The sequence below is a fragment of the Triticum urartu genome, chromosome 4A, assembly GCF_056163025.1.
Source record: "Triticum urartu cultivar PI428250 chromosome 4A, HENAU_Tu73, whole genome shotgun sequence".
NCBI lineage: Eukaryota > Viridiplantae > Streptophyta > Magnoliopsida > Poales > Poaceae > Triticum > Triticum urartu.
The window spans coordinates 419,633,216-419,705,304 of NC_141876.1; the positions used below are offsets into that span (position 1 = coordinate 419,633,216).

The 72,089-nt window shown below is 49.6% G+C and overlaps 1 protein-coding gene and 2 long non-coding RNA genes across 3 annotated transcripts; 2 read left to right on the forward strand and 1 right to left on the reverse strand.

Moving 5' to 3' along the window:
• The first annotated feature begins 16,074 nt into the window (after window positions 1-16,074).
• On the forward strand, window positions 16,075-22,719 carry LOC125551875 (neutral/alkaline invertase 1, mitochondrial). The gene is made up of 6 exons (XM_048715256.2): window positions 16,075-16,841; window positions 20,358-20,523; window positions 20,609-20,820; window positions 21,057-21,550; window positions 21,919-21,967; window positions 22,064-22,719. Exons 1-6 carry the CDS (start codon window positions 16,224-16,226, stop codon window positions 22,388-22,390), a joined length of 1,866 nt encoding a protein of 621 aa, XP_048571213.1. The 5' UTR covers window positions 16,075-16,223; the 3' UTR covers window positions 22,391-22,719.
• A 5,414-nt stretch (window positions 22,720-28,133) lies between these two features.
• On the reverse strand, window positions 28,134-40,890 carry LOC125551876 (uncharacterized). Its single transcript, XR_007303303.2, has 2 exons — window positions 28,959-40,890; window positions 28,134-28,841 (listed from the first exon to the last, which is right to left on the reverse strand). It is a non-coding gene; the product is annotated as an uncharacterized LOC125551876 (long non-coding RNA).
• Window positions 40,891-50,482: 9,592 nt separating this feature from the next.
• On the forward strand, window positions 50,483-54,422 carry LOC147976029 (uncharacterized). Its single transcript, XR_015601293.1, has 3 exons — window positions 50,483-50,979; window positions 52,464-52,535; window positions 54,110-54,422. It is a non-coding gene; the product is annotated as an uncharacterized LOC147976029 (long non-coding RNA).
• The last annotated feature ends 17,667 nt before the right edge of the window (window positions 54,423-72,089 follow it).

Consider the following 72,089-nt stretch of genomic DNA (forward strand, 5'->3'; position numbering starts at 1 on the left):
CAATGATGATACTATAGTACAATATGCTTCTGGCAATCTGACACCGATTGAACTTCTGCACTTCCACCGCGAGGGCGAGGGCGAGGGCGAGGGAGAGGGCGCTGTAGTCAAAACCCTCTCCTCGTCCTGCGAACCACCACGCGCGTGGGCGAGGGAGAGGCATAGTAAGCAAGCTTCTCCTCGTTCGGCGAGTTGACGGCACACATCAAAGCAGTACTAGTACTAGTAGTAGTAGTCCATACTACGTCCTTTCCGATTAATATGGCTTAATTTGAAATGAGAAAAATACACTGGTGGTCAACGTATGTAACAGTACGCTCTTTACGGTCATTATATATAGTTTTGCGGCGATTATGTGATCACTAGCTCATCATAGAGCACCGTATTGCACCCTACTGACCGGCCACATAGTCGACGTTGCACTTTGTTGACTGGTTAAATTGTCACCTGGTTTCTGGGTCCCACCTGTCAGTTGGTAGAGCAAAGAAATCAGTTAAACAAAACTTTACGCAGGCGCGACATGAGTCCAACCCTTGCGCGCGAACCGCCCTGGCTGTGTATGTGAGTGCATGCACGTGTCCTCCCTCGGTCTTCCAACAAAGAGTGTACTACATGATGTACATCTACACTTCTAATGTGTTTATCCTTTAATCTAAATCGATATTGATTGACTAATGCACCAACATGTGCTGTAGGTATAGGCTACATGTCTATCCTTAATTACAGCATGCAACGGCCTTCATTTAATCTTCTTATCTCAATGGTCGCATGCACACATAAGTCTGCTACTTTTGGGCGTTAATTATGCCCTGGTCAATGTGTAAATCTCTAAATGTACAGTCTTTCACGGACGTAGGGTGTAGGTTGAGCACTTGAGCGTGAGCGTGTGTGTTGCGTCGTGTGTTGTGTGCCGCATGGGGGCGTGAGTGTTGCGTGCGTCCATGTGTACGCGTGAGTGTTGCATGCTGCATGCATGCATGCATGGGGCTTACTCCCTCCCATTGGCATGTCCATTTGGCTATAGATTTCAACAAGTGACTAGGTACGGAGCAAAATGAGTGAAGTGAGCGTAGAGGCATAGGGATACTGTAGAAAGGAAGTCCTCGCGATCCATTTATTCCCCATCTCGGTCAGAGAGAACTATTCAACTAGTCTTCGCAGTGAAGTGACAATACACAGTGCAGCAGATGGGACACGTAATTAATAAGCTGAACCAGCGTGTTGGTGTTACTAAATCAGTCGGTTATGTTTGGTAGTCTCAAGTCATTGAAAGCATGCACAGCCCACATATCTTATTGGTTGATATGCCACAAAACAAAAAACGAGAAGGGAGTTAATATACGGTGCCTAAGTGTTTTGGGATTATTTGGTTTTCATAAGGTGACTTACACACCTAGATGGAGGGAGTAGTAGAATTGAGATTGAATGCACTTTCTTCCCCGTCTTCCACTCTTCTTCCTCCTCTCTTCTTCTTCCTCCTCTCTTCCCCATCGTCGGCCGCACACCATTTACCCCCGCTCACTGCTCGCCCGCCCGTGCCATCTTCCTTGGTAGCTCGCGCGTACCATATCCCCCCGCTCACTGCTCGGCCACACGAGGAGAAGCTTCTTCGCTCGCCCGCCCGAATCCACTTCCCCGCTGGCTCGCAGGCACCGAAAACCCCAATGGCAGAACCGACTGACACGCAGAGCCGCGATTGGAATTCCCTCCCCGATGTTCTCTTGGAGCAGATTTGTAGTCGTATGGACCTACTCAGCACCGTCCGTCTGGCCGCATGCTCGGTGTCTTTGTACCGTCTACTCGTCTGCAACCGGACGGCTCTTTTCAAGACACCCTGCTTGCTGATGCCCGATCCTCGCAGGTGGCCTAGACACCGACTTGACGATCCTACGGAGGTTGCCGTGGTGCCCCTCGACATGCTACCACTACCCGTCAACCTGTCCTTCATGCGCGGCCACTACTGGGCGGGCATGAAGGCCAACTGGATCGTCCTCATCCACCACACCGGTAGTCCATGGCGTCTCGTGGATATCTACACCCAGCGAGAGATCACCCTTCCATCATTGGATACCGCCGCCATCGAGCCTCGCGGCCCGCCGGACACTCCTGCCTACCACGCACGAGACGCGTCAAGCTTTTGGCATGACCTCTGTTTGCAGAAAGTTGTAATCTGTGAAGTGCCCACACCATCAGAAGACTACATGGATTACAAGCTCACTGCCTTGTTCAACAAGGGATTAGTCTATCTGGAATCCGGTCGCCATACATGGTTATGGCTCATCATCAATCCTGTTGAGGAAACATTTCTGTCTGATGCTATAGTGCATGATGGCATCGTTTACGCGGTCGACGCACAGATTGGCTACCTATATTGGTGGAATCTATCGTCGTGTAATTGTTCTATCTCATCTCATCTTTACCTTATGAATACGACCGCCTGTTCATTTGTTACAAATTTAGAATGCATAGCATGTCTATAACCACATCATTGCTATATGTTCCTCTCATTTCCTAGATTTTTATGACCACACATGTTATTGTTAGAGTTGATATGAGAACAATTGGCATCTAATGATTGTTAGAATACATATTATGAGCATAACATCATGATTGCTATATGTTACTCTCGTTTACAAGATTTTTATAACAACGCATGTTATTGCTTAGAGTTGATATGAGAACAGTAGTAGTAAGTGCTATGGTAGAATATGAGTAGGCGCTGTCATAGCTGTTTTCCTCTCATTGTTACATGATGTTTGAACCATGACATATTGCTAGAATATGAAAGCCATTGGCATATTTTTTTAACTTGGGGTATGATTATGACCACGGCATTGCAATTCTCTGTCTATGATATGTGTCACTGTTATAATAATCTTAATTCCATACATACTCTGAACATGATTGTTTATTTTTGTCCTTTTGGTCTCCAATTTGAATTGTTGTAGCAGACGCAAATGCGCTGGCTTCATGATTCCAGGACGTGGAATCATACCAGCCGATGGGTGGTGGTTTATCGCTCGTTCAGCTGACGACGGTCATTTGATGCTCATTCGCACGTACCAAATTGACCAAACCATTAGATCAAACCACATGCAGTACAATGCGTGGGGCGTTCGTGACATTGATGGCTATGGCTGCTTCGTGTTCGAGAAAGATCCCAGCTCCGTTGGGCCAGGCGTATTCAACTGGAGGCGGGTTTACAGCCTCGTCAACCACTCCTTGTTCCTCGGGCTCAATTATCCGATCATCCAACCAATCATCGATCATATCACCGGCGATGATTACTGTGTTATGCAACTTCCATTCGCGAGGGGGGGCTGTGTTTACACATCATGCCATGGGTTTCATGAATCACCATATCCAGAGATTCGTCGACACAGCTTGTTGCCAGATAATCTTTAGTGTGTGAAAGGCATCAAGCTTCCATGTGATGGATGGCTTTTGCAAACCCAACATGCGGCGATGTGGTTCATGCCAACAGCAAATATGCACAACTTGATTCGTGCTAATATCTAGACTGAGCCATGTATTCTACTGCTGTAGCACAACCCTCTTTTGTTGGATATTATGTACTGTTGTTAGTTTGAAGCACTCCTCTGGTTTGAAGGATAGATACCTTCCTGGGATCAAGTGCATCCTAACTCACCTGCGTAGGATGTACTGATAATGATGATGGAGATGTTATGCAGAAGGCATATATATCAGTTAGGCTTCAAGTGCATACTTGTTAGTTAAACCTATGTATAAATCGTGACACTAAATATGACTAGTAAGTAGTACAGTAGCAGTACTAGTATACGTCGGTCAAATTATTCATCATGTCCGCACATTGAATTGACGTGACAACACGTTGCACGTGAGGTGACACAAGAATCCCGGTGGCGTGTTCGGGTATTCTGGACTTCAGATTTGAAGTACCACTTATCTATCGAAATCTTTCATCATTCACTTAAAACAGTCGATTGATCATATATTGAGTACCATATAACTGGAGTTACCGATGCAAGTCGAAGAAGGATTGGCCCGTGCTGCCGGCTGGCGTCAAGTTTGATCCCACGGATCAAGAGCTGATCAAGCACCTTGAGGCCAAAGTGAGTGCTGACAGCGCGAGATTTCAGTCTCTCATCGATTTGTTCATACCAACCATCAACAGCGAGCACGGCATATGTTACACCCAACCTGAGAAACTTCCAGGTAAGACACCGATCGGCCGTCTACTTGCACAAACATATTCCTTTGTTTATAGCTCTATTTTTCTTTTTAGACGCAGACCTGGTGAAGCAATTACAATTTGACAGTTAATAAAAAGTGAAACAAGTGACTGCAACATGCCAAAGATGTTATGAAAATGCCAACTAGGTACGCTAAAACCTGTATTCCACAATACTGCAGGTATCACACTGAGTGGCCTAAGGAAACATTTCTTCCAGCCCAATTCCAGGGCATTCAAAAGGGGCGCGTGGATGCGTCGCAAGACATGCATGCGATGTGGCAGAAGACCGGCAATACCTTGCCGGCGATGGTCAACGGCCGGCAGACGGGCAGCAAAAAAGGTTCTGGTGCTGCACACCAACAAGAACTTTGACCAGCAGAGGACCAACTGGGTGATGCACCAGTACCAACTCGGGGACCTGGAGCAAGAGAAGGAGTGGGAGCTGGTCCTCTGCAAGATTTTCTACCAGACGAACACTAGGGCCAGGAGTAAAAAGATTATAAGTTAGTTTGGTATTGGTAGTTGTACTACCTTGTCATCCGCAAGTTGGTATTGTTGTTAACGATCTTTTGGTATGAACTTGCATTTGCTTCCAACCATCATGCCGAGGGTCGACGTGGATATAAAGTTGAATCATTTGTTTTGAAACAAATTTTCAGGCACCTGATTTTTATTTGATGGGTAGCATAAGCACCCACCGTTCGAATTCCCAGTTCTCCAATTTTTTTGAAACAAGTGCATGCACTTATTATCACGATAAAAAAATATCCGTGCCGCATCCCAGTTATAAGTCTGTACTTGCAGAATTCTCTCGTTTATTGAGCACATATATTGTTTTTTTAGGTCGAGCAAGTTTCAACTGGGCTGTAGATTGCCCAGGGTTGTTTTGTTTTTAACAGGCCCAGCCCATGACGACAACGGGGCACAAAGATCCAGCAGGTATCTACTGGCCTCTGGCCCGCCAGCGTTAGTTATATTTTGTCTTACAACATCCGCAGGCAGTTTTTTTACTGAATCAAACACACAGCCCAGTTCTATTTTCTTCTTGAAACGCATGTCCTACATCCGTTTTCTAATATCTACCTATAGTTTTACTAGTTCATATACACGTATCATTATATTGAAAACACATAAAATTCCCTTCTCATATTTACATCCTTATTTTTGTTGTTTTTTCCCACCCAGCGCTATTTTTTACCACTGGTTTTCCCTTAAACCAACTAAATTGTCCCACGTCTTATTTTCTTACAAAAACAAAACGATTTTTTTGGCAAATCAATAAATTCTTAAAAAAATGTTTATCATTTCGGGATTACAACAATTCGGACTCCACCGAAATATGCAAAATAAGGTTGGACTTTTTGACCGTGGTCCTGGGCAGAAAATGGGTTGTAATAAATTACTTAAGAATTAGCAAATGAGCTGCAAATTATAAAAAATAGCAAATGGGCTTTATGTTGTCTGACACAGATTTGGAGGCTGACTTGTGGGCCTACTAAGTTCATGCGTACAGAAGGTTTCTCAAAAAAGAAAGTTAGTCAACAATCGACTCTACCAGCGTCAGACCGTTAGATGTCAATCTAACGGCAATCGTGCTTCTTCAGTCTCTGATCTTCCTGCCCCAGCCGCCCAAACCAGCGCCGTCGGAACCGCCTGCTCCCGCCTCCCGTGGCCGATAGTGCTGCCGGGAAGGCCTCACGGCCCCATCATACTCGCATCCCTGGCCGGTCTATCCTTCTACTCACCCACACCACTTATTATTTTCCGGCGATGGCAGCCGAACCAGTCAACCCTCGTACTCTCCACCGCGTGGGCAGCCACTGCCATGTCTTCCCCAGCTCCGTGTCGTTCCCTTTGTAGGCCTCACCGTCGTCCACTGCCATGGTGCTCTCGGTGCGGCGTGGTCAATGATGTCCATCCAACGGCCGTAGTGCTTCTTCAACCTCTGGTCTTCTTGCCCCAGCCGCCCAAAGCAGCGCCGGTCGTGCCGCATGCTCCTGACTCCCATGGCCGGCTGTGCTGCCGCGAAGGCCTCATCGTCCCCATACTACTCCCACCGCTGGCCAGGCCATCCCTCTACTCACCCACTCCCCCTGTTATTCTGCGGCGACGGCAGCCTCACACCGCAGCCGAACCAGTGAACCCTCGTACTCCTCTCTGCATGGGCATCCACTGCCGCGTCTTCCCCGGCTCCACGTCGTACCCTTCCTAGGCCTCGCCGTCGTCCACCGCCGTGGTGCTCTCGGCGCGGCGTGGTCAATGTGGTCAACGACCGACTTCCATCGGAAGAGCACTGTACGTGGAGAGGCTGACAGCTGGGTCCACGGCAGCCGCAAGGAAGTGCCTCCTTATTACACGCAACATAATTATTCTTCCACCTGACAGCAGGGACCCACCGGGCGGGCCACCAGTATTTCGCGGAAAAAACATTTCCCCCCTGACTGCTGGGACCCACCGGACGGGCCACCGTATTTTGCGAAAAAAAGGTTTTCCCCTGACTGCTGGGACCCACCGGATGCACCACAGTATTTCGTGAAAAAAACGTCCCCCCCCCCCCCCGCTGTCAGCTTGGACCCACCGGAAGTGCCTCCTTATTACACACAGAAAAATGAATACTCCCCCTGCTAGCTGGGACCCAACCTGGTGGGAGGCTGACTTGTGGGCCTACTAAGTTGACGAGGATGGAGGGCTTTGTCAACTTAGTCAATATGAACGATTCTAGCTCCAGTGACCGTACGATGTCCATCCAACGGCCGTAGTGATTCTTCAACCTCTGGTCTTCTTGCTCCAGCCGCCCAAAGTTGCGCCGGTCGTGCCGCGTGCTCCTGCCTCTCGTGGCCAGCTGTGATGCCGCAGAGGCCTCACCGCCCCTACTACTCCCACTACTCGCTCATGCTATCCCTCTACTCACCCAAACCCCCTGTTATTCTGCGGCGACGGCATCCTCACGCCGCAACCGAACCAGTGAACCCTCGTACTCCTCTCCGCGTGGGCATCCACTGCCGCGTCTTCCCCGGCTCCGTGTCGTCCCCTTCCTAGGCCTCGCTGTCGTCCACCACCTTGGTGCTCTCGGCGCGGCGTGGTCAATGTGGTCAACGACCGACTTCCATCGGAAGAGTACTGTACGTGGAGAGGCTGACAGCTGGGTCCACGGCCACGGCCCAGTTTTTTTGTGATTTGCCAAGTAAATCGCTTTGTCAGGCCTGTTGGGCTGCAAATCTTTCAAGACGAGGAGAGCTTCATTCGGCTGGCCGAGAAAATGGCCCATCAGTAATGAGAAATGGGCTGTACATTTTTAAAACACATCAAACCGGCAATTAGTTTAAAAAATTCATTTCGAGATTTTAAATTACATTAATTTTTATGCGTGGAGAATTTGTTGGATTTTATATTGATATACATTTATTTTTAAAATCAGTTTGAATGTGAGTCGAAATTTCGGGATTAAAAACAGTTCGGACCGCACCGAAATATGCAAAATTTCATTAATTTTTTAACCGTGGCCACAATATGGGCTGTAATGCTAACAAAAATAATATGGGCTCCAAAAAACCTTAAGAATTAGCAAATGGGTTGTAAATTATTAGAAATAATGGCAGATGGGTTGTATGTTGTTTTTCACAGATTTGAGGCTTTCCTAAAAAAAGGTTGACGCACAAGCACTGACTATTGGATGTCCATCCAACGGCCGTCGTGCTTCTTCAATCTCTGCTCTTCCTGCTCCAGCCGCTCAAACAAGCGCCGGTGGGACTGCCTGCTCCCTCCTCCTCGCGGCCAGCTGTGCTGTCGTGCAGGCCTCACCGCTCAACCGTACTCCCATTGCTGGCCTAGCCATCTCTCTACTCACCCACACCTGCTGTTATTCTCCGGCGACGGCAGACGAACCAGTAAACCCTCGTACAGTCGTACTCCCCTCCGCATGGGAAACAACTGCTGAGTCTTCCCTGCCTCCGTGTCATCCCCTTCCTAGGCCTCACTGTCGTCCACCACCCTGGTGCTCTCGGCGCGGCGTGGTCAACATGGTCAACGACCAACATGCATCTGAAGTGGACTGTACGTGGAGAGGCTGACAGCTGGGTCCACGGCCGCACGCAAGGAAATGCCTCCTTATTACGTGCAAAATAATGATTCCTCCCCTGACATCAGGGACCCACCGAAAGGGCCTCTATATTTCGCGAAAAAAACGTTACCGCCGCTGACAGCTCAGACCCACCAGCAATATCTTCGCACGCAAGGAAGTGCCTCCTTATTACGCTCAAAAAAATGAATACCCCCCCTGCTAGCTGGGACCCACCTTGGTGGGAGGCTGACTTGTGGGCCTACTAAGTTGATGGGGACGGAGGGCTTTGTCAACTTAGTCAATATGCACGATTCTAGCTCGAATGCGATGTCCATCCAACGGCCGTAGTGCTTCTTCAACATCTGGTCTTCTTGCTCCAGCCGCCCAAACCAGCGCCGGTCGTGCCTCGTGCTCCTGCCTCCCGTGGCCGGTTGCGATGCGGCGGAGGCCTCACCGCCCCCTACTACTCCCACCGCTGGCCAGGCCATCCCTCTACTCACCCACACCCCCTGTTATTCTGCGGCGACGGCAGCCTCACACCGCAGCGAACCAGTGAACCCTCGTACTCCTCTACGCGTGGGCATCCACTGCCGCGTCTTCCCCGGCTCTGCGTCGTCCCCTTCCTAGGCCTCGCCGTCGTCCACCGCCCTGGTGCTCTCGGCGCGGCGTGGTCAACGTGGTCAAGGAACGGCTTCCATCGGACATGGACTGTACATGGAGAGGCTGACAGCTGGGTCCACGGCCGCAGCAAGGAAGTGCCTCCTTATTACGTGCAAAATAATTATTCCTCCACCTGACAGCGGGACCCATCGGACGGGCCACCGTATTTCGTGAAAAAAACGTTTCCCCCTGACTGCTGGGACCCACCAGCTACATCTTCGCAGGCAAGGAAGTGCGTGACAGTCGGGACCCACCTGGTCGAAGCGTACGTAGCGTTGTCATTCTGGTCGCGAACGTGTACGTACATACTGGTCGATGTAGAGGCGCGCATGTGTCGTAGTAGAGGCGCGCACGTAGCATTTACACGTACGTACAGCGGCCAGGGTGCAAGAAAGAAAACACGGCCACGTATGTGTACATACGGGCGGGGTCTCGAACGCCTACTCGCGCATACGTACGGCCAGGGCTCGTGTACATGGCTGGGTCGGAACGGAGAAACAATGTCGTCGTGTTCATGGGGAGGCAACGGAATGCGTCGTGTTCATGAGGAGGCAACGGAATGCGTCGTGTTCATTGGGAGGGCTTGGACGGAACATGCGATGGAAACAAGGCCTAGCGTACCGCAGAACAAGGGAAACAGCCTTGTGTTCGACCGGCCACGTTTGAAACGGGATCCTGTTCATCGGGAGGGGTCTGGCGTACCGCAAAACGGAGGAAACGGACCTCCTACGGTCGAAACGGGGGTCCTATTGATCGGGAGGGGTGTGGCGTACCGCAAAACGGAGGAAACAGACTTGTGTTGGAGCGCTACGGTCGAAACGGGGGTCCTATTCATCGGGAGGGGTGTGGCGTACCGCAAAACGGGACTCCACGGGATACTGTTCATCTCCACCGTCGACCTCCTCCAGCCTCCACGGGCTCCTGTTCATCCAGCCTCCACGGGCTCCTGTTCATCCAGCCTCCACCGCGCGCTACTCCACTGGCTACTGTTCAACCACCCATCCACCGTCTACTGTTCATCCAGCCCTCCACACCACGGGGTCCTGTTCAACCACCCCTCCACGGGCACCCCTCCACCGTCTACTGTTCATCCAGCCCTCCACACCACAGGGTCCTGTTCAACCACCCCTCCACACCACGGGGTCCTGTTCAACCACCCCTCCACACCACGGGGTCCTGTTCAACCACCCCTCCACCGTCTACTGTTCACCCAGCCCTCCACACCACAGGGGCCTGTTCATCCACCCCTCCACGGGCACCCCTCCACCGTCTACTGTTCATCCAGCCCTCCACCACACCACGGGGTCCTGTTCATCCAGAGGCAACGCCACCGCTCACTGTTCATCCAACCCCTCCCCCCCGGCGCAACGCTCACTGTTCATCCCATCGATCGGCTTCAGTTAGCAGCAGTAGCGAAGGAATTGCTCGATCGGGTTTAGTAACGCGTAGCCTGCAGTGCAATCGCTCGGGTTCAGTTAGAGCCCAACGCCTCGCTCGGGTTTAGTTAGAGCCAACGCCTCGCACACACGCGTGTACGTGTACGAGAGAAACGTGCATCGCTCGGCCCCCGACCTCCTACCGTAACCGGGAACTCCCCGAAATTTTCCTCCCCCTCGCTTCTACCACGGTTTTTTCCGTCATGAACGGCCCAAAGAATGTCATGCAGCTGCGTCTCTGGCCGCCCAGGACGAAAAGCCCATTTTGTGTCATGATTATTTGTCATAGAAGTAGGAGCCCACCACATCTATGATGATACCGGGTTTTGTCACAATTATCGTCATAGAAGTGTCATATGTATGACAGAAAAAAATTTCGTTCGGCCCAAAATGTCACAGATGTGTCTTTTTTTGTAGTGATTAGGGAGGCTAGGTCTGCTTACCGGCCACGTTCGCAATGTGTAGGTGAGCAACGGGCGATGGGCCCAGACCCCTGCACCATAGGATTTAGACCGGCGTGCTAACCTCTCTGTTTTGCCTAGGTAGGGTTGCGACGTGTTGATCTTCCGAGGCCGGACATGACCCAAAAAGTGTGCCCGGCCAGAGGGATCGAGTGCGTTGGGTTATGTGGTGCACCCCTGCAGGGAAGTTTATCTATTCGAATAGCCGCGTCCCTCGGTAAAAGGACGACCAAAAGTTGTACCTTGACCTTATGACAACTAGAACCAGATACTTAATGAAACACACCCTTTCAAGTGCCAGATACAACCCGGTGATCGCTCTCTAACAGGGCGATGAGGAGAGGATCGTCGGGTAGGATTATGCTATGCGATGATACTTGGTGAACTTACCATCTACTCTCTTCTACATGCTGCAAGATGGAGGTTGCCAGAAGCGTAGTCTTCGATAGGACTAGTTATCCCCCTCTTATTCTGGCATTCTGCAGTTCAGTTCACCAATATTGCCCCTTTACACTGATACCCATGCATATGTAGTGTTGATCCTTGCTTGCGAGTACTTTGGATGAGCACTCACGGTTACTTTTCTCCCTCTTTTCCCCCTTTCCAATTCTTCCTGGTTGTCGCAACTAGATGCTGGAGCCCAGGAGCCAGACGCCATCGTCGACGACGACTCCTACTACACCAGAGGATCCTACTACTACGTGCAGGCTGCTGACGACGACCAGGAGTAGTTTAGGAGGATCCAGGTAGGAGGCATGCGCCTCTTTCGATCTGTATCCCAGTTTGTGCTAGCCATCTTATGGCAACTTGTTTAACTTATGTCTGTACTCTATTGCTTCCACTGACTCTTGTGTATTCGAGTTTATGTATTCCAGCCCTTGAGGCCCCTGGCTTGTAATATAAAGCTGTATTATTTTAATGGGACATTTACATCTATGCCCTTAACTCGAACCCACTACTCAGTTTTGCCCCTAATTTTTAGGTATGCTCAGTTTTGCCCCTCCGTCGTTAGTTTCACTTATAGAAATGCCCTTCTCTGCCGTTACCGTCCGGTCAAAGGTCTTTGACCGTCCTGAAAAAATAGCAAAAAAAATCAAAAAAATATGAAATTTGGTGGGATCGAAGATAGTCATGTCCGCAAGGCGCGTGCACATTTTCATGCCGTTCGGACAGTCCGGGAGCTCGTGTCAAAGGAAAACATAAATTTTGTACGCATGCGAGCAGTAAATTCAAAAAAAATAGAAAAAAAATCAAAAAAATATGAAATTTCGTGGGACTCAAGATATTCAGGTGCGCAAGATGTGTGCACGTTTTTTTTGTGTTTGGACATTGTAGGAGCTCGTGGAGAAAAAAAACAAATTTTAGCTCAAAAAACTTTGAAAAAATGCACTATTTTGTTTTTTTTTCTCTAGAGCGCCCCGTACGTCATTTGATCACCAAAACTTGCAAGCACTTTGTGCACTCAAGCCTCTTTGACGCCAAATAAATTCAATTTTTTTGAACTTTTTTGCTATTTTTTTCGAATTTACTGTTCATAGGCATAAATTATTTTTGTTTTCCTTTGCCACGAGCTCCCGGAGTGTCCAACCAACACAAAAATGTGCACGCGCCTTGCGGACATGACTATCTTCGATCCCACCAAATTTCATATTTTTTTGATTTTTTTTTCTATTTTTTTCTGGATGATCAAAGTACTTTGACCGGACGGTAACGGTGCAAAAGGGCATTTCTATAAGTGACACTAACGGCAGAGGGGCAAAACTGAGCATACCTGAAAATTAGGGGCAAAACTGAGTAGTGGGTTCGAGTTAGGGGCAGAACTGGAATTGGCCCTATTTTAATTTGTGTCTAGAGTTGTGTTGTGATATCTTCCCGTGAGTCCTTGATCTTGATCATACACATTTGCGTGTATGATTAGTGTACGGTCAAATCAGGGGCGTCACATTTGATCCTTCAGATCTACGACTTTCTTAGGCGATGGTTGTTGCTCTGATGCGCTGGCCTATGGGGTCTTAGCATGATGACTTGCCGACTATCTACTACAATAAGGTTTCCCTGACTCCAGTGAGGGAGGGGCGATGACGGCGGCGTGCCTCCGACTCGCTGCAGTGCTTGTAGTCGTTGCTAGATGGTCCACAGACATGGTTGTAATTTTATTACCTCTGTTGTTCTTTGTACAACCATGATTGAAGATGAATAGATTGGAAATTTCTCAAAAAAAGCGAAGCGTCACATTTGGTTTTTACTTATGTCCCGTTATTGATGAGTTACTCAGTGAATACAACTTAGTGAAGAGTCACAATGATTTCAAAAACATGTGCTTGATGCAACACAAATGGCGTGCACAGAGACCATGTTCGCATTAGAGATCTGGTGGCTCGTTTCATTAACGATGAAGTGATTGATACGTCTCCAACCTATATATAATTTTTGATTGTTCCATGCTATTATATTATCCATCTAGGATGTTTTATATGCATTTATATGCTATTTTATATGATTTTTGGGACTAACCTATTAACCTAGAGCCCAGTGCCAGTCTCTATTTTTTTTCTTGTTTTTGAGTTTTACAGAAAAGGAATACCAAACGAAGTCCAATTGACCTGTCAATTTTTGTGGATTTTTTATGGACCAAAAGAAGCCCCCGGAGTAAAAGAGTTGGGCCATAAGAGTCCCGAGCCATCCACGAGGGTGGAGGGCGCGCCCTACCCCTGGGCGCGTCCCCCTATCTCGTGGACGACTCGGAGACCCCCCTGACGTGAGTCCGACACCAAAAAATTCTATAAATACAGAAACCCCCGAAAAGAAACCTAAATCGGGAGTTCCGCCGCCGCAAGCCTCTGTAGCCACCAAAAACCAATCGGGACCCTGTTCCGGCACCCTGTCGGAGGGGGATCCATCATCGGTGGCCATCTTCATCATCCCGGCGCTCTCCATGACGAGGAGGGAGTAGTTCACCCTCGAGGCTGAGGGTATGTACCAGTAGCTATGTGTTTGATCTCTCTCTCTCTCGTATTCTTGATATGGCACGATCTTGATGTATCGCGAGCTTTGCTATTATAGTTGGATCTTATGATGTTTCTCCCCTCTATCTCCTTGTGATGAATTGAGTTTTCCCTTTAAAGGTATCTTACCGGATTGAGTCTTTAAGGATTTGAGAACACTTGATATATGTCTTGCATGTGCTTATCTGTGGTGACAATGGGATATTCACGTGATCCACTTGATGTATGTTTTGATGATCAACTTGCGAGTTCCGTGACCTCGTGAACTTATGCATAGGGGTTGGCACACGTTTTCGTCTTGACTCTCCGGTAGAAACTTTGGGGCACTCTTTGAAGTTCTTTGTGTTGGTTGAATAGATGAATCTGAGATTGTGTGATGCATATCGTATAATCATACCCACGGATACTTGAGGTGACATCGGAGTATCTAGATGACATTAGGGTTTTGGTTGATTTATGTCTTAAGGTGTTATTCTAGTACGAACTCTAGGATAGATCGAACGGAAATAATAGCTTCATGTTATTTTACTACGGACTCTTGATTAGATCGATCAGAAAGAATAACTTTGAGATGGTTTCGTACCCTACAATAATCTCTTCGTTTGTTCTCCGCTATTAGTGACTTTGAAGTGACTCTTTGTTGCATGTTGAGGGATTGTTATATGATCCAATTATGTTATTATTGTTGAGAGAACTTGCACTAGTGAAAGTATGAACCCTAGGCCTTGTTTTGAAGCATTGCAATACCGTTTGTGCTCATTTTTATCATTAGTTACCTTGCTGTTTTTATATTTTCATATTACAAAAACATATATCTACCATCCACATTGCATTTGTATCACCATCTCTTCGCCGAACTAGTGCACCTATACAATTTACCATTGTATTGGGTGTGTTGGGGACACAAGAGACTCTTTGTTATTTGGTCGCAGGGTTGTTTGAAAGAGACCATCTTCATCCTACGCCTCCCACGGATTGATAAATCTTAGGTCACCCACTTGAGGGAAATTTGCTACTGTCTTATAAACCTTTGCACTTAGAGGCCTAACAACGTCTATAAGAAGAAGGTTGTGTAGTAGACATCAGTGATGCACCCAGTTGGCCAGTTTCAAGATGATGAAGTATTTTTTCATGAAAAATCATTTGTTTCATCTACAACATTGGTCACAAAAGGATGAACTCGTTGAGACATGATATTTGAATGATTGTGAGTAGCAAAGTTTCAACAGTAACCGCTGCATCCCACCTCATAACAAAGGGAACAACAACGAAACGTTTCCTCCCTGTCCTTCCATGAGCTACTCCCACACTAGGGTTTTCCCACCTTCCGCCATCGCCGATTTGCCTCGTCTCATGTGGCGGCTATGGAGGCACGGTGGATCATGAATCCTGCCGGTGGGAGGGCTCATGCTTCAATTTAGGGGTTTTTTTTAGTTTGTTTAGGGTTTTGTGTCCTGCTCGGGAAGATGAGGCGGCGATGGCTCCCTGAGATGAAATAAGGTTCTTTCAGCCTAGCCCCCGTCCTAACAATGCGTCTAGTGTCATTTGAGGGCGTGTGGAGGTGTGTCTCCTGTGGATCTTGCGGGATTCAGTCGGTGTTTGTCTTCGGTGGACTTGCTTAGATTCGGTCGGTGTTTGTTTGTGTTCGTGTTTCTACATGTTGGTTCGATTTACACTTCATTTCACCGGCGACGGTTACTATTTTGGTGTGCTGGTCTTTTGGGGTCTTAGCACGGTGATTTTCTGACTGTCTACTACAATGTTTGCTTGACTCTAATAAGGAAGAGACGATAACAATGACGCGACTTCGGCTCGCTCAAGTGCTTGTAGCCAGTGGCATAAGCAGGGCTAAACCACATCAAAGGATTTGTCATGCGCCCCATACCATGTCCCTTCTTGCATGTGACGCTGTTTGTAGTTATCGTCAGGTGGTCTATAGACATGGATGTGATTTTTATTGCTTGTCTTTATTTATGATGAATAGAAGAGAAATTTTTCTGAATTTTGTCCTTGCTCAGCAAACATCACGAAATAGAAAAATACTCGTAAGTACTCAGTGGTGCTGGCAAATCCCAACGCAAATTCCCTTCTGCCCCACGTGACCCACGAATTGGATGCGTGGCTCGTGTTAAAGTTACACACCCGGATAACTGTCACGTACGTACGTGCCTGCTTCTGCACCGGCCGATGCCAACAGCGCCTATATTTTACACTTTCCAAAACGAAACTACCCGTGGTTAAAACGATGTAATAAAGCACTGCTAGTCCCCTTCCGTTGTTCTTACCGCGATTTGGACCTCTGCAAACCCAGCACGAAATCCCTCGATCGCCCGAATCCGATCGAAGCTTTTCTTCCTCCGCAATCCAAATCTCGCGCGCGCTGCGATGGCGGCCGCCGCCATCTCCCACCTCCGCCGGGGCGCGCAGCGCCACGCGCTCCTATACCTCTCGCGCCGCCACTTCTCCTCTCCGTCCTCCCTCGCCGCGGCCGCCCCGCTCGCCGCCGCTGCTCGCCGCCTTCTCTCTACGTCGGTGGAATCCGGCACGTCCTCGAAGGCGGGAAGCTATAAGCCCCCGCCCCTCGACCCCTTCCGCGCTGCCCTCGCTTCAGCGTCGCCGCCGCTGGAGTCGCCTCCCCTAGAGGAGCCCCCCGCTACCCCGCCGCCCCCGGAGGTAGCTTCTGCGGCCGCGGCGCCCGAGCAGGATCCGGTGGTTTTGCAGAACGAGCAATTGGAGGGCCTGAAGGCAGGGCTGGAGGCGGTGAGGAGTAGGGAGGAGTCGCCGGAGGAGAAGGAAGCGTGGTGGTTGCTCAACCGCGCGGTCGTGAATTACTGCGGCAGCGCCGTTGGCACGGTGGCAGCGAACGACCCGTCCACGGCCAACCATATGCTTAATTACGACCAGGTCTTCATCAGGGATTTCGTGCCGTCTGCCATTGCCTTCCTCCTCAGAGGTGAGAGCGACATCGTGAAGAACTTCTTGCTGCACACCTTGCAGCTCCAGGTGAGTCACATTTACCTTAAAATGGTTACTGCTACTATACACGTCTACTCTATGAGATACTTCCTTCAGGTTAAATGCAGTAGCCACAATGTTGCAATGTGCTATATAGATGTTATTGTGGAATTATATAATGCCATTTCAGTGTGATGGCAGAGGAAATATCTACAATTAGTGTATCTCACAAATGGCCTTTCTAGATAACAGCAATAATGTACTCCCTCAGTTCGAAATTAATATTGAAGTTCTAGCTTTGGTCGAAACTTATTAAGTTTGATCTAGTTTGAAAAATAAATCAATATCTACAACGCCAAATTAATTTCATTAAACATACTTCTCACTATGTATATTTCATGTTGTAGATCTTACTATATTTTTCTATAAATTTGGTCAAAGTTAAACTAGTTTGATTCAGGACAACCTTAGAACTTTAATTAATTTGGAACGGAGGGAGGATATTGTGAATTTTAGACCTCTTGCTTTGGTGTTGATTATTTTGGCATTGCACACATGTTTCAAAAACTCGAGTATTAGAGAACAGAAACATAGTGACTAGCATTTTTCTGCTCTGCAAGTTTATTGGCGGGATAACTCTGCAAGCATTCATTTAAGAATGTAAGGCTTGATTTGAATATATTACACCTTCCACCGTCTGCTACCGGTGTATGTTGTCCATGCCTCCACTTCATAATCTGATTGTAACAGTACTGTGTTAAATTTGGAAGTTCACCATGCAGTTACGGTGTATTTGTTTTGGGCTTGAGCGCAGTCCGTGACTTAGGTTAGAGTGAGTTTACCCTGTTCCTTTTGATTTGGCCATACGGGTGACTGCGTTGCGCTTTGGCAAAAGTTGAACATTCTTGCTGCGCTCAAATAGGGATAAAATGAGTAGGTGCAAGTAGGTCCGTGAGCTTACAAGTTGCATTTGCATATGCATGTTCAGAAACTCATACATGTGTTTTAAATAGCTTAAAATGTGTTATTTTCTCTCGCTTGCATATAATATGCATGGGGCTAGGCAGTGAGCACTGAGGTATAAGAAAAATCTATTGATCTGTGACTCAAATTGAAATGTTGCGGATCAACAACTAAATAAATCAGTTGGATAACTAACCAATACTGATATGATCAGTGTATGGTATGTACTCAAATCTGCATGCGGAGGCACAAATTTGCTAGAGGTACATTGGCAAGCCAAGAAACTGACCTCTCTCTGCCTATCCACCATGGGGTTGGTAGTTGTATGGAGCTCACAGCACCATGGTTCACTTAACATTGATGTGGCACAGTCTGGGTGGCACACTTAGCATTCACCAGCAACTTTTTTCGCTGCTGCAACATGGCTTGCAGCTGTATACTTACGGTTGCTGGCAGCGATGAACCCACCAGTGCTCCTGCTGAGGCTGTCCTCGAGCTGCAGAAATGTGATGCCATAGAACACATTGAAATTCCCTGTAGCTGCCGATCATCTGGTTGCTGGTGACCTTACAGCGTTGGGCACTGGCCAACCTGGACTCGTACGTGACTGCAGATTTCTGGACAAGGAGGAAATGTCACGGAAGGCACACAGCAGTGGAGCCAAGAGCTGATAGCAGCACTGTAAGAGGCTGAAAAACGAAGGGCAAAGATAATGATGAGGAGGCCTTGCAGAAGTTGGAGGTGGTGGACTGAACTCTTGAAAGAGATGTAAACAAAGGTAAGGACAGTGCCCCACCAGGGAAGATCTGGTTGGTGCGGCCCTTGTAGAAAACCGTGCACAGCTTGACATACGTCCTGAGACACAAAAAACAGCCACCCTCTAAATAGTATGTCTTAGTTCACTGATCTTGGGCCTGTTCAATGAAGAGGAATGGGGGCTAAGTGATCTGCCTCACACTGGTGGGCGGCCGCAGTGCTGCATGAGTGGGGGAGTAATAGCTGCTGCACAACTCAGCAGCAACACATGCACTCAATTAGAAACAACAGCAGGGGCCCTTCCTCTCCCTACCAGATCAGAGAGAGAACAGGGAGAGAGAGAGAGAGAGAGAGAGAGAGAGAGGAGGTACGCAGTGAGGAGGATAGGTGAAGAAAAAAGTAATTTCCATCTCATTGCCACAGCGCCACCTTTTTCCACATAAATGACATGTCAACTAGGTAAACAACTAGCAAAAAAAGAAACTCCTAGGCAGACTTATTTGAGGCCTGTTTAAGAACGTATGTATGTTTGTGGATATAGTTGTACGAGGAGTTTTAAGCATCTTATAGTTTGACTTCTGCAAGGCTACATTTCCGTAGTACTCCCTCCGTGCCTGAAAAGAAAGCGTATAAATTTTGTCTGATGTCAAACTGTGCAAAGTTTGACCAAGTTTGTAGGAAAAACTACCAACAACTACAATATTAACTAGATAGTAGTTGTTGACAGATTTCCCTACAAACTTGGTCAAATTTTGCACCATTTGACTTCAATTTTTTTTTGTATGCCTTCTTTTCAAGCACAGAGGGAGTACGAAGTTGGCTCACTGAGATTCGGAGCAGCACCATAATGTCAGCTGTTATGACCTACCATATGTGGTGCGACATGGTTGTCTATATAGACATAATGTGGCTAGAGTAAGCGAGCAAGATATCATGTTGCCATTAGCACCAAGTGCTAGTGATAACCCCGCCTTTGTCTTGTAATAATCTAATTCAACTTTATTCTCTAGATAATGCCCTGACATTCCTCTTTATATTTAGAATATCTTTGCAAACCCAACATGATAATAAGTTACCATTTCAGCTTCTCCAATCAATCAAAACAATGAAATGCTGTCCTATAGTTACATCTTTCAGTCACAATATTTTTTTCCTCGACTATTTTTCACTCCCTAGTAACTCGATTTGTAGAATAATTAATGGATGTGGGGAAAAGTCTATGCAAGTTTCTGCACTAGTTAAATTAACTTGTTTTTCTCAGTCATTCAATTCCGGACACTATATAATTGGATAAAAATGTGAATCTAGTTTTCACACATGGTGTGAATCTGAATTTCTAGAGATAGACAGAAGCGATTTTAGTGCTCGAGTTAATTCTGAGTAACTTACTTAATATTGGTTTAATAATTCGATAATAAGTATCTTCTGAGATAACATGAGTGTGTTCTCCTCAAAATAAGAAACATATACTCCCTCCGTTCCTAAATATAAGTCTTTTTAGAGATTTCAATAAGTGACTACATACGGAGCAAAATGAGTGAATCCACACTCTAAAATATGTCTATATACATCCGTATGTAGTCTCTTATTGGAATCTCTAAAAAGACTTACATTTAGGAACGGAGGGAGTATTATTATTATTATACTGGAAACATGGTTTTGTGCTTCATAAAACAGGCCTGGGCACCAAACCCCTGAAAACAGCATCGACAAATTGTCTTGAATAGCGTCCTGTGAAATAACTACAGAGTTGATATTCTCGTTGTCCTGGATATCATTGATTATCTAAGTTGCGAGCGATGTTCCTGGAAGTATCTCTTTATCTCTCTTTTTGTACCTTTTTAGAGTTGGGAGAAGACAGTGGATTGCTACAGTCCTGGTCAGGGGTTGATGCCTGCTAGTTTTAAAGTCAGATCTGTGCCTTTAGATGGAAACAATGAAGCATTTGAGGAGGTTCTTGACCCTGACTTCGGAGAGTCAGCCATTGGGCGGGTAGCACCTGTCGACTCTGGTGAGTATGTTGAGCGCGCTTGTGTTATACCTTTGACGGCAAGTTTTGTTTTCATGGATTTTCATATGAAATTATATTTTCTCAGGACTTTGGTGGATAATTCTACTGAGGGCATATGGTAAAATTACTGGAGACTATGCACTACAAGAAAGGGTTGATGTGCAGACAGGCATCAGACTAATCCTGAATTTATGCTTGACTGATGGATTCGACATGTTCCCTACGTTGTTAGTCACCGATGGATCATGCATGATTGATCGGAGGATGGGAATCCATGGGCATCCTCTTGAGATCCAGGTAAGCTAATCTTGTACACTTCATGTTGATATAGTCAAGTATCGTGTGGTAGTTATGGCCTTATGGGGTAAAAGGATATTTGTTCTGTTCTAATAAAAATTCTGAACTGGCAACTCAAATGGAATGTCCATTGTAGTTTGACACTTCACTTTGTATATGCGAGGCTCGCAAATACGTAGGAATACACTGTATAAAGAGAGTGTTCTCATATTGAACCTAACAGGAGTTTTTCACAGGCTCTGTTCTATTCTGCTTTGCGCTGTGCCCGTGAGATGGTCAGTACAGATGATGGATCTAAGAACTTGATCCGTGTTATCAACAACAGGCTCAGTGCTCTGTCCTTTCACATAAGAGAGTACTATTGGGTTGATATGAAGAAGATAAATGAGATTTATCGCTACAAGACCGAGGAGTACTCACATGATGCTATCAATAAGTTCAACATCTACCCAGAGCAAATCCCATCCTGGCTTGCAGATTGGATTCCTGATAAGGGTGGTTACCTTATAGGAAACCTACAACCAGCTCACATGGATTTCAGGTTTTTTTCTCTTGGAAATCTCTGGGCGATTGTTTCCTCTTTAGCAACTCAAAAGCAAGCAGAGGGTATCCTGAACCTCATTGAAACCAAATGGGATGATATAGTTGCAAATATGCCTCTCAAGATATGCTACCCTGCTCTGGAGTATGAGGAATGGCGTATTATCACTGGTTGCGACCCCAAAAACACGTAAGCAACTGAAAATTCTTCTATGTGCCGTGTATGTATTCAGTTTGCGGGATTTTCAGATTCTGGTGCTTATTATGCTTTGCACAAGAACTGAATCTCTCTGAATGAAAAATACAAATAAGCATCACTTGCTTCTAACATTCTAAGTAGTATTCTTTTGGCCCCATGATGAGTCTTACAAATAAGCATCACTTGCTTCTAACATTCTAAGTAGCACTCTTTTGGCCCCATGACGAGTCTTTACCTATGTTATTAATCGAAATTCATTGCTAGTATTGATCAAGTTGTATTCTTTCGGCATTTCTCTTGCAAAAAAGTATGTTTGGGTATTTGAGCACTCCTTGTAAGATTTTCGTTGTTGCTTGCAGGCCCTGGTCGTATCATAACGGTGGATCTTGGCCTACATTGCTATGGCAGGTATAGATTCTCTAATAACTTTTCTTGCTTTGCTTAATGTTTTAATATTATTTTTTGCGATCATAAGATTAATTATTTGTCTGTGTTATAACTCAGTTCACCCTAGCCTGTATCAAGATGGGTAGGCCTGACTTGGCAAGGAGGGCTGTTGAAGCCGTGGAGAAGAGGCTCTCAGATGACAAGTGGCCAGAATATTATGACACCAGGACAGGAAGGTTTATTGGAAAACAGTCGAGGCTATATCAGACATGGACAATTGCAGGGTTTCTTAGCTCTAAAATGCTTTTGGATTGTCCGGAGATGGCATCAATATTAATATGTGACGAAGATCTCGAGCTACTGGAAGGCTGTGCTTGTGGCCTGAGCAACAGCGCTCGCATCAAATGCTCCCGTCGTGCAGCCAGGTCTCAAGTCCTTGTGTAGTTCCATATACTTTTGCTTGACAGCCAAGACCTGCAGTGCTTCTTCTAATTTACTGGACTTTTAAGACACAGAAGTTGGCACTTGTAATCTCACCAGGGTATCCACTTCATATGCCGGTTATTTTGGCAAGTTGGTGGTCCCATAATCCATCGATACAAGAGTACACTGTTGTATAGGTTTCACGTAATCGCAATTGTGTACACGAGGCCAATTAACTCAAGTTGACTGGCAGTTTTATACAGATACTATCATGTAAATATTACCACTTGTAATCAATTTATTCTGATATAAAACCGCGGACTCTGACAGTGTGTTCCTGTTGCCCCCGATATGCTGTCTCGCGCTTGCACCCCGTGAGTCAAACTGTCAGCGCCGTAAATTCGTACTGCATTTGCATTTTGTTCCCGGCCAGCTAATGTGTGCGTCCTGCCCTGTGCAGCACTGATAGACAAGACTCGAGCAGTCAAGATCTCTGAAATTGGCTTTCTTACTGCGCCCTCTTTAACACGCCGCTGGTTGGTCCATGCATGCAATCCCTGGCACCTAACAGAGCAGGTAAATTTTCATCTCTGGAGTAGTAGTTGTTGATGGTTCTAGTTTCTACTGTAACTTGTTGTGGCTTTGAACAAATCCAGACTCAGTCTCTTGAACTTTGCTCTGCTAGTCAGCTGTAAATTTAGAGCATTTAACCTTCTGGACGAACTGACTTGACAATGGTGACCACTGAGTCTGCCTGGCCACTTCTTAACGCGCTTCAGCTGCACAGGTTTTTACTTATTGCCTAGGTGTTTTGTTACTGTTTCTTGATCAGAACACAATCATGGGCTTTGCCTAGGAGCAATAGGGTCTCCACTGCCTTGTCTTTCAACCTGCACCGGGAGGTCACAGACGCAACCACCCTGCTCATCTAGTCTGCCATCTAGTATGTCTTGTACACATCGCTCGTAGGAGCCTGGAACTGCGAGGTCTCCCTTGCAGACAGGAATAAGATCTGGGAAGATCTTTAGCGTGCCAACTGGTTTATTTTTTTAATCAATTGGGCTCTAGGATCTGCAGTATTCATGGTCCAATCTTACGGTCATACGCCACCCATTTATGGTCATTTTATGATGTATCACTGGGCTGCTGTGCAGAGTTGAGGTGAACACAGTGGTCCAGGGCAGAGGGCCTTGAACAAAACCTGGTGGATTCAGAACAACGAGTGAGTAGAAAACATGGTAGGAGTATTTCTTTTTTCTTTTGAAAAGCATGGTATGGTAATGTAAGTATTCAAGAACCATAAAAGATACACTTTAAACTCGCTACTATGAATTGCTAGGATTATCCAGACTCGAATCAGTATACCGAGCTTAGCAATGTAATCTCGTTTTGAAATACTCCTACTAGTAGGAATTCCATTCTTGAATCATCATGGCCATGGATATTAGGAGTATTATACTAGTAGGAGTAGTAATTATTTTTTTTGCGAGGAAGTAGGAGTAGTATTATTGGTGGGGTGGTTTCTGGCTGTACATCTATACCTACCTCATTGATTTCACTGCCAAGAGATGGCAAGGCTAGCTACTCCTAGCTAGTATCTCTTGGAAGAATCGGTGTGGCACAAGTTCTCTTCTCAAGAAAGATGCAAAAGATATGGGGCCATAAAACTGGATCCGTTGCCATGCATGCGCGTTTGGATTTTGACTAGTCGGGTTGCTGCAGTAGTAACACCACACCAGTCATGCATTGCCTTTGCACCAAAAAGATAAGAGCCATGCATGCCTTGAATGCCCTGCTCTGAGGCTTCCCTGTTGGGCAAGGTTTAGTTGTATCGATACTAGCACGACTTAGCAGCATTTTCGCCCCTTTGCTTCTCCTAGCTCATCGCTGCTCCTGTTCTTGCAACTGTTCCTGGACATGGCGTGGATTCCTGCCTTTCTGTTGCCTGCCCACAGTGCTGTTGCTTCACTGTTTCAAATTAATCCATTTTGTCCACTTACCACTAACTTCTGAGCTGAGAAAACTGAGGCTTTGCGCCCTTATCAAGCATGCATGCATGGCAAAGCCTTGAAGCGTTTTGGAAGCGTAAAGTAAATGCTGCTGCATGCGCTTTCAAATGTGTGCGGCAGGGGGAGAGAGAAGATCGAGAGCGCAAAAAAGCATTTAAGGACAAAACTATACCCCCTGCGTGAGGCAGCTGTCCAATTGCGCCAGGGTACATAGCTGCCGATTGTGAGAATTTTTCTTTTCTCTTTGGAGGGGACAGATGGAGGTCGTGGGCACCTCTTAAATGCCCAATTGTCCATACCAAAGGGTAGAGTAGAGGAAGCAAAAGAATCAATAGAGCTTCGTGCTTGTCATGATGTGGACCTGTTGCTCTCCATTCATAGTAGTACACCTTAGCAAAACAAAAATTTCATAGCCTGATAGATAGTGATATCTGATAGTATCAGGTGTTGGGTTTAATCCCCTAGAAAATTTAGTTGAAGATTGATATACACCAGGAGCAGTAGTAGTATCCTTCATTGCAGCCAGATCTCTTGCTTTCGTCTCGGTGGGACCATAATTTCTACTACCTTATATAAGCTTAAGATCCCCTATCTACACTAACTGATATAAAGGCACAAGTCTAGAATGTTCAGTGCTCGCCCCTTTTGTAACTTAGCCCAAGGAGAGGCACGTGATGAGCATTCTCTTGCACTATCTAAACCTATTTTTCGACCCTCAAGATCAACAGCTAGCATGCGTGTCTGCACTTTGGTTTGCCACTAGTTATGCATTGTCTGTCACGTTTGTTGCCTAGGGAAAAAATGTTCTTCCTTTTGTCTCGTTTCATTGTTTTAGTCTAAGAGGCAATGATATTTGCATAGCCTTAGCCTTTGAGCCCCCGGTGCCCTTCTAGTCCCTTACGCTAGAAAGGCTACCCATGTGAAGAGCACCAGCTTGATCAATGCATGCAATGGCAGCATATATGCATGCATGCAAGCATGTGTTAGTGTTAGAGCACTCTGCCCCCCTAAATTGTATAGTTTCACATTCATGCTTGCAGCAGCAGCAGCAGCAGGAGGCATGCATGTATGTATCTTGTGTCGTGCAAGGATGGTAGGTTGATTCATTTGATGCCTTTCAATGTCCCATTTACTGTACAGAGAGACTCGTGCAAGGATGGTACGTTGCTACAGACGCCGGGTACCCGCAGCCCCTGCAGCCCCGCGTCGCCCCCGTCTCGGGCGACTCGGGTGGCGCTCCAAACCCTAGCCGCCGGGCCTCCATCTCCACCCTCCTCTCCCTCCCTCGGAGCCGGAGGACGCCACGGGACTAAGACCGGTGGCCGACGGCAGTGACGGGGGATCTCCTCCCTGCCTCGCGATGGACGGGGTAGGGCGGGACCTCTTCTCGTGAGGTGGCGTGGCTGCAATCCGGATCTTGGCGGCATGGCAACTGGTTTCGGGCAGAGGCCTTGGGCAGCGGAGTGGTCGTCAGGTGGCGGTCCGGTGGTGGCGGCGCGGACTGAACGTCGTGGAGGACCTGGCTGGAAGATCGGGCCGGGTGCATGTGGAGGTGGACTCCGGCCATGGCCTGGCCGGGGTGATCGCCTCGCTGCGCGGCGACGGCTCCGGGCGGTGGCGGCCGGTGAGGCCCAGATCATCCTCGGCTGCATAACATGGACGTACCCATGACCAAGGTGGAGTTGCTCCGACGGTCCGACGGATTTCACCCCGGACCTCGTTCGGTATAGAGACGGTGAAGACCGTGCTTGGGATTCATCCTAACGGCTCTTCCGGCATGGTGCGGCGGCGACCGGGGGGGGGGGGGGGGGGGGGCTCCCTCCATGCTCCATTGGTGGCGCCCTTTGGCAGTGGCCGGAGCGTCAGGATACACCACGGTGGCAGTGCGGTTGTGGATGATCGCCAGATCTAGGCGGCCAGCTCCGGGGTTTTGAAGGTGGTCTTGAAGATGCATAGGTTGTCGGTTGGATATTCTTCGGACAGATCTGAGTGAAAATGTGGTCTTTGGCCGGCGTCCAGAGCCGGTGATGGTGACGCCCTTGGCATCGTTTTCTTCATGAAGGCATCATTGAGGTGAAGCTCCCCCCCCCCCAGCGCTACCTCCGCGGGAAACCCTCGATCAATTGATCGGATGATGGCGGCGCTTTTATGTCGTTTCCTCCTTGAGGGCGTCATTCTTGGAGGTGTGCATTGGCTCGAGGGACCGGTGGACGGTTTTAGCGGTGGAGCGGCGTTTCATGTCATGCATAGATGATGTGGAGTCTTGGCGGCGTGGTGCAACAGGGTCTCGGCGATGGATGTATGATGAGGACGTGTGAAGGGAGGAGGTGTTGTCTGGCGTCATGGTGGCGTCGACGGCAAGCCTGGCAATGTCGATGTGTCAGTATTTGCTATGAAGATGGATCGGTGGAAGACGTCGACAGCGGCCTCTGAGAGTGTGCCAGACCGTGTGTGCCCCATACCCGGCAAGAGGCTTGGTTGGGGCCTCCGGCTTTAAATGTCAGGCTTCGGTGCGAGGCCTATTTGGTATTCGGATCGGACAATCAAGACCCCTTCATCAAGCAGATAGAAGTATCGATAGATGTTGCCAAGGTATCACTTTGTAAGGTCTTTGTGAATAATTAGTAAAATGATTGTATGCATTGTGGAGATGCGAAGGACGGGGCATCTTTTTAAAACAATAATAATAAAAAATGATACGAGGCTTCAATGGAGCAGTACGGTACTACTAGTGTTTGTTTGATGGACTTCTGCTGCAAGGTTGATGAAAAAGTAATTATGCTAATCTGGCAGCAGTGATAAGTAAATAACCAATGATGGGATAATTGAAATCGTCAGCAGGCATGTAAGAGGCGCTTTTTGGCATTTTGCTCTACGTTCCCGTTTCCTGTATAGGTCACAGGTGTGTATGATTTGTGAGTTGACTCGAGAGGCTTGTGGAGCAACCTTTGTCACTGCCTTTCCCCCTTCTTTTCCTAAAGTGATGTGAGTGTGTGTCCCCTAATTGCTGACCTATTATCTTCCTTGTCCTCAATTAAATTATCCACATCTTGTTCATCTAGTGCTTTTGTATCTTGCTTACCCGCCAAGGATTATTTCTAAACCTCTTTGTTTCACTCCAATAATTGACCATGGATCATTCTTAGTAATATTATAAATTCATAATTTTGGAGATCAATCCAGGAGCATGTTTCTGTGACATATGTACACCTGACCAGATCTCAAGTCACGAGTTTTCTAGGTGCACAGAAAGAGAGAGAGCTAGAGATGAAGTACTTGATTCAATACGCTGGCAGCTCCATAAATTCCCATACATTGAGTGCTATGAATTGACTCTTGTAATGATTTTCATACTAGGGCTATACCAACCTGGATCTTCCTCTTCTATTTGAAACTGTTCCTCTTTGTTTAGACTCTTCTTAACTGGAACTGTTCTCCTCTACTTTTCAAGACTATTTAACTGAAACTATCCTGCTAGCTTGTCCAGGATTATCAGTAGACCTGACTGGCTATGGAATAAATAAAGAGCAAAATGCAGCGCTGTTTTTCTTCTCTTTTTTTGCAGGGAAAAGTGTAGTATTGAAGTTGTTCGTAAATCACAAGTACGATGTTGAAAACTTGAAATGCATCATAGGTGATAAGTATGGACTAGGGTCGAATGTTACGATGCTACAAAGATGAGACATAACTGAACTTCTGTAGATCGGCGCAACAAAACGAAATGACAACACACAAATACCGCGGTGCCTCTGCGCTGCCAAAATGAACAGTTCTTCTCAACAGTACCACAGCATCAGAATGTTTCTATTCAAGCAGGAATAGCAAACTTATTACAACATTGGCACACATAAACATGCTCAATTACATGTAGGCTCCTACTCCACGTGCATGAGCATTACGGCAACAAGGACTGTGCTTTTGTATCTCATCAACTGTACTCTCTACAACCGAAACAAAAGAAGGAAAATACAACGTGGAAATGATGAATCTACACACATCGTATGACAAAGGAGGTAGAATCTCCTTCACTTGTCACTCCATGTATCATCTTGTTCCCAATACTTTGAATATAAGAAATGCAACTATAAAAAAATATAGCTCAGGAGGGATAGATGAAAGAAAGATGGAAGAGAGAGGGGTGGAAAGGAACATGGCAAGGAAAAGAAGGTGGAACAAGAAGATGAAGAGTGTGGGAGAAAACGTGATATTGTTGGGTCTTACAAGGTCAAGAAAAGGTCTTGCAAGGTCAAGAAGACCCAAACAACGGGGTGAGAAGAGGAAGCGAAGGGGGAGGATGGTGGCTAGAAGAAAAGCTCAATCAGGATAACACCATATTTTTGCTATGGGTGAATCCGCGCCGACGGTGCTCCCCGTGGCCAGAATCCTCTCGGTCTGCACTCTCCATGTGTGTCCAACTCCTCCTGCCCGCGAGGCTTGGCCGCCTTGCAGCTCGTCCTCTCTATCTGATGATGGGAGACAGAATCAACAAAGAAGAGAAGGGTGCTGTAAGCCAGGGGCAAAACATGTGGAGATTGCTTCGTGATTAAGGCAGCAATCACTGGATGGCCGAGAGCTCGTACCTCGAATACCAGTGTCCAAGACCGCCGTCGGGGTGGAGGCAGCTGCGACTCCATGAGGTACAACGGGAACCGCGGGGGTGGCCGGCGAGAGGCGGTGCGGTGGTGGCGACGCCGAGCCACAGCAGGGCGGCAGCTCCAGAGCGTAGCGGTGGCGCAGGATGTATGGGAGATTTCAGAGCCGCATGGAATCGGAACCCACTGGAGCTTTGGGTAGGAGAGGGAGTGAGGAAGGGATCGGGCATGGTTGCTGCGTCTTATATGAACTCGGCCAGCTCTAGGTACTCTGCACTCTGGCCATCGGACGCCGTCCGATCTCTCCTGTGCCGTCCAGATCCAGGCGGTCAGCTCTGCCTTGGCCACTTTTGCTGTAACACGCCCATTACTATTGACTATTTGCGAAACGAACCCCGCCACCGTGCCCCAACCATAACCTCTTCATCCATGTACAGCAGGGTCTCTGGTCTTGCAATCAATCTTCACCGTAAAAAAGTACCGTCAAAGGTAAAACTATTGCTTCCTCGGCGTCTCTGGTGGATTTGTGCTCATGAGCTAATGAAAGGAAAATGTAAAGCAGGTGAACTATGCTCTAAAATTACCCGATTGCCTATGCATACAAATTACCGTCAAAGACGAGAATGACATTTTTTTATTGAAACACGGTTCCTAAGGCCCGATTCATTAAAAAAGGTAGAAGAGAATTGTATGGTTAATTAACGAGAAACCGGGCTAGGACCGTCACATCACGCCTGCAAAAATAAGGTACACAGGGCGACATGGCAATCCACACAAAAACACACACACGACGAGGAGAAAAGCGCCGTCGAGGTTGCAGCTCGGCCTCATCGTCATCACGCCTCCGCGAGGGCGAGTCCGACTCCATCGACAAACACCAACGAAGCCCTCACCACAAACAAGTGTCAAGGCCCGCGCCGGTCCATGCCAAACACTCAGCCGCACGCGCCGGTGACCAGCCAGTTTGGACTTTGTCGACGAGCATTGCAGGAGAAAAGCATCGGGCTTGCCACGAGCCATCGCTGAAATCGACCACTTGCCTCGTGTCAGCGTCGCCAAGTCATCCTCAACAGCTCCTACTTCAGAGAGACGAAGTGAGGCATGACGACCCCCCGAACACGCTGGAAGAGACCGACTACCAGAGCACAACAACAACCCTGACTTCGCCCGAAGCCACCATAGTTGCCACATACAAGAAGTGAGGCACGACGACCCCTCGAACACGCCACAAGAGGCTGACTACCAGAGCACAACAACAAACCTGACTCCACCGAAGCCGCCATCGCCCATGGAGCACACAATGCCGTGAGCGTCCAGCCCATGGAGCGCACAAACTAGATCGAGAACTCTTCAAGGCGACACCGCAAAGAGGGAAGTGACGATGTCGACGCCGTCGCCTGACCCAACCGGGTCTTAGGCTTTCACTCAAAGAGCAAGATCGGAGGATGTAGAGGGATGCGGGACTCCATGACGACGCCTCCAAGGAGGTTAAACGACGCCCATAGACGCCGACGCTGCCTGCTGGTAAGACCGACCAAGCTTTCGCATGGAACAATCCAACACCATCAGTACCCCCATGCACAACACCTCTGCTGGCCCACCCGCCTCTCGCAGAGCCACCGCGTCGGAAGCACCAGAGAGCCACCAAGCAGCACACCTCCCCGCTGGCCAGTCGCCAACCAGCCAAATCCGACTAGATCTGGCATCCCACCACCGCTACGCCACAATAGAAGCCACCAAGGTCAGCGTGTCGTTGGCTCACGCGAGGACACACCCACGGAGCAGGAAGGGAGGAACGCGCCCTCCCTTACTTGGCGGAGGAGAGCAGCCGACCTGAAGACTAGCAGTCTGCCGACAAAGCTACCGCGGCTGCTGAGGGTGTCTCGGATTAGGGGGTGCACACCACATCGGCCCACAGTTCATGGGCTGGGCTAGGGACCCACTAGCAACCGAAGAATGGCCTCGCATGTCGTGGCCGTCGGCGTGATCAAGATGAAGTTCTCCGGAGACTTGGTGTACACTTCAAGGCATATTTGAATGATCGGCATGTTTATCCCCAGACTATAACCGGCCATGTGTAAACCCTAGTGATGGTGTCCTGGACTAAGGGGTACCAACCTAGTTGTCCCACCATCCATGGGCCGAGCTTATGGCCCGCCAATCTCACAAGTAAGGACTCCTGAAGCCTCGAACCCCAGCGTGATCAAGATGGACTTTACCGAAGACTTGGCGTGTACTTCAAGGACTACTCCGGCTGTCGGCGTGTATGTTCTTAAGTTGGTAACTGACCATGTGTAACCCTAGATCCCCCCGACACCTATATAAGCCAGAGGGTTTAGTCGGTAGGGCCACAATCACGAATACTAGCCTTAGGGTCTTGAACACAACATACGATCTCGAGGTAGATCATCCTGTACTCGATACTCCATCATCAATACAAACAAAGCAGGGCATAGGGTATTGCCTCTTCGAGAGGGCCCGAACCTGGGTAAACATCGTGCTCTTTGTCTCCTGTTCACCGTCGTTCCTAGATCCACAGCTCGGGACCCCCTACCCGAGACCCGTCGATTTTAGTACCGACATTGATGGCCCATGCAGGTCCCACTGTGTGGTAAAAAAGGGTCGATGGCTCGTCTTTAGATCGATAACAACATCGGCTGCAGTGACGTCTTTATCCCCGGGTAGCTTTTCGCGTTCGGCACCATCATTCTTCATGCCAATTCGACTGGCCGGCTCGACCGTGTCGAAAGCTTCCCAAACCAAGTCATTACGTTCGGGAGTCTAGAATACACCGCCGACTCTTGCAGTGATCTCACCCTCTATGGCTAGATGCCAGATCGGCTTGAGAATTGCTCAAACACCATGGCCTTGACCCCGGAGTCGACCCCTGATCCGGTCCTCAGATCAGATCTCGCATCAGAGCAAACCTCGAGTATGGACCTGATCATCGTCATGTTGGACCCAACCCCAAGCACGTGCCCGACCACTGTCTTATCGGCTCTTGACCTTGAGTCAAGTCTGAGCGGCGATAAGCTTGGATCTGATCACTTCAGCGTCGGACCAAGAGTCAACCCTGGCCAGCCAAGACTCCGAAATTGCGCCAAGCAAACCACAAAGCATATTTCGTATCAATCTGGCTTGCAGTCGGGCCATGGACATCGAGGATCTCTCGTAGCTAAAAGAGATGCTAGATCGAATATAGAATCTGACAATCGCATTCTCAGTTTATGATCAAATCGGATGTAAAGCCGACGATAGGGAACTTTATATCCCTCTCACCACCCACCTAGTCGCTACGGCCGAAGACTTAGCTGACGTATTAGACCATGCCTCCGAGGAGGCAACTAACATGGATGAGGATGTCAATCGCGCATCAGGAGTGGCGTCGCCTATGGCTGTATCCCATACATGCAATTGGGACGCAACATCTACCTACGACGTCTACATGGTCGACACACCCAAAGATCCACCCAGGAGCCGACGCCCTCGCAGGCGACCAAAAGGCGCTGGCGGGGTCAAGAGTCAGACCAATAATACGGGAGCCGCAAATGACGGCTTCGCTCCAAATAACGCCGACAACAAGGGCAACGGCAACAACGCCATGCTGGCTCAGGTTAATGGCCCCACAGGGATGTCGGATAATGAGAATCCTGAAGATCTCGAAGATGGGGAGGATGGTAACTACCTCCCTGAGTCCGGGGAGGATGTCAGCCTCGGACCCAAGGACTTTATAGTCCCTAAGGACCCATAAGAGCAAGAAAGATTTCGGCGACACCTCGTTGCAACCATCTGGAGCATGAAGAAAAAGCAGCAGCAGCTTCACGCAGATCGAAACACGCTAAACGACAAGTGGGTAGAGATCCTCGCAGTTAAACAAGAACTACAAGCACGACATGAGGGACAAGTTATATCTTACCCACGTTGGTGTCTACTCCCAGAATTCGATGACAAAGTCGCCGACAACGTGCCTTTCAAGTAGGGTCGAGCTGACCAACTTGACCTCCCTCCTCGGGGACGAGACATTCCAACGGGAGAAAATAGAAATCCCCTCACAATACCACGCCATGAAGGCAAGGACTGGGTCCAATACCCCGAGTCGTATGATTTGCGAACGTAGTTAAATGCAAATCCGGTCCCAGCATGATCCATTTATGGATCACGACGACACACGCCTGCTGGGCAGGTCTACTACCAGGCCTGGTTGGATAGGCATGGGAGGGCTCGGGAACAAGCATATGCTCGGATGCCAACTGATATCCGGCATGATGCGACTCGTTTTCGAGGGCCTGCGCACCCATATGCTTTATAGACGAGGTCATGGAACACCAGTTCCCCAAAGGGTTTAACCCCGGGAACATCGAAGCTTACTATGGAACTACTGACCCGGCTATGTGGATTGAAAATTTCCTTCTTCACATTCACATGGCTTGAGGATATCTCCATGCCATTAAGTACCTTCCGTTGAAACTCAAGGGATTGGCGAGACATTGGCTCAGTAGCTAAAAGTGCAACTAATCCCTGGGTGGTTTTGGTAATTCATAACAACATATAGCTCACTGAACTAATACCCATTCAAGTTTAATATTTCAGAAAGTTCAATGAATGGCATGACATGGACTAGAGATGTGGACCCCTCAAAATGCTAAGGACACATATTGGCAAAAACTCAGGACTCTTCATTTCTATTTTAGTGATCCAAGATCACATTGACTCCATAGGAAAGCCAATACTATTAAAAGGGGATGAGGTGTTGCTTAATGGCTTGCTTGCTCAAATGCTTAGTGATATTGCTCGAAATCTCTCAACCAATTTCTCATTCCAAATATGTCAAAACCCTAAACTCCAACTCCGCCCCACCGGTTCATCTCTGAGTTCATATGACATAGCCACTGCCTCCTAAATAGTTTGGTCACACCAATACGGATCTCGGTCTCACCGAGATGGCCTTGTCATTTTCTGTTGCCTGTTGCAATTATTTCGATCTCACCAAGTTGGCTTGACATTTTCTCTATTGCCTTATTGCTTCACTTCGATCTCACCGAGTTGACGCAATCGGTGCCACTGAGTTGGTGTTTTCCCTAAGGCCTAGCACATTGGTCCCACCGAGATTCTCAACATTCACATTTTGAACTAAATCGGTCTCACCGAGTTTTTCTATTCGGTATGACCGAGTTGGGTCAAATGTGTGTAACGGTTGGATTTTGTGTGGAGGCTATATATACCCCTCCACCCCCTTCTCCATATGTGAGAGAGCCATCAGAACGTGCCTACACTTTCAGCATACATTTTCTGAGAGAGAACCACCTACTCATGTGTTAAGATCAAGATATTCCAATCCTACCACAAGATTCTTGATTTCTAGCCTTCCCCAAGTTTCTTTCCACTCAAACCATCTTTCCACCATATCCAAATCTACGAGAGAGAATTGAGTGATGGGGAGATTATGATTTGAAGCACAAGAGCAAGGAGTTCATCATCAACACACCATCTATTACCTTTTGGAGAGTGGTGTCTCCTAGATTGGTCAAGTGTCACTTGAGAGCCTCCGTCAAGATTGTGGAGTTGAACCAAGAAGTTTGTAAGGGCAAGGAGATCGCCTACCTCGTGAAGATCTACCCGAGTGAGGCAAGTCCTTCATGGACGATGGCCATGGTGGGATAGACAAGGTTGCTTCTTCGTGGACCCTTCGTGGGTGGAGCCCTCCGTGGACTCGCGCAACCGTTACCCTTCGTGGGTTGAAGTCTCCATCAATGTGGACGTACGATAGCACCACCTATCGGAACCTCGCCAAAAATCTTCATGTCCCCATTGTGTTTGCACTCTCCAAACCCTTCCCTTTACCTTCATATGTAATGTTTTACTTTCCGCTGCTACACTCTTAGAATTGTATGTGTAGGCTGATTGCTCGACTTGTGCTAATTGCTAAAATCTGCCCAGAACTAAAATTGGGAAAATGTTAGATTTTTATTTGGTCAAGTAGTCCAATCACCGCCCTCTAAACCTACTTCAATCCTACAAGTGGTATCAGAGCTTTTGGTATCCATTTGCCTTGATTTCCATAGCTTTGGTGATCATAGCCTTGGTTTCACGACCTAGGAGAGTATGGCGCCTAGTGAGGGAAATTACCACCGTAGAGGTCCTTACTTTGATGGTACTAATTTTGCTAGTTGGAAGCATAAGATGAAAATGCATATTCTTGGTCATAACCCCGCCGTTTGGGCTGTTGTACGTATTGGCTTGCAAGGTGATTTCTTCGAGGATGGATAAGAACCGGATCGTGAAGCGACAACGAAAGAAATGAAGATGTTGCAATACAATGCTCAAGCTTGCGATATTCTCTTCAATGGAATGTGCCCCAAAGAATTCAACAAAATCAGCCGCCTTGAGAATGCAAAGGAAATTTGGGATACTTTGGTTGATATGCACGAAGGTACCGAGTGTTGGGGAACGTAGTAATTTCAAAAAAATTCCTACGCACACACAGGATCATGGTGATGCATAGCAACGAGAGGGGAGAGTGTGTCCACGTACCCTCGTAGACCTAATGCGGAAGCGTTAGCACAACACGGTTGATGTAGTCATATGTCTTCATGATCCGACCGATCCAAGTACCGAACGCACGACACCTTTGAGTTCTGCACACGTTCAACTAGATGACGTCCCGCGAGCTCCGATCCAGCAAAGCTTCATAGGAGAGTTTCGTCAGCACGACGACGTGGTGATGGTGATGATGATGCTACCGACGCAGGGCTTCGCCTAAGCACCGCTACGATATGATCGAGGTGGATTATGGTGGAGGGGGCACCGCACACGGCTAAGAGATCAATGATAAATTGTTGTGTCTATGGGGTGCCCCTACCCCCGTATATAAAGGAGCAAGGGGAGGAGGCGGCCGGCCAGGGAGAGGCGCGCCAAGAGGGGGAGTCCTACTCCCACTAGGAGTAGGACTCCTCCCTTTCCTAGTAGGAGTAGGAGGGGTAAGGAAAGGGAGAGGAGGAGAAGGAAAGAGGGGGCCGGCCCCCTTGCCCTAAACCAATTCGGTTTGGGCCTTGGGGGGCGTGCCCCACACTTCCCATGCTGCCCTCTATTTCCACTAAGGCCCACGTAGGCCCATTAAGCCCCTCGGGGGGTTTCGGTAACCTCCCGGTACTCCGGTATATGTCCGAAACATTCTGGAACCTTTCCGGTGTCCGAACATGGTCGTCCAATATATCGATCTTTGTCTCGACCATTTCGAGACTCCTCGTCATGTCCGTGATCATATCCGGGACTCCGAACTACCTTCGGTACATTAAAACACAAAAACTCGTAATACCGACCGTCACCGAACTTTAAGCGTGCGGACCCTACGGGTTCGAGAACTATGTAGACATGACCGAGACACGTCTCCGGTCAATAACCAATAGCGGAACCTGGATGCTCATATTGGCTCCCACATATTCTACGAAGATCTTTATCGGTGAAATCGCATAACAACATACGTTTTTCCCTTTGTCATCGGTATGTTACTTTCCCAAGATTCGATTGTCGGTATCTCAATACCTAGTTCAATCTCGTTACCAGTAAGTCTCTTTACTCGTTCTGTAATACATCATCCCGCAACTAACTCATTAGTTACAATGCTTGCAAGGCTTATAGTGATGTGCATTACCGAGTGGGCCTAGAGATACCTCTCCGACAATCGGAGTGACAAATCCTAATCTCGAAATACGCCAACTCAACAAGTACCTTCGGAGACACCTGTAGAGCACCTTTATAATCACCCAGTTACGTTGTGACGTTTGGTAGCGCACAAAGTGTTCCTCCGGTAAACGGGAGTTGCATAATCTCATAGTCATAGGAACATGTATAAGTCATGAAGAAAGCAATAGCAACATACTAAACGATCAAGTGCTAAACTAACGGAATGGGTCAAGTCAATCACATCATTCTCCTAATGATATGATCCCGTTAGTCAAATGACAACTCATGTCTATGGCTAGGAAACATAACCATCTTTGATCAACGAGCTAGTCAAGTAGAAGCATACTAGTGACACTCTGTTTGTCTATGTATTCACACATGTATCATGTTTCCGGTTAATACAATTCTAGCATGAATAATAAACATTAATCATGATATAAGGAAATAAATAATAACTTTATTATTGCCTCTAGGGCATATTTCCTTCAGTCTCCCACTTGCACTAGAGTCAATAATCTAGATTACACAGTAATGATTCTAACACCCATGGAGCCTTGGTGCTGATCATGTTTTGCTCGTGGAAGAGGCTTAGTCAAAGGGTCTGCAACATTTAGGTCAGATGTATCTTGCAAATTTCTATGTCTCCCACCTGGACTTGATCCCGGATGGAGTTGAAGCGTCTCTTGATGTGCTTGGTTCTCTTGTGAAATCTGGATTTCTTTACCAAGGCAATTGCACCAGTATTGTCACAAAAGATTTTCATTGGACCCGATGCACTAGGTATGACACCTAGATCGGATATGAACTCCTTCATCCAGACTCCTTCATTTGCTGCTTCTGAAGTAGCAATGTACTCAGCTTCACATGTAGATCCCGCCACGACGCTTTGTTTAAAACTGATCCAACTGACAGCTCCACCGTTCAATATAAACACGTATCCGGTTTGCGATTTAGAATCGTCCGGATCAGTGTCAAAGCTTGCATCAACGTAACCATTTACGATGATCTCTTTGTCACCTCCAAAAACGAGAAACATATCCTTAGTCCTTTTCAGGTAGTTCAGGATGTTCTTGACCATCCTGATCCACTCCTGGATTACTTTGGTACCTCCCTGCTAAACTAATAGCAAGGCACACATCAGGTCTGGTACACAGCATTGGATACATGATAGAGCCTATGGCTGAAGCATAGGGAACATCTTTCATTTTCTCTCTATCTTCTGCAGTGGCCGGGCATTGAGTCTTACTCAACTTCACACCTTGTAATACAGGCAAGAACCCTTTCTTTGCTTGATCCATTTTGAACTTCTTCAAAACTTTGTCAAGGTATGTGCTTTGTGAAAGTCCAATTAAGCGTCTTGATCTATCTCTATAGATCTTGATGCCCAATATGTAAGCAGCTTCACCGAGGTCCTTCATTGAAAAACTCTTATTCAAGTATCCTTTTATGCTATCCAGAAATTCTATATCATTTTCAATCAATAATATGTCATCCACATATAATATTAGAAATGCTACAGAGATCCCACTCACTTTCTTGTAAATACAGGCTTCTCCAAAAGTGTATAAAACCATATGCTTTGATCACACTATCAAAGCGTTTATTCCAACTCCGAGAAGCTTGCACCAGTCCATAAATGGATCGCTGGAGGTCTTAAGATTCGGACGGACTTAAGCATTGCTACGGGTGAGAAGGTCTCATCGTAGTCAACTCCTTGAACTTGTCGAAAACCTTCCGCAACAAGTCGAGCTTTGTAGACAGTAACATTACCATCAACATCTGTCTTCTTCTTGAAGATCCATTTATTCTCGATGGCTTGTCGATTATAGGGCGAGTCAACCAAAGTCCGCACTTTGTTCTCATACATGGATCCCATCTCAGATTTCATGTCCTCAAGCCATTTTGCGAAATCTGGGCTCATCATCGCTTCCTCATAGTTCGTAGGTTCGTCATGGTCTAGCAACATGACCTCCAGAATAGGATTACCGTACCACTCTGGTGTGGATCTTACTCTGGTTGATCTACGAGGTTCGGTAATAACTTGATATGAAGTTTCATGATCATCATCATTAGCTTCCTCACTAATTGGTGTAGGTGTCACAGGAACTGGTTTCTGTGATGAACTACTTTCCAATAAGGGAGCATGTACAGTTACCTCATCAAGTTCTACTTTCCTCCCACTCACTTCTTTCGAGAGAAACTCCTTCTCTAGAAAGGATCCATTCTTAGCAACGAATGTCTTGCCTTTGGATCAGTGATAGAAGGTGTACCCAACAGTTTCCTTTGGGTATCCTATGAAGACACATTTCTCCGATTTGGGTTCGAGCTTATCAGGTTGAAGCTTTTTCACATAAGCATCGCAGCCCCAAACTTTAAGAAACGACAACTTTGGTTTCTTGCCAAACCATAGTTCATAAGGCGTCGTCCAACGGATTTAGATGGTGCCCTATTTAACGTGAATGCAACCGTCTCTAAAGCATAACCCCAAAATGATAGTGGTAGATCAGTAAGAGACATCATAGATCGCACCATATCTAGTAAAGTACTATTAAGACGTTCAGATACACCATTACGCTGTGGTGTTCCGGGTGGCGTGAGTTGCGAAACTATTCCGCATTGTTTCAAATGTAGACCAAACTCGTAACTCAAATATTCTCCTCCACGATCAGATCATAGAAACTTTATTTTTTTGTTACGATGATTTTCCACTTCATCTGAAATTCTTTAAACTTTTCAAATGTTTCAAACTTATGTTTTATTAAGTAGATATAACCATATCTGCTCAAATCATCTGTGAAAGGTGAGAAAATAACGATACCCACCGCGAGCCTCAATATTCATTGGACCACATACATCAGTGTCGGCGTTCTGGGAACGGGGGTCCCCAGACTTGCCTGCCTGTGGCATGTGGCGTGGCTCAAGTGGGGACCCAGCGCGGCCCATCTTCATCAGCTCAAGCTCAAGACCCTCGCGAGGGGCCAAGCCTCGCGGGGCGGATGACAGAAAGCTTCCTCGGAGGCAGCCTCATCAGGTAGGCTCGCGAGGAGGCGGAGAGATCAAGGCAGGGGTACCTCACGAGGGGCCCATGACGCAAGCCATGACGATCGAGACCAGGCAGGCGCCAGGCGGGCGCCGGCCTACGCAGTGTCCTTATTTCCCCTTTGGTGCAAAGGGGGCAAGCATAGGCCAACGCACCGGGCAAAGGTTACCATTCCGGCGCAACGAGACCAAGACCAGCAGAGTGGCAGGACGGAGGTCACCGTGGAGCCCAAGACGGCGTCATCGCCAGTACTTTTGGCGGTCGAAGACCACCTTTGGTCAGGATAACTTGTACTAGATGTTCCCCTTCAAAATGGCCAATTGTTGGCGCCCTTCCCGCTCATTATTTGGGGAGAGGCCCAGGGCCTCTATAAGTAGAGCTAGCCACCACAGAGTAGAGGGAGACCCCCGGAGAGATCAACACACCCAGAGGGACGACTAGAGATCTGGTAGAACCCCAGCAGAGAGAGAGGCGACTGAACTCACCCCAGCAGTTAATCGCACCAGCTCAAGAACACCTCCCGCGAGGTTGTTCTTCCCTTGTACTGTTCATCATCAGCCCCCGAGGCAATCCACCACACCACACACTGGAGTAGGGTATTACACCACAACGGTGGCCCGTACCAGTATAAACCTTGTGTCCCTTATGTTGTTCGTTGTTTCCAGCTCAAATCACGCGAGGAGATTGGACGTAGATCGTTAGAGGAGAGATCTCCGCGCACACCCCAGTGTTGGAACCTCAAGGGTCTGCCGGAACCCGAAATCCGACATTTGGCGCGCCAGGTAGGGGTGCGCCAGAATCTTTCTTTCGCTGCTCGCGTGTGATCTTCCGTCGTGTCCATGGCTGACGCTCGTCGGGCTCGCGCCGAGCCCCGGGCTGCTCTCGCCACCCGCGTCGCCCAGACGGCGCCCGTCGGTGGACGCCCTTGTCGTTCCCCGTCACCTGCCGCCAACGCCGCCACCGGCCCGGTGGGGAACGACCAGCAGGCCTCGTCCCAGCATCCTTCGGTACGGCGGGAAGGCCGCACCGCCACACCGTCGCCGACTCCAGCCACTTCGTCGTCCCACGCCCGTCGCGCCCCCACGTACGCTCACGCTGCGCTGCTCCTAGCAAGAGAGCTCTTGCACTACCGCCCCGTTGACGACCTCTACGAGGACTGGCTCGCCCGCATCACCGAGCTCGTCAGCACCGCAGGGGGCTCCCCCTTGACATCCCTCTCGCAGCCTCGCCCTCCATTCCGCGCAGGAGGCGGGGATCAGGAGGCGCCTCCACCACCTCCTCCCCAAGAAGGCGCCCTGGCTCCAAGGCGCGCAGCCCTAGGGCAAGACCCTTCGCGTCCAGCGCCTGCGCAGCAAGAAAGGAGCTGCCAAGAGATCCTCGTCCCCAAGAAGGTGCTCGCGCGCTCCCAGTGCCGGCGCGCCAAGATCACGTCCCTGCACCTCCACGCCAAGACCCCGCGCTGCTCCAAGCAGCGGCACGCGGTAACTGTTGGGGAACGTAGAAGAATTTTAAAAAATTTCTACGCATCACCAAGATCAATCTATGGAGTCATCTAGCAACGAGGGAAAGGGGAGTGCATCTACATACCCTTGTAGATCGCGAGCGGAAGCGTTCGAGAATGGGGTTGATGGAGTCGTACTCGTCGTGATCCAAATCACCGATGACCAAGTGCCGAACGGACGGCACCTCCGCGTTCAACACACGTACGGTTGGGAAGACGTCTCCTCCTTCTTGATCCCGCAAGGGGAAGGAGAGGTTGATGGAGATCCAGCAGCACGACGGCGTGGTGGTGGAAGCAGCGGTGATCTCGGCAGGGCTTCGCCAAGCTCCAATGAGAGAGAGAGAGAGGTGTTATGAGGGGAGAGGGAGGGGCCAGGGACTTGGTGCGGCTGCCCTCCCTCCCCCCCACTATATATAGGGCCCCTAGGGGGGCGCCGGCCCTAGGAGATGGGATCTCCAAGGGGGGGCGGCCAAGGGGGACTTGCCCCCCAAGCCAAGTGGGGCGCCCCCACCCCTAGGGTTTCCAACCCTAGGCGCAGGGGGAGGCCCATGGGTGGCGCACCAGCCCACCAGGGGCTGGTTCCCCTCCCACTTCAGTCCATGGGGCCCTCCGGGACAGGTGGCCCCACCCGGTGGACCCCCGGGACCCTTCCGGTGGTCCCGGTACAATACCGATTACCCCCGAAACCTTCCCGATGGCCGAAACTGGACTTCCTATGTATAAATCTTCACCTCCGGACCATTCCAGAACTCCTCGTGACGTCCGGGATCTCATACGGGACTCCGAACAACTTTCGGGTTACCGCATACTAATATCTCTACAACCCTAGCATCACCGAACCTTAAGTGTGTAGACCCTACAGGTTCGGGAGACATGCAGACATGACCGAGACGACTCTCCGGTGATTAACCAACAACGGGATCTGGATACCCATGTTGGCTCCCACATGTTCCACGATGATCTCATCGGATGAACCACGATGTCAAGGATTCAATCAATCCCGTATTCAATTCCCTTTGTCAATCGGTACGTTACTTGCCCGAGATTCGATCGTCGGTATCCCAATACCTTGTTCAATCTCGTTACCGGCAAGTCACTTTACTCGTTCCGTAACACATCATCCCGTGACCAACTATTTAGTCACACTGAGCTCATTATGATGATGCATTACCGAGTGGGCCCAGAGATACCTCTCCGTCATACGGAGTGACAAATCCCAGTCTCGATTCATGCCAACCCAACAGACACTTTCGGAGATACCTGTAGTGTACCTTTATAGCCACCCAGTTACGTTGTGACGTTTGGCACACCCAAAGCACTCCTACGGTATCCGGGAGTTACACAATCTCATGGTCTAAGGAAATGATACTTGACACTTAGAAAAGCTCTAGCAAACGAACTACACGATCTTGTGCTATGCTTAGGATTGGGTCTTGTCCATCACATCATTCTCCTAATGATGTGATCCCGTTATCAATGACATCCAATGTCCATGGTCAGGAAACCGTAACCATCTATTGATCAACGAGCTAGTCAATTAGAGGCTTACTAGGGACATGTTGGGGTCTATATATCCACACATGTATCACGATTTCCGGATAACACAATTATAGCATGAACAATAGACAATTATCATGGACAAGGAAATATAATAATAACCATTTTATTATTGCCTCTAGGGCATATTTCCAACAGTAAACCCCAAGAGCAAGCCCAATACCAGCAAAAGGCACCGGTGGCCACGGCAGGCTGCCGCGCCCTCACCCCCGAGCTATGCGGCGTCGCATGGCCAGGCAAATTCAAGCCTGACCTGCCCCCTCGCTACGATGGCATGACGGACCCCGCAGAGTTCCTACAGCTCTACGAGCTATGCATCGAAGCCGCCAACGGAGATGAAAGGGTCATGGCGAACTGGTTTCCCATGGCGCTCAAGGACGGGGCCCGCACCTGGCTCCTGAACCTGGCTCCTGGCACAATCTCCTCCTGGGACGAAATGGGCACTTGCTTCATCGCCAACTTCCAGGGCACTCGTGACCGGCCCCCGGCCGTGAGCGATCTGCGCCGCATCAAGCAGCAGCAAGGGGAAACCCTGCAAAAATACATCCAGCGCTTCAACAACGCTCGCCTCAAGATCCCCAAGGTGACTGAATAAGCCATCATCTCGGCCTTCTCCGATGGCGTACGCAGCATCAAGATGAAGGAGGAGCTAGCAATCCATGAAGACCCGTGCACATCCCTGGAGCTGTTCAACTTGGCGACCAAGTGCGCCAGGACTAAGGAAGGGCGCCTTTCCCTCCTCGAACTCCCGGCTGCCGACCCAGAAGAGAAGAAGCCCAAGGCCAAGGACGTGAAGCGCAAGGGGGCTGCCGTGCTTGCAGCGGAACCAGACACCAAGCGAGGCAGGGATCAGCCTGAGTCATCCAAGGGCAGCCGATACTGCGTGTACCACGACCTCCACACCCACAACACCAACGAATGTCAAGAGCTCAAGGCCGTGAGAGATGGACGTGTCAGCCAACGCCCCGAGCGCAACGACAGGGGTTATGGCCGAGAGGAGGAAGAGGTGGCGGACGATGGGAAGACCGTGGCCCTCGCCAAGGGTGGCGTGACCGACCTCGCGAGGATCGCTGGTAGGACCAGCCTCGCGAGGGAGGCTGGAGAGATCAGCCTCGTGAGGATCACCCGTATGGCAACGCAGGCCTTCCTCCTCTACCGCCACCGCCAAGGAGGAACGAAGACCAACATCAAGACGAGGGGGTTGGGGGCTTCCAGGAGCCGCGCACAATCGCTTGCATCTTGGGTGGCGCGCAGGCCCCAGCCTCACAGCGCATTTTCAAGCAGTTTGCTCGCGAGGTGAATGAAGTCCTCCCCAAGCTTGAGGCCACGCGCCCTCTCAGGTGGTCTGCGTGCGCTATCACGTTCAGCTCAGCGGATCAGCTCAAGTGCGCGAAGACGGCCAGAGTCCTCCCGATGCGTTGCTCCCCAGTCATCAGCAATGTGCGGGTCACCAGGACCCTCATTGACGGCGGAGCAGGACTCAACGTCCTATTCGTCGAGACGTTCGACAATCTCCAAGTGCCGTACGATCAGCTCCAACCGACCAAGTCCTTCTCAGGAGTCACTGATGGTTCCACTGTTCTGATAGGGCAGGTTCGCCTTCCAGTCACCTTCGTGCAGCGCAACAACTACCGCACCGATCTCATCGACTTCGACGTCGCCCACATCCGTCTGCCATACAACGCCATCCTCGGGTACCCAGCCCTGGCCAAGTTCATGGCAGTGACTCACCATGGATACAATGTCCTCAAGATGCCAGGAAGCGGTGGAGTCATCACCGTACCCTGTGAAGAAAGGGACGCAGTGTGTTCACTTGAGCGCGCGTTCCAAGCCGCAGCAATCGAAAACCCGGACCACAGGAACGGAAGGCTTACTGAGGCGACCCTTAAGAAGAAGAAGGTTTCTCCTGACCCAAGCCATAAGGAGGCAGACGCCTCCGGAGGTGTTGCGTCAGGATCTGCGCCCAATCTGGGAGCGCCACCCTCTCTCACATAGGAAGGCGCGCTTGGCACCCTCCTCAGGCAGGGCTCGGGGGCTCTTTCTTGGAGAGCCACCAACTTTGCCAAGGTCACGAGGGAGGCGCTCGGGCACCACTTGGAGGGGTGCTTCCAGGAGCTACAGGAGTCAAGAGTCATGCGCGGCAGCCGCCGCTTGCCCACCGTAGCCCCACATCCAGGCGAGGATGGTGGGCTGCGCGTCTGCATCGACGTGCCAGGGCTCAACCGAGCCGCATCTCAGGAGCGCCTCTGGCCTTCACGCGTGGGGCGTTGCGAGGGTCCACCTCACAGCTACGTTCGCATGCCTTTCGGCCTGCCGAACGCGGTCGCCGCTCATCAGCGCCTGCTAAGGAGCATTCTGGAGGCTCAGGAGGTCAGGCATCGTGCGGTCCTGGCGGAGATGGAGATGGCCCTCGGGAACCCACCTGTGCCCCCGGAGCCTCCCGAGGCTCCTGGGCCTGGGGGCTCGTGAGGGTCGGCGTCTTCACCGCGCATCGCTCGCTTCTTCAACATCACCCCATCTTCAAACGACATGAGGTGACACCTTTCTAAGTTCCATTCTTAGCTGGGAGCGCCCACAGGGCCGCATCATTCCCATGCCGCGTGGGTCCATCCCTGCGGCATGTATCCGTTTTGCTTATGCTCTTTACTTACCTTGTTGGGGGCGCCCCTCAGGCTGCATCATCCCCGAGCTGCTCGGGCCTGGCCCAGCGGTGTTTGCTTTTCTCGCTTCTATTTAAATGAATTTCCTCATGCGTGCTTAACACACCCGACCTAATCGCCTGCTCGATTGACGCCTACCTATGGAGCTACTCGCTCCGGCACGACATTTGCGCATGGGTCCGTCCCTGCAACGCCGATAAACCTAAGTGGTCGAGCTCTGGCTGCGGCAGCCCCGCAAGGTACCACCTCACCAGGCCCTCAGTGCCCCAATCACTCCCTTGGAGCGACCGAAGGTTGGCTGGCAACCGTAACAACATGTCTTGTTTCTCTTCATGATTGGTGTGCAGGACCTACTCCAGGAGTAACGTCAGGGACGTCGCAAGCCACCTCACCCTCTCTCCGGCGCGGACCGCTTGCACGTTAAAAGGGGGGTACCTGAGCATCGCGACTCATGGGCTCCTACTGGCTCTCCAGCCCTCACCCCCTGGCCTTGACCCACGGCATCGCGACCTGTCATATCAGCGGCGGCTGAGCTCGCTCGAGGGCCGAGACCTGAGGACGTAGAGCATTAAAGAAAGTGCGGGGGAGTGGGAAGGAGCTTGCGAGGACCTAACCCAGTAGCGCCTCAGGTGCCACTAGGGCCGGGCGCTTCATCGAGGAACTACACCAAACTCAAGAGATAAGTCACGCCCTTACAAGAGTTGGACCAACGCAGCGCCAAACCCTCCCCAGTGCGGCTCTGTCATGGCGACGGTGCCTTTCTTTCTCGCCCAGCGAGGGCTGCTTGAGCGCTAAAGGGGACCTCCCGAGCATCACGACTCGGGGGCTCTTACCGGACCTTGGGCCGCTCACCTCCTGGCCTTGACCACGGCATCGCGACCTCGCATACCAGCGACGGCTGAAGCCTGCCTGGGGACTGGGACCTGTCAGCGTAGAGCGTCGAGTCCTCGCGAGGATAGAAAGGGGGAGCCGAGCCAGGACAGAGCAAGCACCTCGCTTTGATTCATATTAAGGATATAATGTTCACAAAAGACATGGCAGGCGCCTTACATACCCCCACGGGGTGTTGCTTCGATTCTTCGCAGGGAACAAAGGTACTAATCCTAAGGAACGCTAATCGCCCGCACCTCCGCAAGAGACGCCATCATCAACAGTGGGCTGTCCAACGCCAGCGCCAACCCCATCCAGATCAGTGGCGTCGGCGGCTGGACGCAGCAGCCCCGCCCCGAGCACAGCGCGAGCTTGGGGGCTCGTAGCTGTCGTCGCTCGTCTCCGGAGTCGCGAGGAGCTCGGGGGAGCCGTTGGATTCCCCAGCTCCTCCGCTGCCTCCTGAGGAGCTGCTGGAGGGCCGATGGGCGGGCCAGGTCCTCGCCGGTTCGTCGCCCCTGCTGCTCTCCTTGGGGCAGCACTCCAGCCGGCGTCCTTCAGCATCGAAGACATTGAAGAACATCAGGGAGATGCCGTCGTATTCAAGATGAATCACGAGGGCACCTACCGTCCGGCAGACCCGGGCGATTTCGCCCCAGCCCCGGGTCATGAAGACCTTGCCCGGAGCGATGACCGCGATCTCCGCTCCGGTCGCAAGGGTACCGCAGTCAGCGTGCTGCAGTCAGAGCTGCAGAGCCCCGCTCGGCGGTATCTCGAAGGCGAAGGAGGGGGGAAGACGAATCCAAGAGCTCGGAGGCATGGCGGCGTGGAGCACGAGCTCGCGAGAGGAGCGCTCGGCATGGACTCCAGGAGGAACGACACACACCACCGTGATTCATCGGCGTCGACGGTGGCACCGACGATGTCGCTCGATGCCTTCTCCCCCAGGACCCACGACGCGGGCATACAAGGGTAGCGGATACTCAGGCGGCGGCCGCTCGTACCAGGGCCTCGGTGCCTCCTGCTGAGCACTCTCTTCTCGGTGGCAGAGGACCAGCCGCTTCTTCGGTGGAAGTGGGTCAGGACCTTCTCGGGGGGCCTTTCCCTTCTCTTCTGAAGAAAACCGGCGGATTGGTGCCATTGGCGTAAGGAGAAGCAAGAACGAGGGAGAAGAAAGAAAGGAGCGGCAGCAAGGGATGGACTGAAGGGACTCGCGCAGCCCCGTACTTATAGCTGGAGGAGGCCAACTGTCGAGCACCATGATCGCAGGTAATCATGACCGATTTCTCTGCATGCAGGGACATGTCAACTCGTGCGGTTGCCGAGGCGTCATGGGGAAGCGCAGACGCCCACATCCAATCAATCGCCACGCGGCGCCCAAGGCCGCAGGCTGTTAGGGCCCGCGGCGCTTTGCGCTTGCCCCTTCGCTTTCCTGTTAGGCCAAGCCCGGGCGCGCCTTGGGCCCAGGGGCTATTGTCGGCGTTCTGGGAACGGGGGTCCCCAGACTTGCCTGCCTGCGGCCTGCGGCGTGGCTCAAGTGGGGGCCCAGCGCGGCCCATCTTCATCAGCTCAAGCTCAAGACCCTCGCGAGGGGCCAAGCCTCGTAGGGCGGACGACAAAAAGCTTCCTCAGAGGCTGCCTCGTCAGGTAGGCTCGCGAGGAGGCGGAGAGATCAAGGCAGGGGTACCTCACGAGGAGCCCGTGACGCAAGCCATGACGATCGAGACCAGGCGGGCGCCAGGCGGGCGCCGGCCTGCGCAGTGTCCTTGTTTCCCCTTTGGTGCAAAGGGGCAAGCACATGCCAAGGCGCCGGGCAAAGGTTACCATTCCGGTGCAACGAGACCAAGACCAGCAGAGCGGCAGGACGGAGGTCACTGTGGAGCCCAAGACGGTGTCATCACTAGTACTTTTGGCAGCCGAAGACCACCTTTGGTCAGGATAACTTGTACTAGATGTTCCCCTTCAAAATGGCCAATTGTTGGCGCCCTTCCCGCTCATTATTTGGGGAGAGGCCCAGGGCCTCTATAAGTAGAGCTAGCCACCACAGAGTAGAGGGAGACCCCCGGAGAGATCAACACACCCAGAGGGACGGCTAGAGATCGGGTAGAACCCCAGCAGAGAGAGAGAGGCGACTGAACTCACCCCAGTAGTTCATCGCACCAGCTCAAGAACACCTCTCGCGAGGTTGTTCTTCCCTTGTACTGTTCATCATCAGCCCCTGAGGCAATCCACCACACCACACACTAGAGTAGGGTATTACACCACAATGGTGGCCCGAACCAGTATAAACCTTGTGTCCCTTGTGTTGTTCGTTGTTTCCAGCTCAAATCACACGAGGAGATTGGACGTAGATCGGTAGGGGAGAGATCTCCGCGCGCACCCTAGTGTTCGAACCTCAAGGGTCTGCCGGAACCCAAAATCCGACAATCAGTATGTATGATTTCCAACAAATCTGTTACTCGCTCCATTGTTTCGGAGAACGACATTTTAGTCATCTTGCCCATGAGGCATGGTTCGCAAGTACCAAGTGATTCATAATCAAGTGATTCCAGAAGTCCATCGGCATGGAGTTTCTTCATGCGCTTTACACCAATATGACCTAAACGGCAGTGCCACAAATAAGTTACACTATCATTATCAACTCTGCATCTTTTGGCTTCAACATTATGAATATGTGTGTCACTACTATCAAGATTTAACACAAATAGACCACTCTTCAAGGGTGCATGACCATAAAAGATATTACTCATATAAATAGAACAACCATTATTCTCAGATTTAAATGAGTAACCGTCTCGCATCAAACAAGATCCAGATATAATGTTCATGCTCAACGCTGGCACCAAATAACAATTATTTAGGTCTAAAACTAACCCCGAAGGTAGATGTAGAGGTAGCGTGCCGACGGCGATCACATCGACTTTGGAACCATTTCCCACGCACATCGTCACCTCGTCCTTAGCCAGTCTTCGCTTATTCTGTATTCCCTGTTTCGAGTTGCAAATATTAGCAACAGAACCAGTATCAAATACCCAGGTGCTACTGCGAGCTCTGGTAAGGTACACATCAATAACATGTATATCACATATACCTTTGTTCACCTTGCCATCCTTCTTATCCGCCAAATACTTGGGGCAGTTCTGCTTCCAGTGACCAGTCTATTTGCAATAGAAGCACTCGGTCTGAGGCTTAGGTCCAGACTTGGGTTTCTTCTCCTGAGCAGCAACTTGTTTGTTGTTCTTCTTGAAGTTCCCCTTCTTCTTCCCTTTACCCTTTTTCTTGAAGGTGGTCTTGTTAACCATCAATACTTGATGCTCCTTCTTGATTTCTACCTCCCCTGCCTTTAGCATTGCGAAGAGCTCAGGAATTGTCTTATTCATCCCTTGCATATTATAGTTCATCACGAAGCTCTTGTAGCTTGGTGGCAGTGATTGAAGAACTCTGTCAATGACACTATCAACAGGAAGATTAACTCCCAGTTGAGTCAAGTGATTATGATACCCAGACATTTTGAGTATATGTTCATTGACAGAACTATTCTCCTCCATCTTGCAGCTATAGAACTTATTGGAGACTTCATATCTCTCAATCCGGGCATTTGCTTGAAATATTAACTTCAACTCCTGGAACATCTCATATGCTCCATGACGTTCAAAACGTCGTTGAAGTCCCCGTTCTAAGCCGTAAAGCATGGCACACTGAACTATCGAGTAGTCATTAGCTTTACTCTGCCAGATGTTTTTAACGTCATCAGCAGCATCTGTAGCAAGCCTGGCACCCAGCGGTGTGTAACACCTCGAGAATTGTGCTACAGTAATCCCCTTCGAATGATGCCAAGTCATCACATTTCTGTTGCTAATCCTTGCTTGATCCAAATCTTAGTTCGATCTCAAATTCAAATTAAAGCCTAGTTTTCAAATTTCTCAACACACGCAAAATAAAATGTTAAAAGTGTGGGAAATATTCCATAGATAATTATGGTGGTGACCCAACAGTTTTGTAAAGTATTTTAATGCTCTACTGTGATTATAACAGTGGCTAAAATAATTATTAGATGCTTTTTAAATTATAAAATTTCCAAACTATTTTATTTGCACCTCAAACTAAATGTGGCAGAGGTATAATTAGTAAAACTAATTTAGCTGTTGTTCCTATATTTTATAAAGCTGATTTCTATTCGAAAATGAAAGAAAACTAAAACTGTAAAAAAAGACAAAGGGAAAACCCCCCTGTTTTCCCCGCGCGTAGCCCACCAGGAGCAAAGCCCACGTGGCCCAGCTGCCCTCCCGTTGTCCTCTTCCTCGCTACAGGGAGGGGGGGAACCGTGGTTGCCTCTGATGCCTGACACGGCCTCGGTACGTCGCCGTGGCGGCCATCCCGCGCCTCTCCCCCGTTTGCCCCACGCGTATAAGACCGTCCTGGCCTTGTCGACGAACCCTAGATCCCCATTCGCCCCTCTCCCTCTCTTCGATTTGGAAGGACCCAAACCGCCGCCGCCATGGAGACCATTGCCCGCGTGCCGTGAGAAGTTGTCCCGCGGAAGCGCCGTCGTCGACTACGTCGTCTTGGAAGAGTCGTTCGAGCTGGAGATCCCCGCGGTGCCCGATCCATCCTCGTCTTCCCCATTCCCCGCCGTCGCGTCTCTGTCTCCTCCTCGACCGGCCTCGTCGAGCCTCGCCGCCCCTGTTCCCCAGCTCGTGGGTGAGCTCCCCCTCCCCTCCTTCGTTCGCCTTTCTTCCACTCGTGGTAGACGTCGTAGGTCGCCGTCCCATCTCCCCTGCCCAGAGCCGCGCCTGTCGCGCCCGAGCACATGCTCGCCGCATGTCCTCGTGCCCTTAGCTGCCCACAAGCCCCTCTGGCCGCCCCTACCCCGCGTGTCCCGCGCCCAGGCCGCGCCCAACGCGCGCGCCCACCCGTGTCGCCCCGCTCGCCTCTGCCTTGAGCTGTTGCGCCTACTGATGTCGCCGCCACAACTGTCGCGACATGCACCGTCTCCGCCTGCAGCGCTGTGGCTGGCGCCCCCCAGCTCGCGCCCCGCCTGCAGCGCTGTGGCTGGCGCCCCCAGCTCGCGCCCCGCCTGCAGCGCTGTGGCTGGCGCCCCCAGCTCGCGCCCCGCCTGTTCCGCTTGCTGCTGCAGCCCCGCTGTCGCCCAGCCGTGCACAGGACACCTCGGCCCCGTCCCGTGATCCCGCCGCCGCTCCACTCCGCCCCTGGCCACTGGCCACCTCGCGCCGCCGCCGAGCCTCCCCCGTATTGCCCGCAGCGGCTCCACGCCCATGCAGACCGCTCGCCGGCTGCGTCCCGGCCGCCCGCCGCTCGCCGTGGCCTCTTTCACCGATGCCCGCCTGCTGCCGGCCGCGCCCTGCCGCTGCGTTGCTACTCACCTGCGCTGCCGTCGCCCGATACCGGCCGCGCCCGTCGCTGCCTTGCCTCCGGCCCTGGTCGCCGGTGCCCCTGTGCCCGTGTGTGTCCAGCGCTTGGGCCGGCCGGCTTAACTAGGTGGGGGATATTTTCCCCTAACCCCCACTGACCTGCGCCCCCCATGTTTTAGTTGGTGGGGCTAATCCCCTGTTAACTAAAAACCCCTCCTATATTTTCTAATTACAATATGACAGGTGGCCCCCACTCCTCTAATTACCCCCCTTTTTACTGAATTGTTAAAACTTGTTACATTGACACCCGGGGCCCACCGCACTATTCATTTGACCAGTCAACTATTGACTCCTGAGTCAACAGTTGACCTGGCCCCACTGTCAGCCTCACAGCCCTCTGCTGTGTACACTTTCCTGTGTACACCTAGCAAATTCAGTTTATCTTTCGAATTAAATTAATCATGTTAATTCCAAAATTGTTTTAAAACTTTGAAAAATCATAAAAAATAAACCGTAACTCGGATGAAAATGTTTTCTACATGAAAGTTGCTCAGAACGACGAGACGAATCCAAATGCGTGGTCCGTTCGCCCGCCACATGTCCCTAGCATAGCGAACATGGAACATTTCCCCTCCGGTCATCTGTCTGACGTAGGTCCGGAACCGGGAAAACTTTCCCGGATGCTATCCCCCTTCGCCGGTATCGTGTAGCACCGCGTTCGAGCATCCCTAGCACCACTTTTTGCCATGTTATGCTTTGTGATGCTATGTTTGCTTTATATTTACTGTTTCTTCCCCCTCTTCTCTCCGGTAGACCCTGAGACCGATGTTGCCCCTGTGATTGACTACGTCGACGACACTTCTTCCTTTACAGCAGAGCTTCCAGGCAAGCAAACGCCCCCTTGAGCATTCCGATATCGCCCATTTCTTTCCCTCTCATGCTTACATTAGAACTGCTACTGCTTTCTGTATAATCCTACTCTGATGCATAGCCTAATTTTGTTACCTGCTTATCCTAAACTGCTTAGTATAGGTTGGTTAGTGATCCATCAGTGACCCGCACCTTGTACTTGTTGCCCCTACTTCATCATTGATGACTCGATCAACGTGATCGACGTCCATGCCCCGACACCGCACATCACCCCCCCTAGTTGTACGACTCTGCAGAGTTACCATCGAGTGCCGAGGGTGGAACCTCTTACATCACTCCTGATGAGATCTCTGTAGTGTAGCTATACAGTCGAGGTCATCGAGGGTGATTTCCTCCTTAACCACTTCCGTTACGGCTCTGTCGTGCAACCCCTCAAGTGTGAACCTCGAGGGTGGATCCTCTTACGTTCACCTTGATGATAACATCGAGTGAAATTCACCGGGGGTGGTTCCTCGGGTTTTCCCCTTGATGTTTGGACACACGGATACTTGGACTTTACAACTGTTACTTGGAAAGGCCGGTCGCCCTTGAGGGGTACCCGCGAGTGATGAGGAGACGGGTTGACCTGGAGGGTGCCCGCGAGATACTTACGAGGCGTGGCCAGGCATTCTTAGCCCTTGCCGCAAGTACTCGAGATGGGGCAACGGGGTCACATCTTTCGTGAGTCTTTGCTTGTTACCGCGCGTTCCTAATCCAATACGATTTGGATATTTGATCTGAGGGGCCTCTGGCCTGATAGCACTAAGCATCATGTGGGCATAGTATGGGTGTTCTGCGTCGTATGCATCAGCCGAAGCTTAATAGATGTCAGCGATTGAGCGGCGCGTGCTGGGTTGGACTGGTAAGCACCTGCCTTTTTGAAGGAGGTAGCTAAGTCTGCTCACCGGCCACGTACGCAACGTGCAGGAGTTCCCGGGGAGATGGCCCATGACCCCTGGGGCATAGGCTTAGTCCGGCGTGCTGACCTCTCTATTAAGCCTAGGTCGGGTTGCGGCGTATTGTTTGGCCGAGGCCGGGCATGACCCAGGAAAGTGTGTCCGGCCGGAGTTAATCGAGCGTGGTGGGTAAGTGGGTGCACCCTTGCAGGGAATAAAACATCTATCGATAGCCTGTCCTACGTTAACGAACACTTGGAGTTGTATCTCGATCGATACAACTAGAACTGGGTACTTGTGATGAGAAATGAATGCATTGTGAATGAGAAATGGATGGTATGGCTCTAGGATTGCTTTCTCGCAGGGAGTCGAGAAAGGATCTCTGGCCGAGGTTGATAACACTACTACTACTTTACATTATGTTGATCTGTACTCTTCTATATACTGCAAGATGCTTGAAGATGCTAGTCTTCGATAGGCTAGGATTTCCCCTTCTCTTCTGGCATTCTGCAGTTTAGTCCACAGATACAACCCATTCGTTTGATACAGATCCATACTTAGTTTAGATCTGATGTAAGTCTTGCGAGTACTTTGGATGAGTACTCACGGCTGCTTTGCTACCTCCTTTTCCCCATACCCGATTGTTGCGACCAGATGACGGATCCCAGGAGCCAGACGACACCACTGATGATTACTGCTTCCCGAGTGTGCCTACTACTACGTGACAACCGCTGATGACTTGGAGTAGTTAGGAGGCTCCCAGGCAGGAGGCCATGCCTTTTCGATCGATGTTGCTTTTGTGCTAGCCTTCTTAAGGCAAACTTGTTTAACTTATGTCTGTACTCAGATATTGTTGCTTCCGCTGACTCTTGTGTATTCGAGCTTATGTATTCGAGCCCTCGAGGCCCCTGGCTTGTAATATAAAGTTTGTATTATTTTAATTTGTGTCTAGAGTTGTGTTGTGATATCTTCCCGTGAGTCCCTGATCTTGATCATACACATTTGCGTGTATGGTTAGTGTACGATTGAATCGAGGGCGTCACAAGTTGGTATCAGAGCCGACTGCCTGTAGGTAGCCCCCTTTCCAACTCCTTGGCGGAAGTTGAGTCTAGTCACTGAAAAACTTTTACTAACATGGCTGTGTGGCTTACGGGCCCACGTCGCCAATTGGGTGGTATTAGGATCTTTTATTCCTCATATATACTCTGGCACTCTGATCTCTCTTCTATTCGGGTTAAATGAAGTTTGCTAAATCTAACATTAGGATCTCATGATCACTTTCACCCGGAGAGCACCTTATTACCGATGATCGTCTGCTGCACCAGAAGATTCCGAGGTTACTCTACGATCTTCTCCCGAGACCCTTGTACCCACCGCCTTTGCAAATTCCCTACCACTGTTATATCCTTATTGATAACTGCTTACACCTGCCATTCTTACATTCAATCCCATTGATCTTGTTATTACAAGATGCCCTGAACTGCTCTCCGTTGTTCTGAGAATCCTTTGAGCTTACTGCCTTGCAGTTCCTTGTCACCTGAATACCCCTACGGATAATTTTGTGCACCTATCGAGTATCCGCTCATCCTTAGTTGATCATGTATTTCACAAAAGTCTTCGTAATACCATTTGTTCTTCTGAAAAATCCTCAACAGCCTATTGTTCTTGAATTTCTTGCTTGCTTGCATTATGGTTAATACCATAAGTCTAGTAATCTTATTGTCATCCTTTGCCATTATCATTTTGAGTCCGTTGATACAATTTGTGGCGAATGCTCGCAACCCTCAATCAGATCCTAGAATTTATCCCTCCGGCTCAGACGACATTTTAACATGTGCTGAATCTCGATCAATCAAATCGCCATCGATTGTACCCCTAAGGCTATTCTACCTATCCATCCCTAATCAGAGCATTGCTTCTGATCCCTTGTCTTGGAATTCATAATTCCTTTGCAATTGAGCTTTGAGTAAGTCAGTTGTTTCTATAATCTGATCTCCTTGCATTCTTTCTTCCTCTGGTTGAATATTGATGCTCACATCAGATCCCTTGTGGACCACCAGACCCCTTTTTGGATTTTATCTGACAACGTCCTTCATATTCAATAAGCTTGTGAGCCTTTCCTCGGATACATTATGCTTTTGGTAAATTGTATCCTCCGCTTTCTCAAGCATGCTCTACTACCGAGCTTGTGTTATTTATTCTTGAAATTTATGATATATGTTTCTAAGATGCCCCGATGGGTTGAACCTATGCCTTACCTAATGTGTGCGAACTCGAAAGTTATGCGGGTTATACTCTACTGGCTTTTCGTCAGATAAAATGTCAATACTACAGCTTCATCAAGAGCGAGAAGTAAAATGAAAGGTTATGCATTGTAGAAGTGGGAGTCGACCCTGAACCCTTGTGTTCATGCCCACAGACACGGTGTGGAACTTATCATGAAAGCTTCTTGCAAGGATATTTAATCATTTGAATAATTCTTCCAGTATCGTAAATTGGATCCCTTGCAGCTATGGTCCCGACCATATTTCCTCCTTGATCCCATTTACTGGGTAAGTTAAAATTACTTATCCTCTGCAAATCATTCCCCCCGTCCAACCTCTACTCCGATTTACCTTCTGGCATTACACCTAGTACTTGATACTGGGAAGCTTTATACCCCATCACATCATTCCTAGCCTGATCGGCTATATTTTTATCGTGTCAACTTTTAACTGTGCTACCTGGTCCCTATGCCCGGAGCAACTTCCAACGATGAGCTAAGCTTACGTCGATCTTCCTCATCTTATCATTTCGCCTTGAACAGTAAGCTTAATTTCGAGTTTGTGTCGTACCCATGGTTCCAATAACCTTTTGCTTCATCATTCCTTTGACTGGATGTCATCACCGATCGATTACATCTTCATGAAATCTCTCGACAAATCTGTCGTGGTCATCATCAACATTCTGAGCTTTTGTAGGATATCAATCGAATTCCTGATGAGAAATACAATCCTTCCCCTCGATGATTTATGTTATCATTGACAACATTCTTGCCTTCCCCAACACAAAGTTGGTCATATAATTGTGGAAATACATCCTTTTTGGCATGTTGATGGATTGTGGCTGAGCCCGTCGGCCACACCCTCATCTTTCCCTGCGAAAATTGTATGACTTATTTTCTAAGTTGTTTCCGATGGATCCTTGGTGTATCCAAAGTCTGACCTTTGCTTGAAACCATGTCAATGCTATCTCGAAGCATGTCTATGGTAACCCAATCTCCAATAAGAACATTTGAAGCACGATACTAAATTTTCTTTATCAATTATCCAAACACCGTTGTATGGGTAATGTCATGAAATTTCTTTCCCCTTACCTAAATGGTTTTATACTTCTATCCTGTCATGGATATCATGCTCTGCTTGTCCTTGGGGAGGATATACTCCTGATAATTGTGTTTAAACACATTTGCCTTTCCATTGTTCTGATTATTATACTAACCATATTTTTCCTTTCCATTCTTTTGTTTAACCTTTCCGGTAAACTAACTTATCTCGGTAGAGATAATTTCCTGCTTAGGTAAACACCTCAATGTACAACTCTGTCAGTAAAGACCCTGTTACTATTGTTGTTGACATTCCGGTAGCCACCGATGGATGAGAACTTTGCCTATTGGTCCGCCTCGTTCAACAAGCAGGAAAATGGTTCTCTTCATCCCTCATCCTTGGTACCAACATTGTTGCCGACATAACTGACATACTATCCTCTGACATGCCTTGCTATCATAACCCTGCAAGATGCCAGCACCCTCCCTACTTTTAACCCACATGGTGGGCCCATAACCCACAGTTCCACATGATCGAAACCTAACTCTCCTGTACCCCCTGTTTCTAAGGTTATTTCTCACGCTTGGCTTCGTATCATGTCACGAGCCACCATCCGAGAGATGATCTATTGCTGATGCTCTGAACCCCTTTCTCACACTCGGTTCATGTATCAATCGTTCTTCCATCCGCTTGATAGTTCCTATTGTACCTTCATACTTTGCTCTCGATGTTTTATTAAGTTTCAACTCAAGAGATACTTCTGCCTCATTCCCTGAATTGTTCATCAGATAATTAACCCTATAAGGGTCAGTTCTCCCGAAGTTACTCTTTACTTCCGCACTTAAATCTCGGGACGAGATTTCTTGTAGTGGAGGAGACTTGTAACACCCCAAGAATCGTGCTACAGTAATCCCCTTTGAATGATGCCAAGTCATCACATTTCTGTTGCTAATCCTTGCTTGATCCAAATCTTAGTTCGATCTCAAATTCAAATTAAAGCCTAGTTTTCAAATTTCTCAAACACGCAAAATAAAATGTTAAAAGTGTGGGAAATATTCCATAGATAAATATGGTGGTGACCCAACACTTTTGTAAAGTATTTTAATGCTCTATTGTGATTATAATAGTGGCTAAAATAATTATTAAATGCTTTTTAAATTATAACATTTCTAAACTATTTTATTTGCACCTCAAACTAAATGTGGCAGTGATATAATTAGTAAAACTAATTTAGGTGTTGTTCCCATATTTTTTAAAGCTGATTTCTACTCAAAAATGAAAGAAAACTAAAACTGTAAAAAAAAGACAAAGGGAAACCCCCCTGTTTTACCCGCGCGTAGCCCACCAGGAGCAAAGCCCATGTGGCCCAGCTGCCCTCCCGTTGTCCTCTTCCTCGCTACAGGGAGGGGGGAACCGTGGTTGCCTCTGATGCCCAACACGGCCTCGGTACGTTGCCGTGGCGGCCATCCCGCGCCTCTACCCCGTTTGCCCCGCGTGTATAAGACCGTCCTGGCCTTGTCGACGAACCCTAGATCCCCATTCGCCCCTCTCCCTGCTCCCTCTCCTCGATCTGGAAGGACCCAAACCACCGCTGCCATGGAGACCATTGCCCGCGTGCTATGAGGAGTTGTCCCGCGGAAGCGCCGTCGTCGACTACGTCGTCTTGGAGGAGTAGTTCGAGCTGGAGATCCCCGCGGTGCCCGATCCATCCTCGTCCTCCCCGTTCCCCGCCGTCGCATCTCCGTCTCCTCCCCGACCGGCCTCGTCGAGCCTCGCCGCCCCTGTTCCCCAGCTCGTGGGTGAGATCCCACTCCCCTCCTTCGTTTGCCTTTCTTCCACTCGTGGTAGACGCCGTAGGTCGCTGTCCCATCTCCCCTGCCCGGAGCCGCCCCCGTCGCGCCCGAGCACATGCTCGCCGCGCGTCCTCGTGCCCTTGGCTGCCCATGAGCCCCTCTGGCCGCCCCTACCCCGCGTGTCCCGCGCCAAGGCCGCGCCCAACACGCGCGCGCCCAGCCGCGTCGCCCCGCTCGCCTCTGCCTTGAGCTGCTCCACCTACCGCTGCCGCCGCCACAGCTGCCGCGACATGCCCCGTCTCCGCCTGCAGCACTGTGGCTGACGCCCCCCCAGCTCGCGCCCCGCATGCTGCGCTGTGGCTGGCGCCCCCCAGCTCGCGCCCCGCCTGCTCTGCTTGCTGCTGCAGCCCCGCTGTCGCCCAGCCGCGCACCGGCCACCCCGGCCCCGTCCCGTGATCCCGCCGCCGCTCCACTCCGCCCCTGGCCACTGGCCACCTCGCGCCGCCGCCGAGCCCCTCCCGCGCTGCCCGCAGCGGCTCCGCGCCCATGCAGATCGCCCGCAGCTCGCCGTGGCCTCTTCCGCCGACGCCCGCTTGCTGCCGGCCGCGCCCTACCGCTGCGTTGCTACTCACCTGCGCCGCCGTCGCCCGATACCGGCCACGCCCGTCGCTGCCTTGCCACCGGCCCTGGCCGCTGGTGCCCCTGTGCCCGTGCGTGTCCAGCGCTTGGGCCGGCCGGCTTAACTAGGTGGGGGATATTTTCCCCTAACCCCCACTGACGTGCGCCCCCCATGTTTTAGTTAGTGGGGCTAATCCCCTGTTAACAAAAAACCCCTCCTATATTTTCTAATTACAATATGACAGGTGGCCCCCACTCCTCTAATTACCCCCCATTTTACTGAATTGTTAAAACTTGTTACATTGACACATGGGGCCCACCGCACTGTTCATTTGTCCAGTCAACTGTTGACTGCCGAGTCAACAGTTGACCTGGCCCCACTGTCAACCTCACAACCCTCTGCTGTGTACACTTTCCTGTGTACACCTAGCAAATTCAGTTTATCTTTCTAATTAAATTTATCCTGTCAATTCCAAAATTATTTTAAAACTTCGAAAAATCATAGAAAATAAACCGTAACTTGGATGAAAATGTTTTCTACATGAAAGTTGCTCAGAACGACGAGACTAATCTGAATACGCGGTCCGTTCGCCTGCCACATGTCCCTAGCATAGCAAACACGGAACATTTCCCCTCCGATCATCTGTCTGACGCAGGTCCAGAACCGGGAAAACTTTCCCGGATGCTATCCCCCTTCGCCGGTATCGTGTAGCACCGCGTTGGAGCACCCCTAGCACCGCTTTTTGCCATGTTATGCTTTGTGATGCTATGTTTTCTTTATATTTGCTGTTTCTTTCCCCTCTTCTCTCCGGTAGACCCTGAGACCGATGTTGCCCCTGTGATCGACTACGTCGACGACACTTCTTCCTTTACAGCAGAGCTTCCAGGCAAGCAAACCCCCCCTTGAGCATTCTGATATCGCCCATTTCTTTCCCTCTCATGCTTGCATTAGAACGGCTACTGCTTTCTGTATAATCCTACTCTGACGCATAGCCTGATTTTGTTACCTGCTTATTGTTACCTTACTTGCTTATCCTAAACCTCTTAGTATAGGTTGGTTAGTGATCCATCAGTGACCCCCACCTTGTCCTTGTTGCCCCTGCTTCATCATCGATGACTCGATCAACGTGATCGATGTCTAGGCCCCGACACCGCACATCACCCCCCTAGTTGTACGACTCTGCAGAGTTACCATCGAGTGCCGAGGGTGGAACCTCTTACATCACTCCTGATGAGATCTCTGTAGTGTAGCTATACAGTCGAGGTCATCAAGGGTGATTTCCTCCTTAACCACTTCCGTTACGGCTCTGTTGTGCAACCCCTCAAGTGTGAACCTCGAGGGTGGATCCTCTTACGTTCACCTTGATGATAACATCGAGTGAAATTCACCGGGGGTGAGTCCTCGGGTTTTCCCCTTGATGTTTGGACACGCGGATACTTGGAATTTACAACTGTTACTTGGAAAGGCGGGTCGACCTTGAGGGGTTCCCGCGAGTGATGAGGAGACGGGTTGACCTGGAGGGTGCACGCGAGATACTTACGAGGCATGGCCGGGCATTCTTAGCCCTTGCCACAAGAACTCGAGACGGGGCGACAGGGTCACATCTTTCGTGAGTCTCTGTGAGGGAGTCCTGGATTAGGGGGTATCCGGACAACCGGATTATATCCTTTGGCCAGACTGTTGGACCATGAAGATACAAGATTGAAGACTTTGTCGCGTGTCCGGATGGGACTCTCCTTGGCGTGGAGGGCAAGCTTGGCAATACAGATATGTAGATCTCCTTCCTTGTAACCGACTCTGTGTAACCCTAGCCCCCTCCGGTGTCTATATAAACCGGAGGGTTTAGTCCGTAGGACCAAGAACAACAATCATACCATAGGCTAGCTTCTAGGGTTTAGCCTCTTCGATCTCGTGGTAGATCAACTCTTGTAATACTCATATCATCAAGATCAATCAAGCAGGAGTAGTGTTTTACCTCCATCGAGAGGGCCCGAACCTGGGTAAAAACATCGTGTCTCCCGTCTCCTGTTACCATCCGCCTAGGTGCACAGTTCGGAACCCCCTACCCGAGATCCGCCGGTTTTGACACCGACATTGGTGCTTTCATTGAGAGTTCCACTGTGCCATCACCGTAAGGAAGGATGCCTCGTCTCGTTGTTAAAAACAACATTACCGCCGGGGGAGCCCTGGTTGTCGGCCAAACTCTTCGGCTAGGTAGTTTCATCATGACCGCCCGTTCGACTGCTGCACCGACGATGACTTCTCGGGTCATCGGAAACAACCTCCATGTCGGCTCGGAATTTGCCGAGCAGATGGATCCAATGGAGCTCTCATCCCTAAACGAGCTCTTGGATCGCATCGCCGCCTTGGGAGTCGCTACGGACTATGATCGGATTGGGCTTAAACCAGATCAAAGGGAGATTAACTCTCCACCGGTCACCCATCATATTGCGGTGGTGGAGGAACAATGCGGTGATTCTTCCTCTATCTTGAGGACTAACTATGTCCGGATTCCTAAGCTCTCCGAGCCGGATACCCATTTACGGGAGGACATCACCCAAGCCCCGAACCTAGAGTCAGGCGGCGGGCCAGACTTATCGGGCAACATCCCGGAACCCGAACTTTCAAGATTGGAAACTCCTCGGCCCCTGGGTCTCAGATTGGGTAAGGGTTCGGACTCAAATCCACCCACCCACCCAAACATAAACGATCTTTTCCACATCAAGCAAGCGCCCCAAGAAACAGTACATCATTATTGGGCCAGATTCCTCCTTGTGATGAACAAGGTTAAGGACTGTCGCGAGGAAGACGCAGTCTCATTTTTCCGCAATAATTGCACGGACAAGGGAATCCTTAACGCCATAAGCCGTCGTGACATATCACGCTTCGCTGACTTGGTGTCCATAGTACGAAAGTACTATGCGATGGAAAAGCACCTGGAAAAACGAAACAAAATTTTGGGATAATCCGGCTCCAAATATACACCCAGTCCGAAGTAAAAGGGTGCACTATCATAAGACACCCGAGTTAATTACAAAGAAGCAAAAACCCTCTATAGGGCGTGGAACAGTATTGGAGGGATGGCTCAACGGACCCTGCAAAATTTATAGTACAACGGATACCATACCAACACACAACCTTAGAGCATGTTGGGTACTCCGGCAGGTGGCCAAAAGTGGTGAGGATCTTCTCATCCCAGGTACCACAAAGCACCTCCGAACATACGACATCAAGCTCAATCCGGAAAAATGCGTTTTTGGTGTACCAGCCGGAAAGCTCCTGGGTTTCATTATCTCCAGTAGAGGAATTGAAGCAAATCCGGCCAAAATCCGAGCTCTGTCACAGTTGGCTATCCCAACGGACCTCAAACAAATCCAGAAATTAACCGGATGTGTGGCGGCTCTAAGCCGCTTTATCTCCCGCTTAGGAGAAAAGGCATTACCCCTTTATCGCCTCCTTCGGCGCACCGAACACTTCGAGTGGGCGGACGCTGCCACAACCGGATTGGAAGAAATAAAATCCATACTGGCAACCAACCCAATCCTGGCCGCGCCAAACATCGGTGAACCAATGCTGTTGTACATTGCGGCAACTCATCAGGTTGTAAGCGCAGTGCTCGTCGTCGAACAAGAAATGGACGGACATAAATTCCCCCTTCAAAAGCCGGTATATTATGTATCCACTGTCCTCACTTCATGCAAATCACGGTACCCACATTAGCAAAAGATAGCCTATGCGGTATTCATGGCATCCCAGAAGCTACGACACTACTTTCAAGAGTGTTCAATTACAGTAGCCTCGGAAGTGCCACTTAATGACATTATAAACAACCGCGACGCCACGGGCCGGATTGCCAAATGGGCCATTGAGCTCCTCCCATTTGACATAACATACAAACCCCGGCGAGCCATTAAATCGCAAGTATTGGCCGACTTTGTCGCCGAATGGACGGAAGCCGAACTCCCTAAAGAGTACGACGCATACTCCAATTGGATCATGCACTTCGACGGCTCCAAAATGCTGGCTGGTCTGGGGGCTGGCGTCGTCCTGACGTCCCCAACCGGAGATACAGTTCAATATGTACTACAGATACTGTATACAAACTCCAACAACGCAGCCGAATACGAAGCCCTGTTACATGGTCTTCGGATGGAAGTTCCCATGGGCATTCAACGCCTGGAGGTGCGTGGGGATTCGAACCTCGCAATATCCCAAACAATTGGAGACTTCGATGCCAAGGATCCGAAGATGGTGGCCTATCGCAACGCCGTCCAAAAGATGTCAGCTCGGTTCGAGGGGCTCGAATTTCACCATGTGGCTCGGGAAAACAATCAGGCGGCGGATATCCTCGCCCGCATCGGCGCAAAACACGATGCAGTCCCCCCAACATCTTTTTGGAGAGGTTGTTTAAGCCATCTGTGGTATGGGAAGGGGACAGCGGTAACAATAGTACGGACCCGGCCAAAATGCCCGATACCGAACACTCTGACATAATCGGAGGCTCTGCCACCGAAATAACACCTTCAGCCCACGTAATAATGGCCATCATCGCCCCGTGGACAGAACCATTCTTGGCCTACCTAACTAGGCAGGAACTTCCCGAGGACCAAAATGAGGCACGCTGCATAGTGCGGCGATCTAAAGCCTACAGGATCCATGAGGGAGAGCTGTATAAAAAAAGCACTACCGGAGTCCTTCAAAGGTGCATCTCCTAAGAGGAAGGGCGGAAGCTTTTGGCAGAAATTCACGCCGGACTCGGCGGCCACCACGCCAGAGCCCGGGCCCTTGTAAGCAAGGCCTTTCGTACAGGTTTTTATTGGTCGACGACCCGGGTAGATGCACAGGAATTGGTCCAACGTTGCGTCGGTTGCCAGCTTTTTGCAAACCAAAGCCACATGCCACCCACCGCCCTCCAAACAATCCCCATTACCTGGCCCTTCGCGGTCTGGGGGCTTGACATGGTTGGACCCCTTAAAGGGGGAACCCGTAAGAAAAAAAATACTTACTGGTCATGGTGGATAAATTCACCAAATGGATAGAAGCCAAACCTGTTAAAACGGCCGAATCCGGACCAGTGATAGACTTCATATCCGGGGTTGTACACCGTTATGGCGTCCCGCACAGCATCATCACTGACAATGGCACGAACTTCACGGCCGACGAGGTAAAACTCTGGTGCAGCAACATGGGCATTAAGCTCGATTATGCCTCTGTCTATCACCCACAAACTAACGGCCAAGTTGAGCGAGCAAATGATCTTATCATGAGCGGCATCAAACCCAGATTAGTGCGGTCCTTAAAGGAGTCTAACACGCACTGGGTAGAGGAGCTCGACTCCGTACTCTGGGGGCTGCGGACCACGCCGAATCATACTACCGGATACACACCCTTCTTTATGGTGTACGGCGCAGAGGCGGTTCTGCCCTGTGACATAATTCATGACTCACTTCAAGTGTGCATGTACGAAGAAAGAGAAGCCGAGCTCGATTGGCAGGACAGTCTGGACACCCTGGAGGAGGAGCGCGACGTGGCAAAAGCCCATTCCGCATTCTATCAGCAACAGGCTCGCAGATACCAAAGCAGAGAAGTACGGGCCAAAACTTATAACGTTGGCGAGCTAGTTCTACGCCTGTCGGAGAAGAAAAAGACCAAGCTCGAGCCCAAATGGGAAGGTCCCTTCATTATTGACCAAGTTCTGACCGGTGGAGCGTACCGTGTGCGGGATGCATCGAATAATCGACTTGAGCCAAACCCATGGAACGCAGTCAGGCTCCGAAGATTCTACGCCTAGTGCCGGACTCTATGTTCGTCTCCTTCCCCTGTCCATTTTTTGCATATACATTATCTGTCTTTTTTCTCTTTCTTTCTTTTATTCTTTCTCAAGGCCTTCAAGGGCCAACTTGTGCCTTGCTTGCACACTATTGACGCGCTAACCGCGCTCATTATACCTGGGAGCTTCTTACACAAAAGCTTAATTATTTATCTGGGCTTCATGCCCCGCACATGTGTCATTTTTCCGCATGTACCTTTTCTTCGCCATTATATGCATCGATATGACTTAAGTTTTGGCCAAGCTGGGTTGCCTGGCTCTTGTATTTATGCCCTACGTTCCCGTTAATTCGGCTAGGGCATAAGGGGAGCACCTCTGCGATTGTTACTGTTGGGTCAGTCGGATGTGTACCTCAGATTGGGTGAATCCGAAAGCTAGCGTTCTTAAGGGAATATTCGGTCGGTGAACAAAATATGATTTTTATTTATTTTCTATATGTGCCCCCAGATGTTTTCGCCTGCGTCTCCTCTCGCAGTCCGGACATGCACTTTAGGGCATGCGTACCCAGGGAAAGGAACCCTTAATGGAACTATTCTCCTTGGAAGACGTTTCTTACTACCCATGTAATATTACATAACTAGTTGGGTACTTGTCTGTTCAAGCACTAATGACCCCTACGCCTGGTTTCCACGCATACCCCGGTTCTTATATAACTAAGCGGGTATTAGAATACACTCCGGACTATCGGGTCCCGAGGTTGAAGCGAAAAGGTCTGCCATGACAAATGATTTACAATCCGGCTAGAAGGCATTATACATGTCACTTTAATTACATAGTCATGTAGACTGACTAAATTCCTCTTCTATACCATCCAACAGGCTGTCTAGCCTACAATCCTGTTGGGAATACTTTGCGGCTAATTCTACTTGCCCATACACTAAGCTAACGGGGATCTCTTTCCCATCGGACCCCACAGGTCCAACCTCGGCCATGTGGTTTGGGTCATCCTTGGTATACCGCGTCTTCACCGTGGCCCAGGCTTCCCTGGCACCTTGACGGCAGGCCGATACCTTCCATAATTGGAAGCGTTGCCGGGCTCCCTTGAGCCTCTCCGCAAGCTCTCCAATGCCTGCTGGCAGGGAGACGGATGGCCACAAGGCCTGGGCAATACCTTGCATCACCTGCCGAACTTGTTCGTGCGGTTGTGAGAGCTCGGGTAGAAGATCACCCGTAGACCCGGGCATCTCCTCTGCGGGACGACCCGTCAGCATACCTGCAGACATAACTCTGTTAGCCGGCTTCTCCACCGCACTCTTTTAAGGGTTCGTTCAAGCACTTACTGAAAATGGCGCGTCGAAGCCGCTTATTCTCCTTCACGGAGTCCGCAAGCTGGGCTCGAACATCTTTCAGTTCCACGCTCAGCTTGGTATTGGCGTCTTGGAGATTGTTTTTCTCCCGCATGACCTTAGTCAGCACACGTTCGCCAGCCTTTAGCTGTCGTACGACATGCTGGTCCTCCGGATTCTCTCTGGAGTCATCTGCAATATCTATTGTTAGATCTGCAGCCATGCCGCACACTATATGGTACCTATCATTCTTTGAAACAAATTTTACCAGCTGGGGACTTTTCAGGTTCCTTCAATGCAGCAACGGTGGCTTGAAGTTGGGTCTTGCACTCCTCCAGCTCATGTGACAGTCGAGCATTCTTCTCTGTAAGAACCTACACAATAAATGATCCATAAATCAGTTGTGCCAACTGTTTCAAGTCTCAGGGGCTACTGATATATATACTCATCAAATTTTCTTACCCGTACATCCTTTACATATTGGTCCATGGCTCTGGCTAGACCATTTTGAGCAGCATGGATGTACGCATCTCCCGAGTTGAATGCATCAAACGCCTCTCGGGAGAAACAAGCGTCGCGGAGTACGGCTCGGCGACGCCTGTGATTCATGGCGCTCTCCACTTCGGAATTCGTAGCGGATATCTTATCTGCATCCTCTGTAGAAGGAGCATCCGCCATGTACCTCGTGTTAGCTTCCGCCTCTGTGTCTGGCCCTGGAGCCCGACTGGTAGAGGCGTGATCGGCGACCTCTCCGGATATTGTCCGGCGAGCGTTCTTCCTTCTAGGAAACACGGGTTTTATTATGTTTTTAAAGACGACAACCACGGAGTGAGGTGTTGCATCATACCTCTGCACCGGCGTCTCCGTCCGGACCGCCTTCCTTTTTAGCCTGTACGGCTTTGAAACCCCTTGTTGGCGAGTCGCCGCGGGCTCGGCATGGCGTCCCGAGGGCCTTCCCTATAAAACACCGTTTGTATATGGTAGGTGAAGTGCATAAAAGGAAATCTGTTACAAAGGTTGGGACTCCGGTCTCATTTACCTGCGAGGCTGGGAGTAGCCCAGGGTAGTCGGCTATAATGGCCACCATGGCGTCATCACAGCTTAGCTGATAGAAAATCCTATCAATCAGATCCATGAATATGTCCGGATCCTCTTTCAGGCCGGGGTCGAGGACCCGTTCAAGATCCTCCGGTTGTGGAGGTGGGCTATTGATCTCCTCTAACGCCTTACGCAGTTCCTGCGATGAAACGGCAAGGTAAATATTTATCACGAAAACAAGGGTAGGATGGAAGTAAAAAGAGCGGAAGCTCACCCAACTTCGAGGATTGTTCATGGAGAATCCATCCCGTGGCTTGATGCGGAGGAACTCCTCTTCTTCCCCCTTATACAGATCGAATAGAATTTTTGCTAGAGCAGCAACTGAGTCTGGTCCCTTGCACCTGCAGCGAGTGGCATCATCTTCCCCGTTGAAGTGCCACATGGGGTGGCCTCGATATTGAAGTGGCTGCACCCCCCGCATAACGCATATTGCGATAACCTTGGTTACGGTCAGTCCTGATTTGGCCAACAACTTTATCCGGCCCATCAGATAAAATACGTCTCTATCATCTTCCTCTTGTGGGCTCTGTGGGCGCCAGCTTAGGCGTTTCTTCAAAGGGGCATTGTCGAACTCAGGAAGACCAATCCGGATAGGATCCGGGAGAGGAACGTCCTCCATATAAAACCACTCTGAAGGCCAGTCCTCGGACGTCTTCTTCGGGGTATCGGATAGGTATCCGGTCTCGGTGATGCGCCATACTTCGGCTCCGCCCACTTGATATATTGATCCCCTCTATTTACGGGGCACAAGGCATAACAACTTCTTCCACAGCGCGAATGAGCTTCGCAACCCAGAAACAGCTCGCAAAGGGCTACGTAACCAGTGATGTGCAGTATGGAGGCAGGGGTGAGGTTGTGCAACTAGAGGTCGTAGAACTCCAGGAGCCCTCGGAGAAATGGATGGATTGGAAATCCGAGTCCCCTTAACAAATAAGGGACAAGGCATACCCGCTCTCTCTTAGAGGGGTTGGGAAAGCTCTCCGCTTGCTCCCCGCCATTATAGGTGGCGAGCCCGGCTCGAACCGGGACCATATACGCTGGAGGGAGGAATCCCAGGGTCTGTAGCTTCACTAATTGGTTGTGCGGGACGGAACACTTCTCCCAGTCTCCGGGCTTGGGGCTGCGGGAGCGAGAGGAGGAGCTGCGCTGGCCGGCCATGTTGGATGGATTTTTTCGGGCGCGCTCCGATGAATGCTCGCTGAGGGAGGATGGTGTGATTTGGATCTGATGATCCTCGTCTCTTTAATAGACAGTTCATTCACATAGATGTGGTGGTAAAAGTAAAAACACCCTGGCTCCTCACATTCGCTTGACATGTGGAAGATGGCCATTATTGGACGCAGAAGCCAAGAAGCGCAACATTTACGAGAAGCTGGACACTATTTAACAGGTACTCAGAGTTTGAAGAAGAACCCGCCTTGCAATGCCGAAGACAATCTGCGCGCCGGACTCATCGTCATTGAAGCCTGGTTCGGGGGCTACTGAGGGAGTCCTGGATTAGGGGGTATCCGGACAGCCGGATTATATCCTTTGGCCGGACTGATATAAGATTGAAGACTTAGTGTCGTGTCCGGATGGGACTCTCCTTGGCGTGGAAGGCAAGCTTGGCAATACGGATATGTAGATCTCCTTCCTTGTAACCGACTCTGTGTAACCCTAGCCCCCTCTAGTGTCTATATAAACCGGAGGGTTTAGTCCGTAGGACCAAGAACAACAATCATACCATCGGCTAGCTTCTAGGGTTTAGCCTCTTCGATCTCATGGTAGATCAACTCTTGTAATAGTCATACCATCAAGATCAATCAAGCAGGAGTAGGGTTTTACCTCCATCGAGAGGGCCCGAACCTGGGTAAAAACATCGTGTCTCCCGTCTCCTGTTGCCATCCGCCTAGGCGCACAGTTCGGGACCCCCTACCCGAGATCCGCCGGTTTTGACACCGACACTCTGCTTGTTACCGCGCGTTCCTAATCCACTATGATTTGGATATTTGATCCGAGGGGCCTCTGGCCTGATAGCACTAACCATCACGTGGGCATAGTATGGGTGTTCTGCGTCGTATGCATCAGCCGAAGCTTAATAGACGTCAGCGATTGAGCGGCGCGCGCCGGGTTGGACTGGTAAGCACCTGCCTTTTTGAAGGAGGTAGGTAAGTCTGCTCACCGGCCGCGTACGCAACGTGCAGGAGTTCCCGGGGAGATGGCCCATGACACCTGGGGCATTGGCTTAGTCCGGCGTGCTGACCTCTCTATTAAGCCTAGGTCGGGTTGCGGCGTATTGTTTGGCCAAGGCCGGGCATGACCCAGGAAAGTGTGTCCGGCCGGAGTTAATCGAGCGTGGTGGGTAAGTTGGTGCACCCCTGCAGGGAAGAAAACATCTATCGATAGCCTGTCCTACGGTAACGGACACTTGGAGTTGTATCCCGATCGATACAACTAGAACTGGATACTTGTGATGAGAAATGAATGCATTGTGAAAGAGAAATGGATAGTATGGCTCTGGGATTTCTTTCTCGCAGGGAGTCGAGAAAGGATCTTTGGCCGAGGTTGATAACACTACTACTACTACTTTACATTATATTGATCTGTACTCTTCTATATGCTGCAAGATGCTTGAAGATGCTAGTCTTCGATAGGCTAGGCTTTCCCCTTCTCTTCTGGCATTTTGCAGTTTAGTCGACAGATACAACCCATTCGTTTGATACAGATGCATACTTAGTTTAGATCTGATGTAAGTCTTGCGAGTACTTTGGATGAGTACTCACAGCTGCTTTGCTACCTCCTTTTCCCCATACCCGATTATTGCGACCAGATGACGGATCCCAGGAGCCAGACGACACCACTAATGATTACTGCTTCCCTGAGGGTGCCTACTACTACGTGACGACCGCTGATGACTTGGAGTAGTTAGGAGGCTCCTAGGCAGGAGGCCTTGCCTTTTCGATCGATGTTGCTTTTGTGCTAGCCTTCTTAAGGCAAACTTGTTTAACTTATGTCTGTACTCAGATATTGTTGCTTCTGCTGACTCTTGTGTATTCGAGCTTATGTATTCGAGCCCTCGAGGCCCCTGTCTTGTAATATAAAGTTTGTATTATTTTAATTTGTGTCTAGAGTTGTGTTGTGATATCTTCCTGTGAGTCCTTGATCTTGATCGTACACATTTGCGTGTATGATTAGTGTATGATTGAATCGAGGGCGACACACGGTGCTTCCAGGACGTAATTCTTCTGTGCAGCAATGAGGATAATACTCAAGTTATGGACCTAGTCCGTGTAATTGCTACCATCATATTTCAACTTTGCTTTCTCAAGGAACGCATTAAAATTCAATGGAACAACAACACGGGCCATCTATCTACAATAACATAGACAAGCAAAATTCTATCAGGTACTAAGTTCATGATAAATTTAAGTTCAATTAATCATATTACTTAAGAACTCCCACTTAGATAGACATCCCTCTAATCATCTAAGTGATCACGTGATTCATATCAACTAAACCATAACCGATCATCACGTGAAATGGAGTAGTTTTCAATGGTGAACATCACTATGTTGATCATATCTACTATATGATTCACGCTTGACCTTTCGGTCTCAGTGTTCCGAGGCCATATATGCATATGCTAGGCTCGTCAAGTTTAACCCGAGTATTATGCGTGTGTAAAACTGTCTTACACCCGTTGTAGATGAACGTTGAGCTTAGAACCCGATCATCACGTGGTGTCTCGGCACGATGAACTTTGGCAATGGTGCATACTCAAGGAGAATACCTTGAAATTTAGTGAGAGATCATCTTATAATGCTACTGTCAAACAAAGCAGAATAAGATGCATAAAGGATAAACATCACATGCAATCAATATAAGTGATATGATATGGCCATCATCATCTTGTGCCTTTGATCTCCATCTTCAAAGCACCGTCATGATCACCATCCTCACCGGTACGACACCTTGATCTCTAGCGTAGCATCGTTGTCGTCTCGCCAACTATTGCTTCTACGACTATCGTTACCGCTTAGTGATAAAGTAAAGCAATTACAGGGCGATTGCATTGCATACAATAAAGCGACAACCATATGGCTCCTGCAAGTTGCCGATAACTCCGTTACAAAACATGATCATCTCATACAATAAATATAGCATCATGTCTTGACCATATCACATCACAACATGCCCCGCAAAAATAAGTTAGACGTCCTCTACTTTGTTGTTGCAAGTTTTACGTGGCTGCTACGGGTTGAGCAAGAACCGTTCTTACCTACGCATCAAAACCACAACGATAGTTCGTCAAGTTAGTGTTGTTTTAACCTTCGCAAGGGCCGGGCGTAGCCATACTTGGTTCAACTAAAGTTGGAGAAACTGACACCCGCCAGCCACCTATGTGCGAAGCACGTTGGTAGAACCAGTCTCACGTAAGCGTACGCGTAATGTCGGTTTGGGCTGCTTCATCCAACAATATCGCCGAACCAAAGTATGACATGCTGGTAAACAGTATGACTTGTATCGCCCACAACTCACTTGTGTTCTACTCGTGCATATAACATCTACGCAATAACCTGGCTCGGATGCCACTGTTGGGGAACGTAGTAATTTCAAAAAAATTCCTACGCACACACAGGATCATGGTGATGCATAGCAACGAGAGGGGAGAGTGTGTCCACGTACCCTCGTAGACCGAATGCGGAAGTTTTAGCACAACGCGG

What these genes read in the sequence shown, in the direction of transcription:
- LOC125551875 (XM_048715256.2), top strand. Translation starts at nt 16,224, where the DNA reads ATGGCGGCCGCCGCCATCTCCCACCTCCGCCGGGGCGCGCAGCGCCAC. An exon ending in TGCACACCTTGCAGCTCCAG is followed by an intron (nt 16,842 to 20,357) that starts GTGAGTCACATT and finishes GTACCTTTTTAG; the next exon opens with AGTTGGGAGAAGACAGTGGA. An exon ending in GGTTGCGACCCCAAAAACAC is followed by an intron (nt 21,551 to 21,918) that starts GTAAGCAACTGA and finishes TGTTGCTTGCAG; the next exon opens with GCCCTGGTCGTATCATAACG.